The sequence below is a fragment of the Sabethes cyaneus genome, chromosome 3 (assembly GCF_943734655.1).
Source record: "Sabethes cyaneus chromosome 3, idSabCyanKW18_F2, whole genome shotgun sequence".
Taxonomy (NCBI): Eukaryota; Metazoa; Arthropoda; class Insecta; order Diptera; family Culicidae; genus Sabethes; species Sabethes cyaneus.
Window position 1 is genome coordinate 143,853,856 of NC_071355.1, and position 60,948 is coordinate 143,914,803.

General features: G+C 38.5%; 6 protein-coding genes across 12 annotated transcripts; 3 read left to right on the forward strand and 3 right to left on the reverse strand.

The window, feature by feature from the left end:
- The first annotated feature begins 2,549 nt into the window (after nucleotides 1–2,549).
- Nucleotides 2,550–4,285, forward strand: LOC128742850 (protein croquemort-like). Its single transcript, XM_053839334.1, has 5 exons — nucleotides 2,550–2,681; nucleotides 2,748–3,053; nucleotides 3,111–3,952; nucleotides 4,017–4,107; nucleotides 4,172–4,285. Exons 1-5 carry the CDS (start codon nucleotides 2,550–2,552, stop codon nucleotides 4,283–4,285), a joined length of 1,485 nt encoding a protein of 494 aa, XP_053695309.1.
- Nucleotides 4,286–13,498: 9,213 nt separating this feature from the next.
- Nucleotides 13,499–17,619, forward strand: LOC128739217 (protein croquemort-like). 4 transcript variants are annotated; one of them, XM_053834668.1, is made up of 6 exons: nucleotides 13,499–13,611; nucleotides 15,339–15,669; nucleotides 15,732–16,037; nucleotides 16,099–16,901; nucleotides 16,963–17,053; nucleotides 17,122–17,619. In XM_053834668.1, the coding sequence occupies exons 2-6, from the start codon at nucleotides 15,544–15,546 to the stop codon at nucleotides 17,260–17,262; spliced, it is 1,467 nt and encodes a 488-aa protein (XP_053690643.1). In that variant the 5' UTR covers nucleotides 13,499–13,611; nucleotides 15,339–15,543; the 3' UTR covers nucleotides 17,263–17,619. The 4 variants fall into 4 exon arrangements, with proteins under 4 accessions (XP_053690643.1, XP_053690646.1, XP_053690644.1 ...); XM_053834671.1 differs by lacking the exon at nucleotides 13,499–13,611 and adding an exon at nucleotides 13,740–13,759; XM_053834669.1 differs by lacking the exon at nucleotides 13,499–13,611 and adding an exon at nucleotides 14,042–14,062.
- Nucleotides 17,620–23,979: 6,360 nt separating this feature from the next.
- Nucleotides 23,980–26,305, forward strand: LOC128742233 (arrestin homolog). The gene is made up of 4 exons (XM_053838523.1): nucleotides 23,980–24,217; nucleotides 24,742–25,552; nucleotides 25,610–25,739; nucleotides 25,798–26,305. The coding sequence occupies exons 1-4, from the start codon at nucleotides 24,109–24,111 to the stop codon at nucleotides 25,900–25,902; spliced, it is 1,155 nt and encodes a 384-aa protein (XP_053694498.1). The 5' UTR covers nucleotides 23,980–24,108; the 3' UTR covers nucleotides 25,903–26,305.
- Nucleotides 26,306–30,002: 3,697 nt separating this feature from the next.
- On the reverse strand, nucleotides 30,003–46,517 carry LOC128741627 (cytoplasmic protein NCK1). 4 transcript variants are annotated; one of them, XR_008412220.1, is made up of 7 exons: nucleotides 46,126–46,517; nucleotides 35,583–35,959; nucleotides 35,188–35,511; nucleotides 34,787–35,123; nucleotides 34,407–34,731; nucleotides 31,296–31,561; nucleotides 30,003–31,090 (listed from the first exon to the last, which is right to left on the reverse strand). XR_008412220.1 is itself a non-coding variant. In XM_053837579.1 (6 exons), the coding sequence occupies exons 2-6, from the start codon at nucleotides 35,602–35,604 to the stop codon at nucleotides 31,352–31,354; spliced, it is 1,218 nt and encodes a 405-aa protein (XP_053693554.1). In that variant the 5' UTR covers nucleotides 35,605–35,925; nucleotides 46,126–46,517; the 3' UTR covers nucleotides 30,003–31,351. The 4 variants fall into 4 exon arrangements, 3 of the variants coding, with proteins under 3 accessions (XP_053693554.1, XP_053693555.1, XP_053693553.1); XM_053837579.1 differs by having other exon boundaries at nucleotides 30,003–31,561; nucleotides 35,583–35,925; XM_053837580.1 differs by having other exon boundaries at nucleotides 30,003–31,561; nucleotides 35,583–35,954.
- A 10,296-nt stretch (nucleotides 46,518–56,813) lies between these two features.
- On the reverse strand, nucleotides 56,814–60,000 carry LOC128741423 (ubiquitin-40S ribosomal protein S27a). Its single transcript, XM_053837232.1, has 3 exons — nucleotides 59,963–60,000; nucleotides 57,140–57,470; nucleotides 56,814–57,081 (listed from the first exon to the last, which is right to left on the reverse strand). Exons 2-3 carry the CDS (start codon nucleotides 57,458–57,460, stop codon nucleotides 56,932–56,934), a joined length of 471 nt encoding a protein of 156 aa, XP_053693207.1. The 5' UTR covers nucleotides 57,461–57,470; nucleotides 59,963–60,000; the 3' UTR covers nucleotides 56,814–56,931.
- LOC128744032 (ribosome biogenesis protein NSA2 homolog) lies at nucleotides 57,458–59,907 on the reverse strand. The gene is made up of 2 exons (XM_053840772.1): nucleotides 59,635–59,907; nucleotides 57,458–58,519 (listed from the first exon to the last, which is right to left on the reverse strand). Exon 2 carries the CDS (start codon nucleotides 58,496–58,498, stop codon nucleotides 57,719–57,721), a length of 780 nt encoding a protein of 259 aa, XP_053696747.1. The 5' UTR covers nucleotides 58,499–58,519; nucleotides 59,635–59,907; the 3' UTR covers nucleotides 57,458–57,718.
- Nucleotides 60,001–60,948: the final 948 nt, after the last annotated feature.

Here is a 60,948-nt window from a genome sequence, read left to right on the forward strand (position 1 = left end):
GAGTCGATCAACCAGCTACGGTCACATCACACGACGTTTTTTACGACAGTGGTATTGTGCATTTACTTGATCGATGGATTCCGAGGGGAGTTCAGGTACTGTTTCAAACGTTCCAAAAGTAAAAAAATGACTAAATTGGCAACACAGTTCGTAATGTTTTATCGCCATAACTGGCAACACAGGCTCATTGCGTTTCTGTCGCAACCTTAATCGTGACTTCGCGTTAATCATACAAAAGCATTAAACAAATTGTTTTCGGATACGAACGTTATTGCTCTGTTATTGCTTGTTTGGATAATGAAGGATAAACTACGCTTTATTCACTATGAAATTTCGGCAAACCGGCGTTGAAAATACAAATTCATTTCATGCTGAATTTCATTCCGTTTCTTCTGATAGAACGGTAATTCCTAGGTTTATTTACTTTGCTCGATTGGTTCCAATAATGAAACAGCGATGATGACACAATTTGACATTTTATCTGTCAAAAGCTAAAACCGACCCTTTTTACGACCGTTCAGAAACACGACTGTTTCAACCGTCGTGTCCAGTAAGGGAATGCGCGCACAATACCATTTTTTGAGGTTAATTGACCTTCCAGGTTTCGCTGATGACTTTGACTTCATAGCACAAAGCTTTTAACAAACGATATTACTAATCACTGGTGTTCGTGTTCGCGAATGCTTTCGACGTTATCACTATTATTCCGACTATAAAGACTAATAATCTGGTCCGATTTGGCTCTGTTCAGGTTCAGGAACCGGAACAGAGCCAAATCGGACCGGAATAAAGTCAGAATAACAAAGTTCGTGCCGATTTTTAACCGGACCGGAACCCGGACTTCAATTTTCGTTCCGATGGCGAACACTAATAACAACACGAGTAAGGAGTCAACGACGCATTAGGACTGGAAATCGAGCCTTATAACCCATGCAAGACGTTTCGATCAAGGAGCATACGCAGCCGCGCGGAGCTGACAATGTACAAAACGCTCAAGAAATTGGTGACGAGTGATCCAAGGCCAGGATCGAATGGAGCGGAGACGACTTGTCGATATATCACGAGCCATCTTGGCTTTAAGCGACAATAACTCTTCGGATGACATTGTGATAGAGGCGAGTGGGCGCCATACGAATTTGACACTGTAAAAACTCGACTGTGAGACGTGTACAGTGTTTGCTGAGCCCTAGCGTCTTTCAAGGGAAGAAGCGGCAGGCTATTTACCGTGAATTCCAGGCGAAAGACCATACCTGTACTTTTATCACTAAAGGAATAGCTATTGACGCGAACAAGAATAAAATACTTTGAAAAATAGGTCGGTAGTCCGCCTAAAAAGTTGCCATAACACCACAAATATAGGAGTATGTCCAATACGATGGCTTGGAGGATGTCATGACATGTCGCCTGCAAGTAAAAAGCCAAGGTAACTGTTGCCGAAATAAAAATTATACCCGCTCCTGGACTACTCATCGCCAATTCGTTAAGTCGTCCGGCATCCTTGCGACGTGACCAGCCCACCCTAGTCACCCAACTTTTAACAGATGTACGATATTAATCTCTCCAAGGAGTGCCTGCAACTCGTAGTTCGAACGCCTACGGCACTCTGCGCTATCCGTTTGTATTCCGCCAAAACTAGTTCGCAACACCTTTCGTTCAAATACGGCAAGTGTACGCATGTCCTCCGTAAGCAAAGCTGCTGTGCCTACGGGTCTGATTAAGGATTTGTACATCGTCAGCTTTGTGTCGGCGGCGTATGCTCCATGATTGAAGCGTCTTCCGGAGGAAAAGAGAAATTATATTTGGTTTTTATATAAAGAAGAAGGTAATATTTAGCAAAATTGATTCCTTTCGGCCATAGGTCAGGAATGAAAATCTCGCATTGTGAAGTTTTTATCACTAGAAGACTAGCAATTGACGAACAAAAAATATTTTATCAAATTTCTATGGAAATTTTTTCCTAGTTTACTTGGGAAATTACTTTATTTTTGAATACTATTTTCGTTTATAAGTCCATGACCTATGCCAGTGTATAAAATTTCATAAAATTCAAACGTGTACGATCGTTTGGAAAAATCTCCAGCAATACATTCATATTTATCTATTCACCAGAAGGGGCCGATCTTGCTTCGCCAAATGGTTCAATAGTATACCAATCTATTATATCTATATATCAATCATGATTTTCTAATCTCATTTGATATTTATATTTTTCAAATAATCAACGTTGCTAGAATTTGCGCATAACTTATCTTTAATCTCTCTAATAAAATATCTTTAAGCGACACCACCAAGGGGTATGAGGCACCGTAACATTCACTCATCACGTTATCGGTAACATTTTATTGAATACAAGGGGCAAACTGTTAACCTATAGATAAAGTCTACAAAGTTAATCGTTTACTGACGTCATTATTATCCTCGTATTGTTTTAGCAGTCCGAGTAACAAGCAGCACAAATTTTTAAGAGAGCAGATTACTACATTAGTCTTAACAACGCAAGGGGTAGATCTGGAATTCGAAGCCATAGAAAACGCTTACAAGCTGAAAAAATGTGCTGCTGCTGTAATTGTTCAAACCTTTCCAAAAAAGTATGGTCATTCGTAGTGGTGGTGATCATTTTCGGATTGGCTGCGTTCTTTGGATTCGGGCTACCGGCAATAGTAGATGCAGTTGCACGAACTGTATGTTTTAAATATTCTCTAAATTCAATCCACAGTAGATCAGTATTTATCTATTTAATTTTACAGGAATTTATCATGGAACCAGGCAGCCAAGTATACGAAAACTGGATGGATGGTGAGGTTCCCATGTATTTTGACATTTATTACTGGGACTGGACTAATTCAGAGGAAGCTGCAAACGAACATGTTCGGCCCAATTTCGTCCAACGTGGACCGTACGTTTTCTTGGAAGTCCATGAAAGACATTATATTGAGAGAAATCCAGATCACACCATCACATTCCAGCAGAACCGAACGTGGATCTATATACCAGAGCAGTCCAATGGAGATTTTTATACGGACAGAGTAACCACTCCTCAAACTATTCTCATGGTGAGTTAAGGTTACAAGTTGAAAGATTGTATTGGTAAGTTACTAATTGATTTTCAGACTGTTGGATCAGTAGTTCAGCACGATCCGTTGCTTCGATTGCTTGTAGACGGATTGATCAGTGCAAACAATTTACTAGATGGAATTACCTACAAGGACGTTCTGGTTCGGGATATCTTGTTCGATGGAGCTGAAGATCTGCTATTAGCGGCATTGCTCGCACTTGCCAACGAATTTCCCGACCTAATAGAGGGGATCGAAATACCTGCATGGGATGGCTTCGCATATTTCGCGGAGCGGAATAACAGTGTCGACTATGATGGTGTCTTTCGAATGGGCACTGGGACAGATATATGGACCAATACTGGACTTATGAGAACCTGGAACGGTGAACCTAATGTTCCTTATTACCGCGGTGAGTGTGGTAAAGTTCATGGTTCGACTGGTCAAGTGAACCCGCCTATGACTAGTACACAAATCAACAATCCCGAAGATTTTATATTATTCATTACCGATCTGTGTAGTGCTATTCGCCTAAAGTACGATGGAGATTTCGAGCTGGGTGGAGTGCGGGGTGGTGTTTGGATAGGTGATAATCGGGTCTTTGATAATGGACACACGTTTCCAGAAACAGAATGCCAATGCACGGCACCGGTAGAAGAATGCCCTGTACTGAAACCGGGTTTATTGGACGTATCTGAATGCAAATTTGGTGCTCCCCTGCTGGTTAGCTTTCCGCACTTTTATTTGGCAGATCCTAGTTATTTAAATGCAGTTACCGGATTAACTCCAATGCGTCAATTACATGAGTTCCGTTACGCATTACATCAATTTTCTGGAATTCCGCTCACAGTAAACGGTAGACTGCAATATAACGTTCACGTAAAAGATTATGGATTACAGTACGTTATGATAATGCAATTAAGCAATATGCAGTGATAACATATTCTGCTTTTTTTTTATCAGGCTAACAAATGGTTTACCCGATATGGTTTTACCTGCGTTTTGGGTTGAGCAGAGAGTGGTACTAACACAGGAGAAAATTGATGAAATAAAGGTGAGTACTCAATAAACTCATTGTAGTGTAACTATTTTGACATTGGCCGAAATCTATTTTTCAGCTTATCTATACGTTGCGAGATGTTGGAAAGTACCTCGGATGGGCGCTTTTCGGCCTTGGTTTACTAGTGTTCATAATCGCTCTTTATTTTACTATTGCTGTATGGAAAGACTAGCCAATGTCGGAACACTGCCTTCGAAAAACAACTATGTGCCACTAACTTTGCTAAAGTTTCACCGCAAGTAATGAAAGTAGCAGTCACAAATGCTTTTGCTCATGGTTGTACAATGCTATGAATGTTCACACATTTGGGTGCATTTGGTGCGTCTCAAGACACTTACTTCCGAACTCTAGGTAGTTACTTTCGAGGCTTCCGCATGAATCATCTAAGCAAATATAAAGCGAGCATAAATTTAGGTGAAAACAAGTTTAACGACCCTGCTAGCGAGATAAAGTTGACTTATTAGTATGGTGAAATGTAAACAATTTCAAGCTCACTCTAAATATTATAATCAAACATGATCGTGACAAATCGAACTGAATACAAGATTAGAATTTTTGTCTTTCGATTTCCGGTTAAAATATTGTGATTATAAAAAATAAACCAATTATAAAGTCGAATTTGTTAGAACTTTTATAAGCTAATTTTAGTAGCACCATAAACTAAGGTATAAAGAAATAAAGTAAATAATAGCAACGTAGGGGCGAATCAACTACCTATTGAAAGCCCCATTAAAATAAGTAAATAAATGAATAAATTATAACTAAATTTTGACATATAAGTGTAACAGAAAAAAACTTGAATACTCCCATACTTTGCAGCAGACATAAATTGCATCTATCAAGCGGTTTCTCAGTGGGAATTTTACTAAGTTGTCAAAAATATTATCGGATTGATCATTGCCAGCACTCTGACAAAACATGAAAACATATGTACAGATTTATATATTTTTTAAATAAACTAAATAAAAAACACTGAGCTATGCCCTATTACCATAATTTAAAGACCTACTGTCAAATTACAATTTAAATAACAGAACATAGGATTACAATTTTAAAGTAGAAAATTGTCATGCCACTATGTCGTTTTCGGTTTTGCGCTGGAGCTACATCATTTTGTGCCCACCCACTCTTTCGAACGCGATGAATTATAACCGTCGCGGGCAGAACCGTCGCCAGAATCGTCGCGGGGGCGAATATCGTTTATTTTATCAAGTAAATCAATAGCTGACGTGCTAGACAAGCATAATTTATACTTATAACTTACATACAGCCAAGCAGATTCTTTCTGCGACGATTTCAAGCTATCACAAAAGTGAGCAGAGGGTTTTGTTACCAAAGAAACGGGCAATACCTACACTTTCCGCCAAATTTACGAATGCTTTTAGTGATAGTGGTGTATGGTGTCAAATTTGCACTCTGCATTAATCTCCTTGAGTCATTATTCGAAAACTCTAGAACTCAAGACTGGGCATAGTAGAAAGTCCGCATATACACAGCATAGGACGATACTGCCAACGCAATCTTTTATCCCAAGGGAGTTACTACTGCTCATAAGTGTTAGTGATCGTAACCATCTGAAAGAATGTATGCGTGTGATGTTGATGTACGATGTCATGCAATAAAATGTCCGTAAAGCGCCACCGGGAGGATTAGTGTTCTATAGACCGCCAGTTTTGTACGAATTCGCAAACTACGGACTTCAGCTGGCTACATAATCCGTAGAAAACCCGATTCGCGGCTGCAACTCGTCGTTTCACTTCGCGGCTTACATCGTTGTCACATGTCACGAGTGTACCAAAGTATATAAATTCCTCCACTACTTCATATCGTTCTTCATCTAACTCCACCTCGGCACCAACACCACTTTGGCTCCCACGTTCCCTATCAGCAACCATGTACTTCGTTTTGGCGGTGTTAATGGTAAGTCCCAATTTCGCCGCTTACCTTTTAAAGGGTCTGAAGGCCTCTTCCATTTCGCTACGGTTGATTCCGATGATATCGACGTCATCCGCAAAAACAAGAAGCATGTGAGATTTCGTGATGATAGTTCCATTCCTTTCCACGTTTGCCCTTCGTAATGCACCTTCCAAGGCAATGTTGAATAACAGGTTAGAGAGTGCATCCCCTTGCTTCAGTCCATCCAACGTCACGAAAGCAGCTGAGGTCTCACCTACTATTCTAACCCATGATTTGGATCCGTCAAGCGTCGCATGAATCAGCGTAAGTAGTTTTGTCGGAAAACCATGTTCTAGCATTATCTGCCACAGCTTATTTCGTTTACCTGAATCTACGCCGCTTTAAAGTCCACAAACAGATGATGTGTCTGCAAGTTGTACTCCCGGAACTTGTCTAGCAAGTGATGCAGGGTAAACATCTGATCCGTCGTGGAGCGACCCTCACGAAAACCAGCTTGGTACTCTCCGACGAAGGACTCCGCCAACGGTCTCAGTCTGCAGAACAGGATACGGGAAAGCATCTTATAGGCAGAATTGAGCAATGTAATTCCTTGATAGTTTTTACACTCCAGTCGATGTCCCTTTTTGAAAATTGGGCAAATGAGGCCATCCAACCACTCCTTCGGCATTTGTTCTTCCTCCCAGATTCTGACAATGATCCGGTGGATTGCTTCGTACAGCCCCCAAGTAGCACACATTGTCACAATTGAGTCGCAGCGGCTGATATGCGACAAATTTAAATGTAAAACTTGGGTTACAGTAACTTAAAACATAACAGTTGTGTAACCGAAATAGCGCAACTTATGTAACTAAACATGGTTACATTTACAGTTACTCAATGACCAATATGTAACATGTATAGTTACAAAATGGTTACTATTGAAGTTACACATAAACTGTAAACTGACTTTCAATTGGTGGCAAATTAGTTATATTGAAACTTTTATTGCATAGCGAAAACAATGCAGCAGGTTACAATATTGCTAGAATACAAGAAAATTATTTCAATCTATGGCTGTCAACGTCAAGCAGTAAATTTAACTGTTGAATATAGAAGAGTGTATAAATTTCGCTTGTTATTTCAACACAAATTTTAATGCAGTTTCAAATTTATGGTTAAATGCATGATTCTAGCTTTGAAAAATTCACGCGCTCTTATTTAATCTAGCTTTTCGTTACCTACTTCTTTAAAAAATTGATTTTTTGTAAAACAAATATGTACAAATATAAAAATTTTAATTTTAACTTTCTGATTTTTTAAATTTATTCTTAACGATAATGTATTAGTGGAGCATTCACCTAGAAATCATTGAAAAATAAATTGTTTTCACTATCACTTAGCAAAATTCATAGCCATATTGCCTTTGGTTTTAACTACTACACCATCGTCCTTGATGTTTTGTATCGTTTTCGGTATATTGCACATGAAATGATTTTAAGCAGACATTGGTAATAGATATCGGGAAAGGTGTTTTTTAGTGATTGTTGTAAAAAGAAAGTGTTAATTTAATATGAAAGAATAGTTTCAGTTTGAATAAAACAATTTACCAGCAGTGTTAATCATAGAAGGTTACATTTCAGTCACATTCTAGTTGCACGTAACCTTTGCCTTCGACCTGGTTACGCTATTGGTTACGGTAACCAATATTAAATCTGTTGTGGTCACCAAGTAACTAAAATATTTCTTATGTCGTCATTTCTAAATTACACTGTAACCTAGTTTCATTGCCGGTTTCGTTTCGATGTAACTTGATCATTTTGACGTTTGAGAATAATCAAAATTTGTTTACTTAATACCAATGTCTGTGCGGAGATGATTCCAAGTACCATCAATTTAGTAAGTAAACGCATTTACAAGAGCATTTTACAACCCGTGTACCAATTGTTTAACTTTACCATTAGTAAAATTCTTGAGATCTAGTTTTTGCTTAACCCGTTGTGTTTACAAGGAACCGTGAACAAGTTGCTGCGAAAATGTTACTAGCCGACTTTTTTTGACTTCGTAACTGCTCGTAACGGAAAATTAACTGTTTTGCGACCAGCAAGTTGATGACAGTTTGGAAAAAGGTTTCATTTGTGTCACTTGATAACTATTTGGTAACTCGTAACTGAAAGGTGACTGTTTTGCGACGACCAAGTTGTTGACAGTTCGAAAAAAAGGTTTCAATTTGGTCATTTGGTAACTACCTGGTAACTTTTTGAGATTTTTGTTACTAGAAAACTAAAAAGTAACTATTTTTAATTTTATGTAACCTAACTCGTTACAAGTATCCTAAATGTAACTGCTGTGCAACCTTTTTTTATTTTTGTAATTAGTTACAAGTGCTACTTGGGCCGCTCGCTCCCCGCTTTTAGAAGTTCAGCTGAGATACCGTCCTTCCCAACAGCTTTCCCGTTTTTCAGCTCACTGATTGCCTTTTTAACCTCCTCCGGTGTTGGTGGCTTCACAGCTTGACCATCGCTTACAATTCATACCCTGTCCCTGCTGACCTCCGCGTTTACCTCTCCATTCAACAGTATCTGGAAGTGTTCCTTCCACCTGGATGCTACCGCCGTTTTATCGGTAAGCAGGTTGCCAGCACTATCACACTATCATTGCACATTACAGGCATGGCAAAATTCCTGCATCTCACCGTTTTATAGAAACTCCGTGTGTCGTTGCTGGCGTATCGCCCCTCTGCGCCGGTGAGCACGTGCTCCTCGTACTCGCGTTTCTTTGGACGATGGATTCTTTTTCTGCAGCTTTAGTCTCTCTGTACCTCTCTCTGTTTTAACGCATTGCCGCAGTGAGTATGCGGTTCCTGGCCTGGTTCTTTTCATCTATCACTCTCTGGCATTCGGCATCAAACCAGCTGTTACGCTGTCTTCAACGCGTCGTGCCTACAACCTCTCTCGCAGCTGTTTCGATGGCACCATAGATGTTCCTCCACAGCCCATTTATACCTTCTCCTTCTACCTGGTGTTCTGCGATTCGTTGATCAAGCTTCCTGACGTACTCCACTGCTACACCGTATGCCGTTAACCGCTGGATGTTGCAACGCAGCGTCCTCTCAGTGCGAGCTTTCGCCGTATTCGACAGCCTTGCGTGAATCTTACTCACTACGAGATAGTGGTCAGAGTCGATATTTGGTCCCTGAAAAGACCGTACATCGATAATATCCGAAAAGTGTCGACCGTCAATCAAGACATGATCGATCTAAGACCTAGAGTCTGGATTTGGATGCCTCCAGAAGTGTTTCCAAATATTCAAACGTGGAAAGTAGGTGCTACAGATGGCCATTCCTCTTACCGTGGCAAAATTTATGAGCCTCAGACCGTTATCATTGGTCGACAGATAAAGGCTATGTCTTCCAATAACTGGACGGAAGATATCCTCCCTCCCGATCTGCGCGTTTGCATCTCCAATGATGATTTTCACGTCGTGTTTTGGGCACTCTCCATAGGTCCTCTCAAGCCTGTCGTAAAACTCGTCCTTAGCATCATCGGATTTATCATTTGTCGGTTCGTATAAGTAGCCTATAGTTGAAGAATTTGCCCTTAATCCTCAACACGCGTATACGGTCATCTACGGACCTCCACTGGATAACTCGTTGCTTTTGTTTTCCCAACACTACGAAACCGACTCCATGTTCTGCTTTTTTACCGCCACTGTAGTAGATGTGGTACTTGAAAAAAGTGCCTGCAATAGGCTCTACTGCACGGAACTCCCTTTCTCCGGAATTTGGCCACCGAACTTCCTGAATAGCAGCAATCTCCACTCCGAGTTGATGCAGCTCTCGAGCAAGCAAGCCAGCCCGTGCCGGTTCATGGAGAGTTCGGACATTCCAGGTACCAAGTTTCCAATCGTTATCCCTTAATCGTTTCCATGTCCCTTGCCGTGTCCAATACCGATTGTTCCGTCCTGAATTTCTTTCTTCGTTGTTCGTGGTAATTGTGTTTTCGGTATACTACCTCACCGGGGTCGCGATAGCTGCATCCCGCTGATGGGTCTGCCATCTTAGGTATAGCTTGCGGGATACAGCATTTCATATTCAGCCGCCCGTTTCGAGACAGACGCTGGGTGAGCCGCCCCTCACCTGTAGAACAGGCACTCTGGTTCGCAGCTGCTTCAGTAAGTACATGAAGCATTTCCGGGTAAGGCCATCGACCGTCATCATTTGACTTAGATCTGCGTAGAGGCGCCAGGTGGGAGCTTGAGAGAGCCAGAGCTATGTTTGACGCTTCTTCCAGGTAACTCTCTCCATTTCATACCCAGAATGCGATTATGTCGCCGTAATAATCAGAAGAGAGGGACACCAAAGAGAGTCCCTCAATGTTACTTAGGTCCTTTTGAAAAGTTACGTGAGATTTCATCACTTGAGATAAGCATCTTGCACGTGAACAGAACGCTAAAAATATTCAACCACATTTTAAATTGCTTGATGGTAGCTACCAGCGAGCTCTTTAATTCATTTGAAACATATATCCTACTAGTTGTCTAGCTCTAGGAAAATGGGTCAGTCGTTTTGGTTTTAAACCAAATTAAGTATAACCACAAATGTGAAGCTGTCGTTTTGTCTCACTGTTCTCCAATAAGTGAAGAGAGTTAGATAACGAGTATTGCATAGTGAAACACCTATTTGAATTCAATTCAAACCATTTTTTTTGAAACGATGGTTTTAACAATTGATGGAGGGACGGTAGGGGAAAGTAATGAAAATTTTTTGGGAAAGGAGGGGAAAGCGTGGAAAGGAAGGAGGGGTAATACAGTGGACCCCCGTTCGTTTGAACGATTCCTCATGCAAACTAACGGGGTTACTTTTTAGTTTGAACAACTGGTAACGCGAAATATTCTGTAACCTGTGTGAACTGGTCGCCCTGCTCTTTGTTATTGTTTTGGTGGTTTGTTTTAGTTGGCAGTTGCAAGTGCGAATATTGCATTTTCCGATCGGATTTCTATCTTAATCGTAAGGAAAACGAAATGTGAAACCGATTAAACACGCTAGGTCAATACAAACAAATCGTGTTTATGTGCATTGTCTGCATAAACAAATGATGTCATGTTGAGAATGACATTTGAACCATTTTTAATTTGCACGTCATGCAAACCAGCGGGGTTCAAATTAAAAAGTGTTCAGATTAAAAATGGTCAAACGAACGGGGGTCCACGGTAGGTAGCTGCGCTTGACAAGTTGTCGTTGTGACTCCTATCTTTTGTCCAGTCTTCTTTTGTCCAGCGCCTCTATGATTCAAAGGTACACGGGTACCAGTGAGTCACACGCCCTGGCAAGTCTTGTGGGTTCAAATCTGGTTATAATCTCTGATTATAGCTTGGTCCGACCCATGCTCCTTCCAGCATTAGAGAAAATTAATCTGGATTAATCCAGGTACAAACCATGTATTTAACCAAAAAATTTTCGCAAGGTCCTCAGGTCACCTTTATTTTCCAGGAAAATTTTGTGAATCTTGAATGCTTGATGGCGAAGTTTGACTGTTGACTGACTCACTATAGACTATTATCCCCGATTTTTATCGATAAGCGTTTAGCGATTAGCGAGCTAACTTTTTCTTTTAGCGAATTAGCGGTTAGCGACGCTAAATTTTCGGTAAGCGGTGCCCACCACTGGTCATTTTCTATACTTGTTGTTACTCGCATTCAAACAACTAGGTATACGAAGAAAAGCAGTTGGTTTAACCCACGGTTACTCGCGCAGTTGTATTTTATTATAACGCCTTTGGAACGTTAACTTTTTCCCGGTATATTGTGCATTTACTTGATCGATGGATTCCGAGGGGAGTTCAGGTACTGTTTCAAACGTTCCAAAGGTAAAAAAAATGACTAAATTGGCAACACAGTTCGTAATGTTTTATCGCCATAACTGGCAACATAGGCTCATTGCGTTTCTGTCGCAACCTTAATCGTGACTTCGTGTTAATCATACAAAAGCATTAAATAAATTGTTTTCGAATACGAACGTTATTGCTTTGTTATTGCTTGTTTGGATAATGAAGGATAAACTACGCTTTATTCACTATGAAATTTCGGCAAACCGGCGTTGAAAATACAAATTCCTTTCACGCTGAATTTCATTCCGTTTTTTCTGATAGAACGGTAATTCCTAGGTTTATTTACTTTGCTCGATTGGTTCCAATAATGAAACAGCGATGATGACACAATTTGACATTTTATCTATCAAAAGCTACAAACGACCCTTTTTACGACCGTTCAGAAACACGACTGTTTCAACCAGGGGGAATCTATCGGTAAGGAATTGTGAAACTCACATGTGAAGGGACAGGTGACCATAATTTTCAATGCCGCTCTTGCTACTTTTTTTCTCACCGATTTGCTGCTCTTGCCTGCATATGTAGCTTCCGAAAAGTTTCTTAGTTTGATTTATTTACGCTAAAAATAAGATAAATGCATTATGGGGATCAAAACAATACAAACGACAATTGCGCTGCGTGTTTGGGTTTGAGTTTCTGTCAACTGCAGCAGACAAAAATAGAGTTGCGAGTCCCCTGGCTCGAAATCAATCACACGTCGTTTGGTCCATGACAGTACAAACGTCATGGACCAAACACCATCTGCGGTAACGCACACATGTATGGAATTTGACAATATGAGCAATAGATCCCCCCTGGTTTCAACCGTGTCCAGTAAGGGAATGCGCGCACAATATCTCAGTTCAGGATTCTGGCAATAAACAAACTTATTGCTTTCAGCAGTATAGTTTCAACAGTTAATCAGTAGACTAAGATTTTTCAAGCGGTGGACAAAATTTCATAAGCTTTCAAGTGGTGTTAGTATTCGAGTAAATTCTGTTCTGATGCCTATTAATTGAAAATGGCGTGGGTAACGTAAGGTTAAGCATATATTCGTTATGTGCGCGAAACGGTACTGCCACCTTCCCAAGTTTGTTCTATAATTTCCTATATAAATGATGTATACAAATTTCAAACTAATTTTGCGCATATGGTTTTTGGAGTGCCTTAGTCGATCGGTTTTATTCCTCACGTTTTGGCATTTACGTTTGTCGAGAATCCAATATCCAATAACTATCCAGTTGTAATGTAATAAATAAACTATGAAATTAATGGGTTGCAATCTAAACGGAATTAAACTATTTGAGGGGAAATAACTACAAACGGTCAAATTTGAACCAGAAGAAAAAAAAATTTGTGAAATGGTTTACAGCCTAAATAACGGATGACAAATCGGGAAATTTTCCTTGAAGTTTTCTAGGAAAATAGAAAACCCGGAAATTTCGAAAGACTGTTTAGGCTCATTTAAGAACTCCCGTATGATTGCTCTAACAAAATGTTCCGAGTCGATTACATTTCACCTAACTTTGTGATGTTTTACATCTCCGTGTACCGCATGTGACGTCTGACGTTTAATCGCCTGGTTTGTTTTGAATATTGGAGTCATCAAAACGTTGACCTCATAACTTCATTGATAGAAACGATAGAACCCGATAGAACCATTTCGATTCAATTCAGAAGTCTCAGTTTCGTTCCATTTAACAGCAGTGCCAGTTGTGGTTGCAATAAGTTAATTGTGGTGAGTGTTTGTAAAAAGCTGCGAATTGATGCGATAAAAAGCCATAATAAAATATTACACGGACAGTTTATTCTAAAGGCGCTATAGTTATAGGATGTATTTAAAATACGAGTGGTGTTTGACTTGAATTTTTTTTATCATTATTATAGTAAGCTCATGAGATATCAGTTTTTCGTATCTGTTCTTAAAAGTGTTACTAACAAGTCAATAAAAACTTGTAGAAACATTAAAAAGTGAATATAAAAGTGTGATTCATCAATCAACAAATTAACATATCAAATTGCATTGATGAGTAATATACTGTAGAAATAAAAGTAAACAGCCCATTGTCCTTTGATACTGCTATCAGCAGATGAAAACAAAAATAGTTGAAAAAAGATAAGATTGTAATTAAATAGAATCAACATATCCCTGTGGGAGTAACAAGAACCAAATACGAGTTCTGCAGAGTGTAAGCTTAAAAATTTCTTGTCAGTTCTAGCTCTAGGTTATACAAGGAACTTTCGTATGTACACTACTACTAGACTGTTAAAAAACTGGTCAGCAAACAAATCTAAAACGACAAGTACTCCATTTGTTTAATGTACACAAATAGGACTAGATTTTTAGGTTATTTAGTTGAATTAAATATCATTATGTTTAGCAAACCCTGGCAAATCGTCATTGGGAAACACGCCATTTCGTATGTTTTTATTGTGTCGAAGTCAGCGAGAATTGCACACCTGAATGCACACTACACGTATCAAGGTCATCTGACCAATCGTATATAATTGGCTGTAGTCGAGCTTACGAGATTACTTGAGTCTAAGTATGTTATTTTTTCATAACAGCTTAACATTATTTCAAAGAACAAGGTAAAGGAATCCTTTGTGACTTTGTACTATTCATTTAGAACAATTGAAGTACTTACCGCAAAAGATTTTACAATCACGTTGATTACACGTTGTTAATTTAATGCATCAACTGATATTCTATTTTTGTGACGATAGCTTAAAATATTTAATAAGTGGTAGTGTAATTAGCAAATTACATTCCTTTTTCGGAAATTGATCTGCTGCTTTTATTCGATAGACTTGGAAGCCGACTGTTATTGTACAGTGCAATGGCGGGGCTACTGATGGGGTCGTATTAACTCTAAAAATCTCTTTCATTCGATATTCGAACATACCACAACTGGATTGATCACCAAAATCATATCTCGAGGCTAACCTGCAAGTTGAGTAATTATAAAGTTCAAATTTAAGATTAAAAATAAACCAGGTTGATGCATGGAAATATATAATAATAATCAAGTCATTTCCTCTCATATGATGGCATTAAGCAAAGTTGTTAAAAAAATTTGTGTATGAAGCCTAAGCGTTCCTCGTTAAGCCGTGTGCAATATCAGGTTTTACTGCCTTATCGCTGTTTCCAGAAATAGGTAGATAAAAAAAATTATAAAATGCAAGCAACTGCCAAACTTGAAAAAAGAATAATTGAAAGGATGGAAAACAGAATGATATAATGAAAAAACGAATATTTTATTTTTTGAAGATTAATAATTTAATTGTGTCGCCTATTTCAAAAACGAAGATTTTGTTGTTAGCTGAATTAACGGCGTAAAAAAAACTTTTGTTGATTTTCCTCTGCTTCAGTAAAAATATCCTGAACATAAAAATTGTTGTTTGTCTGAACATTTACCAGCTAGTTGTACTAGTTTTAGCACAGTAATATTTTTTTCGTTACAGCGTCTCATCCACGGCCTGCAAAAGTGCAAATGTAACAAATCGGAATGCTGTGATATTACATGACCTGCTTTCAGTACGCGTTGCATATCAGTCGTCTTCGTCTATGAAGATTTCTTCAACACATTATCAAAAACATCCGCTGTACCATTGTTGTTATCGTTTGTAGGCCGTAACCGGAAGCAAACTTTGCAGAAAAAAATCAACCATGTGTTCGTCATGCACAGACTTTCAGAAAAAAATGGTGTCATTTGGATGCTCAGCATTCCTTATTCTTTTCGCCATTGTTTTAGGAAGCTTGTGGCCGACACTGTCATCTAATTTACTACATGAGGTAAGTCATGGTGCATCTCGTGAACAATATTAGTAGTCCTATAATTTATAACTTTTTTGCAGAAATTGGTTATCAAGAATGGTTCAGTCAACTATCAGAACTGGATCAGAACACCAATTCCAATGTTCCTAGAAATATATATGTTCAATTGGACAAACCCTGAAGATCTACATAAATTTCCGGAAATAAAACCTAATTTCCAAGAAATGGGACCTTACGTATTTCACGAAGTACACGAAAGGGTGAACTTGATTTGGAATTCTAATGACACAGTAACCTTCAACCAACGGCGTACATGGCATTTTGACCAGAAACTTTCGAACGGAACACTCGACGACAAAGTCACTAACCTCAACGTTATTTCTCTGGTAAGTTACACAAACAATAAAAATGTTAACTACTAAATAAATGTGGAAACTGTCTTTGCAGAATGTTGCGTATTTGCTGCGAAATGCCGATGCTGTGAAGAAATTTGCTGCTAACATATTGGTGGATTTGGATGGTTCTCTACTATGGCATAGCAAAACAATACGGGAGTTATTGTTTGACGGGTTTGATGATACTTTGCTGGATGTGTTAAAAACTCTTAATGATACCGTCAAAATTCCTTTCGATAAGTTTGGATGGTTTGTGAACCGTAATCTGAGCGAAAGCTACGATGGAACATTCACAATGAAAACGGGGGCAGATTCGTTGGAGAATACTGGTTTGCTGACACTATGGAACGGTGCAAGTAATACTGGGATGTATCAAGGTCAATGTGGTGAAGTTAGAGGGACTACTGGAGAATTGTGGCCTGTTATGCACAGCAATAAAACTAACGTTACTATCTTTGCTTCGGACGTGTGTCGTTCATTGACGCTTCAGTATGGAGAGGGTGTAATTATAGATGATGTCGAAGGTTCTAAATATGTTGGAGACGATAAAGTATTCGATAATGGTTTAAAGTATGCAGAAGCCGCTTGTTGGTGTAATTCTGAGCCTAAACAATGTCCAGATGTGAAACCAGGTGTATTTAATGCGTCTGCATGTAAATTCGACTCTCCCACATTCGTTTCTTATCCACACTTTTATTTGGCTGATACTAGTTACCGAGAAGCAATCGATGGCATGAAGCCAAATAGGAGCAAGCACGAGTTTTATATTGCTCTTGAGCCACATACCGGGATACCGTTGGATGTGCGTGCACAGTTGCAAATCAATATGCTTCTGCAACCAGTTCGGGGATTTAGGTATATTACTTAGTTCACTTTTCTTTAACTACATCGCACTTATTTAATGTTACTCAAATAGGCTCTATGAAAAAGTCCCCAAAATGATGATTCCAATGTTATGGTTTACTCAACGCGCGACTTTAACCACTGAGTTGGCAAAGCAGGCAAAGGTAAAACTAATGACGATACTTCCAAGTCAATTTTATTATAAACTAACATTTATATCACATGATTACAGATGGCACTCATGCTTCCTCAGCTAGGTATCTACATAGCTATTTTCTTCGGTACAACCGGAGTTTTACTCAGCGGGCTTTTTACTTACTTGTGCATTCGAAAGTGGACTGGTCAAGTACCCTACGAAGAATTATTACGGTGAAACCCGAACGTTGCTCTTGAACACGAACCAGCTTGATCTCGATATAATAAGTTTAGGCATACATCTGGAGAGATCTAAAAAGTGCCTTTAATGCGATAATCACCAGTCATAGTGGAAAATGACGATGCCAAAGTTAGCGTTGTGACGAATTGAGATTTTTAAATCAACTAGACACGAAATTCCAATTTATTTTAAATTTTATTATATAGTTTTTAAAACTCAACTTTCGATTATAACAATCATAAATGAGCAAGACTCAGTAAGATCGTTATTGATACTAGTGCCAAGCCAAGGTTTAGGGAGATTACAGTTCAAATATATTACACATCATCTAATGAATAATAAATGACGACAAATGAGGTATATAGTGTGCTATATTATTATTTAATTTAGTTTCCGTCCTAACACATAGTCTGATAAACAAAAATTCTCCAATAAACTCAGTTTTGGACAGCCACTCTCCAATCCCTTAGAAACCGTGTACAAGCCCACCAGTCATAAGTGAGTCAATGTAGACAAATTCGTTAACTACCTCGAACTTATCGCCGTCTATCGTTACACTACTGACTACCCAAGCGGCTTAAGCCGGCCGGCATGTACTTTGTTTTAATCTGGTGTACTGTTTAGCCACCACCAGCGATGTTCTGCCGACGATGTCCATGTCATCAGAAAATCAGACGAATTGACAAGATTTGTAATAGATTGTGCCCCGCGTGTTGATATCTGCTCGCTTCATAGCACTGTGTAGCGCTATGTTGAACCGCTGGCATGAGAGACCATCACATTGACGGAGCCCTTTGTGGGATTCGAATTAACACGGCAAAAGGCAAAGCCTTGGGTTTAACCGTCTTTCTAAAACTTGACCCTTCTTTATCGACATACTACGCCACCGGCTGCTAGAGTACAGGGCCATTACAGGGTTAGTGCAATGATCCTACTAAACTTACAACAGTAATTACTCGAATCTCGAACGATTACGGTAGCGCTATGACGACATGTTAAGGGGGCATAGTACTTTTTTCAGTTCCAAAAAATCGATTTCTTTTATGATTTATATCGAAAGATTAACATTTTGACCAACATTTTAACATTTTGAAACATGTGTTTCAAAATGTTAATCTTTCGATATAAATCATAAAAGAAATCGATTTTTTGGAACTGAAAAAAGTACTATGCCCCCTTAACATGTCGTCATAGCGCTACCGTAATCGTTCGAGATTCGAGTAATTACTGTTGTAAGTTTAGTAGGATCATTGCACTAACCCTGTAATGGCCCTGTACTCTAGCAGCCGGTGGCGTAGTATGTCGATAAAGAAGGGTCAAGTTTCAGAAAGACGGTTAAACCCAAGGCTTTGCCTTTTGCCGTGTTGAAATATGTGTTTGAAGCCGTTTCGATGAACTCAAAAAATGACAAAGTTACAGCTATTTGTACCGCGCATGTCTGTCGCGATTACACAGCGAATAAAAACTTTAACGCCGTTTTTCTCGAAACCAGGTTTTCAAAGCCGGTACCATAAATACCTCAAGAACGGCTCAAGCAATTCACTTGCTTCTTTTTTTGTTTATAAGCCTATTCAATTATCTAGTCTTTGACCCAACCTTTTTTGATATTGCAATTTATGTATTTTTTTGAAACGTTTAAAGTTAATTTTTCGACTAAAAAACTGACTTTTTGTTGAATGTCTGCCGTTTTTGTTATGCGTTCGAATTTCAAAAAAAGGATGGGTCAAAGACAAGGTAATTTAATATACTTTCATGTCGTTTTGGATTTTTTCATTTCGGATAAGCCCCCGAGCGCATATCCATGGTACCGCAATTCATGTTGTTTTTCGAATGATCATGTTCAAGGAGCCGTAGAAGAGCGGGGAAGAGGTTCCCATATGTAAACAAAATTGTAAATAAAATTGAAATTATATGACAAATTTCATACGCTAGGACATAAGTGGTTAATGTCAATTGCTTGTGGGCAATATTCACACCTACGAAGGAAAGGTACTCGAACCTTCAAAAAGTTTAGTCTGTGAATGAATCAAGGATGGAAATTTGTTATGAAATGCAAGAAACAGAAAGATTTTTATAATTTTCCATTCACATTTACATACGCGAAAATCGAAGATTGCATAAGTTACGCGAATAGCCTGCGGCATAGAACAGAAATAGAAGTTCGAGCAATGCGATGATCAAAAAGTGGTTGAAAGACCTCATGCATATTTCTTTCTGGATGATTTTTGCATTGAAAGCAATAAAAAATTAAGAAGAGCTCTTATTTTCATAAATATCTTTGAGGTGAAAACGTTTAACTATTAATTATTGCCCGGCTGTTGATCCCGCCATTAGCATAATGTACACGTATGACAAACAAAGCCCTTTTTCCTTATTAGAACCCCCTCATCATGTTACGGACCCCTTTATCAATCACACTGCTCTGATTTCCTTATGTCAAAAAATATGTATACCAAGTTTTATGAAGCAACACCTGATCGTTCCGGAGTATGGTAGTGCATACAAGCATACGTTCACTTTTATCTCTGTACTAGCTGATTGCCCGATCTTACTCGGGGCCACTTTGTCACTTGTACATCTGTTATTGTAACGAACATTTTCATAAGGCAAGAAACAAAACCTTTTTTCTTCATTTGAATGTGTCTACTTCTTTGACAGTCTCCCTCCTGTTGTCTCCCAGTCACTTGTAAATTTGTCTTCTTTTCGGCAATTCCTATAAATCGACACAAAAACTGTTTTACGTTTTTGAACCTCCTCCTTGTTAATAGCTACCCTATTCCCCCTTTCAGAAATCGTTCCAAATGCAAGAGAAACGCACCCCTTAAAATTTCCTCTCCCTTGTAAAAGACCATCACCCCATCGTCTTTTACTTCCCCCCGTGTTGAGTACTTCCTCCCTTTTGTCATCTCCCCCCCTCCCACCGCCACCCGTTTCTGATTCTCTTATGTCAAAAGGAATACGTATGTCAAGTATGTAAGTCGACTCCCGGTGGAACCCTGCAAAAATGGCACAGAACCACTAGCAACGGCACTTCACTGGATAATTTCAAGCATTTCGGAGATGGAGAAAATACCGAAGGAGGGGATGAAAGGTGTGGTTTGTCCCATCTATAATAAGGGCGATCGACTGAATTGCTGTAATTACCGCGGCATTAAGCTGATCAATGCCGCCTACAAGAAGCTCTCCCAAATTTTGTTAAGTCGTCTATCCCCAATAGCAAGAGAATGTGTAGGGCAATATTAGACGGATTTTATGGCTCCTCGAAAATGTCGGGAGTACAACGTGCCCACGCATCATATTATCGTGAATTTCAGAGCAGTAACGTCATAAGATCGGACTAAAAAAATTTTTACCGGACCGGATCGGACCGGAACCCGGACTTCAATTTTCGTTCCGATGTCGAACTCTACTCTCGAGTCTAGCCAACTCCTAGCCTTCGCCGACGACCTCGACATCATTATCTTAAGATGGCGGAGGCAATCTACGACAGACTTAAAACGGGTGCTAGGAGGATTGGGTAACAAGTCTAAACCCAAGTATATGGTAGGAAGAAGCTCTAGAGAAAACAATGTTCGCCTCCCATGGGCAATGACTATTGACGGCGATGAGCTGAAAGTGGTCGACGAGTTCATATATTTGGGATCTCTGGTCATCGCCGACAATAATACGAGTAAGGAGACTCAACCATGCATTCAAGCTGGAAGTCGAGCCTACTTTTCCCTCCGCAAAATGCTTCGATAAAGTAGCATACGCAACCGCACAAAGCTGATGATGTACTTGAGACTGTAGCATTGCTCACGGAAGACATACTTGCCGTATTTGAACGAAAGGTGTTGCGGACTATTTTTGGCGCAGTAGAAACGGAAACGGAGACGGACGGAAGCGTATGAATCACGAACTACAGGCACTGCTTGGAGAGATTGCCATCGTACTCCTGGCGAAAGTTGGGAGACTATGGTACATCGGCCACGTCGCAAGTATGCCGAAAGGAAATACAAATGGTGAGTGCGCCGAAATCGACCCAAAATGTAGTAAACTTATTTAATGTTCAAATTTTCGTAAGAACTACGTGGTAGTTCTGGTACAATAGAGTACGATGAGAAATTTAATTCTTATAACACTGGACCGCTCAAGGAAAATGTATTACCTGATAGAAGATAAAAATTTAATAAAATCATTCCTATATACCTATGGCGCATTTGTTCATCCAGGGTGATGCCAGTCGCGCTAGCTCTAACCTGAAATTAGCGATTTTATTGGACTTTGAGCGAAATATGGTGGATCAACTCGGAAACCGTAATTTGTTTTTTTGTTTATTTGAAATTAATGCATCTGACAATGATGGTGTCTTAATGAATAAAACTACACTAAACTAACAATGACTTAATTCTACTTTTGAAACGCTCAGTCGGTTCGTCAAACTCGAAATGCTCTTCTACGGCCGTAAATGCACGGATGCACGCTGAGACTGGTTCGTGGTATCCAAACACCGTTCGATGGAAAATTGGTTGTAATAACGTCGAATTCCGAAGAGATCTACCTGGTATGCGAAAATTCAACATTCAGAGCAGCTCGGGGGCATCAATTTCACTATTAATTAATTTCGCAATAAACAGTGACTGCTGAAGTTTCCGTCGTCGTTCTAGAGTATCTAAGCCCAATAGCCGGCATCTGTCAGGATACGGTGGCAAATTATTAGGATCTCGCCAAGGCAAATTTTTTAGCGCTAAACGAATAAACCGTTTCTGAACACGTTCAATCCTTAGACACCATGTAACTTGGTAAGGATGCCATACGATGCACGCATTTTCCAAAATTGGACGAACGAGAGCACAGTACAGCGACTTCCAACAATATGGGTCCGAAAAATCCTTCGCAATCCTGGCGACAAAACCTAACTGTCGTAATGCTTTCGATACGATTGTTGAACATTGTAAGTTGAACGACATTTTTGAGTCAAGTACAATTCCTAAATCCGTCACTTTTGTAACTCTAGTAAGAGTAACGCCGTCGATGTTATAGTCGAACAAAATTGGATGTACTTTGCGATGGAACGTGACCACTTGACATTTTTCTACACTGATAATTAATTTGTTTCGTTGACACCAATCAGCAAATGATTTTAGCGAGTTTTCTAAACGCCAGCAATCTTCCAGTGTGTGTACTACTATGTACAGCTTCAGATCATCCGCATAAACTAGTTTGAGACTTCCATTCAGAGTCAGAGCAGCATCGTTAAAAAATAAAATAAACAACAGTGGACCCAGATTGCTACCCTGCGGGACTCCAGAACTATTTGTAAAAGGTCGTGATATACAACCGTCAATCTTCACCCGCAGCTCGCGCTCCGTAAGGTAAGATTCTAGCCAAGCAATCAATTGCGCAGATACACCAAGACGAGTCAGCTTATTTAGCAGTATTTTATGGTTAATTTTGTCAAAAGCTGCTTTCAAATCGGTATAAATTACATCGACTTGCGCTTTCTCTTCAATACCATGTATTATCTTCGACGTAAAAGTTTGTGGTAACCGACCGTCTGGGCATGAACCCATGTTTATTCTTGGATATATAGTTTTTCGAAGCATTGAGAAGGTTTTTACACATTATAATTTTAAACAATTTAGAACCCGCAGGAAGGCTTGTAATTCCACGATAGTTGACAACGTTATGGCGGTCACCACGTTTGAAAACAGGTGTCATATACGACTGCTTCCAGATGCGCGGGAATCTTGCTTGTTCAAATGAGCGATTAAAAATGTCACATAGAGGTCGTGCCAAAATTGCTGCGCAACAACATATTAACACATGTAATGATTGGCGGTTTAAAACTACGCTTGAAAATTAACACTTTCAGGTTAACCGCAATAAATAATTCTGGCTTAAATACTTATTGCTTTGAAGTGAATTCCTCCTACTTCTGCTAATCTGAATGAACCATGTTATTTAACGAATTCGGTTCTAGATGCAAACCGAAGTTATATCCTTGAGTACGCCTACAAATGCGTCAATATTTCTTTAAAAATAACAGCGACATACGTCAATCAACTTTCTGTTATTACGAAACCAATGTCCGACAGGAAACTACGAATGTGGCAGAAAACTCACTCGAATAGCGCTTGAAGACCAAGGAACAGATTACACTTTTGTACTTGTATTTATGTTTACACGTTTATGTGTCTTCTATCTTTATACTATGCAAAAGACCCATTGATTACATTTGACATGGTGGCGTGAATAATTGTCATATTTTGTATCTGTTATACATGTTACAAACAAGGTGTTACCGAAATTGAACGGTCCAATTAATATCATTAATTTAGCGCACATTTCTTTTTGACTAATTCAAATTTTATTCGCTTGAATGTAATTGAAACATAATAGAATTTGCAGTTGATGCTCAAGATACTGTGAATTCAAAATCACCCTTTTGTTGTTTCATGACGTCATCAAGGTGTTACAACCTTGTATGTTCCTAGCAGTCATGCTATAAACGAATGTAAATCCACAAAATAAAAGTACGCCAGGAAGCACGAAACCAAAACTCCTGCTGGACGACAATAATTGGATTAGTAGATTCCGAGGCACGTGGAATATTATACGCGCGCAAAGAATTCGCACGGCAAAACTGTATAAAGGTAAGCGACAAACATTACTGAAATTCAGTTTGCGCTTTACATCGGCTGTCATATAACGAGTAACCTAGCGAGAAGCAATATTAAGGACACACATTCGTGCGCCATAAATAGCAGACGAGTTCAAGTGTTAGCAAAATCTAGTTAAGCTTCAATAATTTTTAAACGACGTGTATTACGTTTTGTGATACTCAAAACCACTCATATCAAAATGGTTTATAACTTCAAAGTCTTCAAGAAATGCTCACCCAACGGCAAGGTTACAATTTATATGGGCAAACGTGATTTTGTCGACCATGTGTCTGGAGTTGAACCAATAGGTGCGGACTGTAGTAAAACTTTTTTGTAAACGCTAACGTTTTCCGTTAAAAAGCACTTTTAGATTTAATTAGTCTTATGAAATGTTTCACGATTATTAGTTCTGGAATCTGTCGAAAATAAATCATTATCTTAGAATTAGATACGTGAAAAGGATTCCACATGTACTGAAGAATAGAAAGCCATAGAACATAATTCGATAGATAGACTGTCCAATTTAATGTTGCGGAACACAAACGTGTGTGCATGAATAGGAAGAATTAAATGCAAGTATATAACTATAATTAAATTAAGTATTATTTCCTAGTGTAACAAGGAAAATTAATAAATCGATTATCAGCTACTACAGATTGTAAATTGTGGTAGTGTTGGATTCACACCGCGGTAGGCTTTTAGTATAAAGCTGCGTTAGGCATAGCTAAAATTTTATTACTAATCTATTACTAAGGTGAATTTAATGCAAGAAAGAGTTCTAAGATATTGGAGTATGTAATAACCTTCAACCTTCTAAATCGTTTTTCCTCAGATGGTATTGTGGTGTTGGATGACGAATATGTTCGCGACCAACGCCGAATTTTTGGTCAAGTCGTGTGCAGCTTCCGCTATGGTCGTGAAGAGGATGAAGTAATGGGACTGAATTTCCAAAAGGAGCTCTATTTGGCATCGGAACAGATTTTTCCACAACCGGAGAAATCGAACAAGGAACAAACTAAGCTGCAGGATCGTTTGCTGAAGAAACTTGGTCCGAATGCATTCCCCTTCACTTTTAACATCTCACCAAGTGCACCATCGTCGGTTACGTTGCAACAAGGTGATAGTGAGCATGGAGATCCGTGTGGTGTTTCATACTATGTAAAAATCTTTGCTGGTGAAAACGAGACCGACCGTACCCACCGCCGTAGCACAGTTTCTTTGGGAATCCGCAAGATTCAATTTGCTCCTACCAAGCAAGGCCAGCAACCATGCACTGTAGTGCGCAAGGACTTCATGCTGAGCCCTGGTGAATTAGAGCTAGAAGTAACTCTTGACAAACAGTTATATTTGCACGGCGAAAGAATTGGTGTGAATCTATGCATTCGAAACAATTCGAACAAGGTGGTTAAAAAAATTAAGGCAATGATTCAACAAGGTGTCGATGTGGTACTGTTCCAGAATGGAAGTTACAGAAATACCGTTGCTTCAATTGAAACTAGCGAAGGATGCCCTATTCAACCGGGCTCTTGTCTACAAAAGGTGATTTATTTAACTCCTTTACTGAGTTCCAACAGACAAAAACAAGGTATTGCTTTGGATGGTCAAATTAAACGTCACGAGCAATGTTTGGCTTCCACAACATTGTAAGTTTTTGATCAAATCCCAGATTTTTCGTGTAATGTTAATGTTTTTCTTGCTAGGTTGGCTCAACCTGATCAACGGGATGCATTTGGAGTTATTATTTCTTATGCAGTCAAAGTTAAATTGTTTCTTGGCGCGCTTGGTGGCGAACTATCTGCTGAACTACCATTTGTTCTAATGCATCCTAAGGTAATGTTATAAAGCTTTTACACTTGAACAATTATTATCGAAATGTTTCAATTTCCAGCCTGGTAGCAAGGCCAAAACCATCATACATGCCGACAGCCAAGCGGATGTCGAGACCTTTCGACAAGATACAATTGATCAACAACAGTCGGTTGATTTCGACTAAGTATGCTGAACAATTGCAACCATTGAACTGATTTAAATGACAACTAGCTGAGGTAACGCAAAACCAAAACGAATAACACATACCATGAATTTTTGAATCTGTATTAATATGTTTTGTGTCATGATTGGATTTGTGTGTGTTTACGTTATTATTTTCTTTGTTAAAATAATCTGAATTTATTTAGTCAAAACTTAACATAACTAGAGCTCTGTAGACGAGAGAACTTACAACGAACTATGAACGACTAAGACAAACAGTCATTTGATTAGATCTCAACTTGCTGGAAATAAACCGAAACATAACTCAAAAATAAAACACTTGTCTCTCGTCAAATCCTACTGGTGATAATTATATGGAACAAAATGTAAAAAAAACTAAAGCACTGAATAAAAGAAAACTATATTATCGGATATGTTTGTTTTTGTTATAATGTAAATAAACATCGTTTATACGAGTTGTGAAATTTTTCTGTTCACATATAAATATTTCGAACAAAAAGAAAAAAGCACCAGCATTTCCTCGATTTTTCCTAAAACATAGATATTCTAAATTAACTTAAATAAAAAAGGGATAATTCAGATGCACATTTTTCCATTTTTAAGAAACGTAAATAATTATGCTACTGAATTTGTTGGCTATCTGAACGTTAAGGGCGTTACTGTGCGCAGCAAAATAATGTTTCTATTTTGATTTTGACATTTGCTCTTCAGTAATCAAAATGGCGTCCTCGCAAGAGGAGCACCATCTCAAAATTTCATGAAGTGTGAAGATTTCATTTACAACCATGCAAAACAGCAAAGCCTAAGTGCTACATTCCGTTATCGAAACTTGACCTTCTATTTTTTTTATATGACAGACTTCGCAGCCAGCTGTTAGAGTACAGGATAATTGCGATCCCATCGACTTTAACAACCTCTCTCAGCCGAGATTCGAACTCCAAATTGCGACGAGAAACAAAACAAGACGACAAAAATACGATCCTGAAAGCTGACAATGTTGATGTTCACGTGGTGATGGATAATGAAACCTACGTGAAACGATGTATAAACCAGGAAACTCATCAAACTGATTCAATCTACTATGGATGGTACAGAGTACTGTGTTCGGATTTTAATTGGATTGTCAAGTTCATTCGAATCACACAGAGTGAGAGTGACGGTCTCTCATGCCTGCTGTTAAACATAGCACTATAAAGTATTATAAACCGAGCGGATATCAACACGCGGGGCACGATATTCGACAAATCTAGACAATTCGTCTGCTTTGCCGATGACATGGATATTATCGACAGAACATCTGTGGCAGTGGCTGAACAGTACACCAGATTAAAGCTTTGTCTACCTTGACTCACTGGTAACGGCAGACAATGATGCCAGCCGAGTGAGCAGAGGCGTATTATCAGTGGAATTCGTGATTACTATGGGCTTCACAAACAATTGCGGTAGAGCAGATTAAGCGCCTGTACAAAACGCTTATTAGACCGGTTGTTCTCCATGGGCATGAAACATAGACAATGCTCGAGGAGGACCCTGCGAGTGCTCGGAGTTTTCGAAAGATCAGTGCTAAGAACGATCTTCGGCGGCATACAGGAGAACGGAGTGTGGATACGGAGGATGAATCATCAACCCGCACAGCTCTATGGCGAACCCAGCATCCAAAAGGTGGAATGCCGAGAAACTACACTACAAAGATGGTGTTTGCCTCAAATCCGGTAGGAACAGGTAGACAACCAGGAGCGCAGCGAGTAAGATGGTTAGACCAGGACCAAAAAAATTTTCATTCCTTTCCCCTACCGTCCCTTCATCAATTGTAGAACCATCGTTTCAAAAAATATTAATATATATGTATGACCGCATTTCAAGGTCAAGACTAAAAACTTGAGATTAGTCTATTTCATAGGAACGGGGCCTTCCCTCGAAAACCCGCGTTGAGAAACGCGGCTAACACACGCTGGCAGACGAAAAACGTCACGTGCAGTACCTTGCAAGTCGTAAGGGTCGGCATAGTGCCATCGTCCTGCCAGTAAAAACTAGTTAGATTTAAACTTCTCGCTCGGTGGTAATCTGCAATTGATGTAGGAAGAGGCACAATGTGTGTCGATAACCCAACCAAACGCGTCTCTGTCTTGATAAGTGGATTTTACAGTCTCCTTTTGTCCAGCGCCTCTATGGTTCAAAGGTACAAGTACCAGCGAACCACATGCCCTGGCGGGTGTTGTGGGTTCAAATCCGGTTATAATCTCAGATTATAGCTTGGTTCGACTCATGCACCTTCCAGCATTGGACAAAAGGTAGGAGTCAAAATGACTACTTGTCAAGCGTAGCTACCAATATACCCCCCCCCCCCCCCCCACTTTCCTTTCCGCTCTTCCAACAAATTTTCATTCCTTTCCCCTACCGTCCCTTCATCAATTGTAGAACCATCGTTTCTAAAAATATTAAGACAAATACGTTCCGATCTTCAGTTGGAACGGAACGAACCGGAACCCGGACTTCAATTTTTAATCCGATCGATCACTACAACAAATATTAATAGAATATTAATCTATTCTAAATTTTGCCATCTATCGGAGTTCGGAGTGTAATAGGAATCCATAAAATTGCAGTTCCAATAAAACGCATAAAAGCTATTCTTTTTTATATTTTTAATTCACAAATCGTTTTATTCGTCATAGATCTATGTGTATTTTATTACTTGATTACAAGCTCTCGCGCACTATCTTTCTTGCTATGCTCCCCACTCAATGCGATTTTCTTCTAAGGTTTAGTTTTATTAAAATGCCACAAAAGAAGAAATATAATTTCTTATTTTCGGTATAAACCCTTCCTACAAAAAACTCTGACCATCCCGATTCGTCTACCTTACATTACTGCTTCGAATTCGCAACCGATTACAAATCACATAGCGTTTTAGAGACTCAGACGAAACGATGCGTTAATGTAAGCCATATTGGAGTGTGAACAATAACATTTACGAAAGACTTTGAGTCATCAGAGTAAAGTTATCATTTTCATATTCATTAACGCTAGCTTTCAGTGGTTGCATTTGTTCGTCCAGTCGAATTCAACTTGTGAGTTTACTCTACGTTAAGTTGACTGCTTAGTACAATTTGTTCTAATGTAATGGCGCTATCTTTTTCCGAGTACAAAACATGATGCACTAATATGCTCCTGCAGACAACTAAGCAATCAATTGAATAAGCGACCGAGTATGTTGAATGTGTTGTATTTTGCATGATTTGTATATGTTTATTAATCTTATGTGTGTATGTTTTGTTCTAATTGATATTCAGTATAGTTTCAGCTGCTCCTCCTGGTTTGATTTTTCATTATACTAGTTACGATTTGGTATAGATTGGTTTAGTTGTATCCTAAAATTCGTCTCTGCTTCATAGTGTTGGGTTAATATAAGATTTGTAACTGTTCGTTCAACGAGCTAAGTTTTACTTAGAATCATTGTTACGAAAAAATAAAATAGCATTAGAATGAAAGCAGTAAAACAATAGACTTTTCTTGTTACGTAAACGAAAGATAATTTTAATGTTATTTTTCAAGTCATAATTAGAGCAACATGACTTGGCGCTTCCATTCTTTTCCTATAAATGCAACTTGAATAGTAAAGGATTTCGAACACCCAAATACAAATTCGAAATATCATTCCCGGGCAATTTTGTTTATCACCTTAGTAAGCCTATTTTTACTTAAAAATGAGCATATTCGACTATGAAGGATTTTCGGTAAATTTGAAGTGGCATGTAGGACGATATTTGCAAAATGAAAAATGTTTTTTAATGTTATTCGTGTGCCTATATCCATCGATGAAACATAAATGATTTAATTTTGTTCGAGAAGAAATGATAAATTTAAATAACAGTTTAATTATTTAAACTTTAGATTTAAAATAATTTTTACAGCTTTTTTAAATTGCACTTACAAAGCTTTCGTCGAAATTAAGAGTTACGTTTTCCATATATTGAACTGACAATTAGAAGGAATAGATTAACAGTTTTTGTATATTCTGCAAAAAACATAAACGATGGTTTAAAATTTGCTAAAATGATAATCGAAACATTGACTTTGAATTTAAAATGTTATGAAAGGTTGGAAAAAATGAGGAACTTTTATATAAACTGGAATTTTTAATTGCTGTTGCGATAGCAAAAAAAAAGTTGTTTCTCTGTTGTTCATCAATTCTACATAGTGACGATAAAAATACGAAACTAGTGTTAAAACGTGTTGTAAATTGACAGATGAATATAACACGCTGGTTTTAGAAATATTTTCAAACTAGTTGAATCATTTTATTTCCAAATAGAAAACATAATAGGTAGATTCGCAGCAATATACAGTAAAATCCAAACAAACAAAGCCAATATACGCATTTTTCTTCAGGTAAAAAATTTAAGGTGTGCGTTGAGTTGGGTCAGGAAGCTACCCAATCATCTAATAAATAGCAGAATAATTCATTGGTGTAACATGCCATTAGTACTTGGATCACGAATCAATATACCAATTACTTTAGTGAAAGTAGTAGTTGAAGCATAAATTCAAAAGTAATCAAGTTAACTTACAAAAAACTCACAAAGGTTTAGCGAGGAGTGCACGTTTTGCTTTTTTCCAATATAAAGTAAAGGCCAGAATAGTTGCATAAAGTAATTCAAAAGACCATTATGGTGCTGGAAAACGCCATTTCATGACAAAAAAGTGTTAAAAACCTTACGAAGGCGAGAACGCTGGCCGGATCGCGAGTTTTAATTTACATCATTACTTTTTGTTAATCATTTCTATGACACGTCATAACCATCGATGTACTAGATAGTAGTTTGCAAAGTATTTTATTGTGAGGAAGCTTTCATGTCGCTCAGGGTTTTCCACATGCGTAGTGATTTTTCTTGTTTTGTTTAATGGAGTGAACAATGTGATATATGTTATAGAGACGAAAAAATATTGCGGTTCAATGTTGCTGTATGTATGTATATGATACATTTTTCTTGAAGGAGAATATTATATTTCGATTTTGTCTTGCTTTGTAGGCATGAATACACACATTATTTTTATTTAAGACATGTCTTTTTTGCTTCTAAAAAGCCTTCCAACACTTTCATCCTTCTTCGTGGCCTGTGACTAATCTGTGATTCTGCTCTTCGAGTATATTTTCGCTTCGTTTATACATCTGGGTCAGATACGACCTAACGGTAAAACCGTTCAGAGATTAAATTATTTCATTGATTAAAGTCTTGATAAATAAATAGTAATAATAGTTATAAATACACGCGAAATATTCACATTTCAGGGGTTACCCAATGTTTTTTGCCATTCTATCTTAAATTTGTAGCGTGTATAGTTCGTTTGCCGTGTCGGATTCTGTCATAAATTGAAAAAATGCGGGCTTACCTGACAACCAACTAAACCGGAATAGCAAACATAGATATCGATAAGATGTGTTGGTCTTAGGTTCCGTTCGCCTTGGGTAGAGGCCGCACCAAGTACAATTTTTCGCCCTGTTTGTTGGTATAAATAGGTGCTCTTTGGTAGTGATCCACTAGTTGATCTAGTGTATGAAACTTTCGCTGTCCAATGCAGTACATATTACCTTCCACGTGCACACGAAAATGTTTGTTGCGCCCAGGAGCTTTCAATGATACCGAATAATCACCCATCTGAAAATATCAGGAATTATGTAGAAAAAACTTACGCTATGTAAACAGAAGGTAAAAATTATTTTTGGATTAAAAAATAGAAAGCATTTTTTACTTCGATAAACTATTAGGTATGTGCATAACTTTTTCTTGTTGTCATGGGACTACCACGGCTTCCCAGAAGATAGGGTGTCATTCCGAAAAATTTGAAAATGTGCGTAGCCCTGCCATTTCTCAACCAATTCGAAAGACATCTTTTCAGTCGGTCAAAAATGGTCGGACACACAGACGAATAAGTGAAGTAATTAACAAGGTCGCAAAATAGGCGGACAGTGTAGATTTCACTATGGCTCCAACCAAGTCGAAACACATGTATCTTTGAAGCCTGCAAACGCAACAGAGATTTGTCATCGACAAAATTTAAATACATCTTGTTAAAAAGATGGGAATTCTTGGAGTCTTAATTGACTCAAAACATTAAACAAATAATTAAGCAAGGCTGTATCAATCCCCAGGTGATATGGGCTGTCATCGGCCTCAGCCGAAGCCTAACAGCAGACACAACAAAAAGAAAAGCTGTACCAAGCGTATTCATACTATGCACATTTTAGTGGTTGCATTAAACGAAGTGGGTGTGGGACACTAAGAATATCGAAACTACCCTTTGGAATCAAAATCATGGATAATAACGGTAACATGGAAGCGATGGCCATCATTTTAGAACGAACGACGTAATTATAAAAGCTTCTGGAGCTTTTTGAAGACTTGCCCAATCTCATCCATTTTGGCTGAAGCAGGTTACTTTCCGATCAAACTATAGCTCATTTAAGTCTATCTCGATTGGTAACTCGCGTATACGAATAGGCGTAATCTTACAACTAAACTTGCTTTTTGGAAATTAGTAATGCATATCGAATCTACAATCGACATCTTCACACTTAACAAAAATCACCGAATTCGGTAAAATTTTACCGAAATCTAAACAGCTGAACGTTCGGTAAAAATTTCGATGCCGCCAATCGACGTTTACAGATCATTAATAATGTTTGGTGCAATAAAAAATTTTACCGAACGTTCTGCTGTTTAGATTTCGGTAAAATTTTACCGAACCGATTAAGTGTGTTTATTCCTGCTATGCTAGACTTATGCAAAGTGATCTGAAATAGAACTCGAAGCAATTCTGGTCTTTCATCGACGAAAAACGCAAACATATTGGACTGTCATCTAAAATGTTCTTGGGAAATTCTAAATCTGATGCGAAGTATTTTTCCAGTGTTTTCAATCAAGCTACAGCTCTTCCTTATCAAATTGATGAGGCGATGTGAAATGTTCCAGAAAACCTCTTCAGTATGGGTTCTACACAATCCTGCGAAGCTGACATCAAAGCCGGCCTTTCAAAGCTAAAATCATCGTGCAGTGTGGGCCCTGATAGCATATCGGCTGTAATTTTGAAAAAATGTGCTGATGCGTTATATAAACCACTACTGAAAATTAACAATATGTCTCTTCGACAAAGTAAGTTTCCGGAGTCCTGGAAAAGATCTTATATTTTTCCAGTATTCCAAAAAGAAGATTAATGCAACGTGGCGCACTACCGTGGAATAACATCTTTATGTGCTGGTTCTAAGTTACTTGAGATCCTCCTGAGTGAACTACTGTTTAGTAAAGTGAAATCATATATTTCGATGGAGCAACCTGGCTGTTTTCCCAAACGCTCAGTTAATACGAATCTGCTGCAGTTCTGTTTAATTTGCTCTCGCCAGATAGAAAACGCAGCTCAAGTAGAGAGTTGCTTTTGACCACATTGATCACCAAATTCTGCCCTGGAAACTGAGTCGTTTAGAGACTACTGTCAGACTACTGCTACTATACGCTGATGATCTAAAGATATTCCTTTCTATACGATCTGTTGAGGACTGTAAGCTACTGTAAGGCTTTATTAACTAATTTACGATATGGTGTCGCTTAAACTATCTGACCATCACTACTTCCAATTGCTTAGCCGTTACATCCACACGAAGGTAACAAGTAACAACACTTCAACAAAAATTATTCAGGCATTCGCCGGAATCGGAATCGGAATGTAGAATCAAGGCGCCTATTTGAAAAGCGAATCTGGGTTTTATCATGCACGCGACTAAAGATTCCCGTGACCCATACTTTTTGCGAGCTTTTTACTTTTCACTAGTACGCTCCATTTTTGAGACGACCTCTGTGGTATGGAATCCATTCACTACTATTTGGTCAACAAGAATCGATGCTGTGCAAAGGAGATTTATTAGACACGCGGTAAGACATCTCCCGTGGTCGGACCATCTCTTAGTCTACGAGGACCGTCGTAAACTGCTGAATGTGGAAACCCCATGTAAAAGGAGAAACGTATCCAGAGCCGTCTTCGTAAGCCAACTCTTAAAATGAGAGATCGATAGTCCAGAGCTTTTGGGTATGATAAACGTAAATGCTATGCCTCGACCGCTCAGATCCCAAGAATCCCTGCGGCCTGCTTTTCACCGCACACCAAGGTTAGTCAAGACTCACCTTGCCGCACACATTATGGACAACATGAACCAATCAATACAATGTGTTGTATATTTGATGACGTGTATGAAAAATTTGACTTTTCGATATCGACGAATACAGAATAGGATAAAAAATAACGTAGCTTGATATAAAATTTATGTTTTATGTTTGATTATGTTAGTGCTTGAATCTTTTTAGTTAACAGTTAAAAAGATAATGGGTTTTTATACCGATTTGAGAATGGAAAAAATCTCAACTCAAACCGGTTGTTCCCACTCACAGTTTCTAATCTTCATTTAGACATAAGGTCCGATGAAGGAAGTCAATAAATATAAAAATTACTTACATTGGTCTCACTATCTCGGATCAAATAATCGCCATCATGACCATGAGTATTCAGCACAGTATCACATTGACTTCGCGTAATAGCACCGTAATACCAGCTTTTTCCGGTGAGTGGCGGCCGATCTAGCTGCTGGGAATTATTATTGTTACTGTTGGCAGAGTTTGAATTGTTATTATTAGCTTGCTGATCATTAGGCCGTCGATCTAACGAATCCGGACCACTTCCGTTATTACTACGGTAGGGTTGTGCAAGATATTCGGAAAGCTCTTGAAGGTAGTTTCGTGGAACTAATCCAATTTGACCATTGTTATTACGAGCCTTGTACCTTAAAATGAAAGATAAATGTAGAATATTTTTGTCACTATTCAACTTCAACTCACCATTCGGGATCAGTGACTGGTCTATCGAGAATTTCCAACCGATCTCCTTTTTCGAATGAGAGCTCTGTGTCATTATTTGAATTAAATGAGTAAAGTGCTACCACGATGTCAAGGACGTTTTCCGCCATGGCATACGTGTGCACAGTATCATCTTCGGTTTCTTCTGTAGTATAATTACTGGGAAACCATCCTGTAGCAGAACCGCTCTGACCACGCCACCAGCCGTCATTGGATTTTTCAAGAATCAGTATTCGAGTACCCTTGATTAACGATAGCTCATCTTGCTGTTGGGCCTGGTAGTTATACTTAACGATGGCAGTTCCAATAGGAGTGGAGGCTATTGCAAAAAGTATTAGTGACTATCGCTCACAACCAACGAATAAATTCAAAATAATCCTTACCTATAGCTTCGGATGGGTCTGGTGGCAATCTCCTGCTCATCGTTGGACTATCGACTTGACGGGATGGCGAACAATTTGGAAGCGTTTTACTACCCGAAGAGCCTTTTTTAACCTTCTTCTTAAAGCTATCAAACAGGGACACTGACTTTTTCTCTTTCTTAACATAGTTACTAGGCACATAACCGGACTGGTTATGTGAGTTTTGAACACGCCACCAATGTTTGCTGTCGTCTAACAGCAAGTATCTTTCGTTTTTCCTAAGATCTAGTTCTTGAGCACCTTGCGCGGCGTAATCATACTTGGCTACGACGTAGCATACATCATCTGAAACATAATAACAAACAAAATTAGAAAAATTGAATGAAAATATAATAGAACATGGTCTTATGACTAACCTTGTTTAATATTTCCTGCCATCGATGATAGCGTATATTGCAGCACCCAAGTATCCCTCCGTCGACAGCTGCGTTGTATTCACTTAAAACTAATGACTATCCTCTGGCTCAAAGGGTATATCTGTTAAATCACGTTTTAGAAGATATAGAAATTAACAGCTTCAACAACCTTGCACTGGTTAAGCTACGCCAATTTCCGATTTTTGCAGCCGCCAGCGGCAAGATAAGTCCGCCTCCAAAGGGATGAGACGTCAGCACAAATTTTATACGTACTTCACTACTTATTTCGGTGTTTATGTTGGAATAGAGTTCGCACTAATATCATTGCTTACGGGTGTCAGATCTGTAGAAAAAGCAATCAGCATCAGTGAACTGATCTAAAAGAAAACATATACGATAGGAATAAATAACTTAGATTTGTGTAAGATATGTGGACAGAATTGATAAGGTTTGATCGGTATATTAGGATATAATAACATTTATTAATCAGTGATATCGACCGAACACATATTGGTTGGCGTCTCACGAATGGACTCCTTTTTCGCAAAATTGTTTAATTCGGCCGTTATTCTATGTTCCTTTCTGAGAAAACGTTATCACGATTTTAGAATAGTGTACTCGACCTACAATCATACAACCCGACCTATAAAATTCTCTACCGTGGCTTGGTCCATAGACTGCGACCATTACAAAAATGCTTTGCTGGCGAATATCACTTCGAGGCGGACATTCGAATCTACTACTCTACATGACATAGGACGCTGCTATTCGAGGTAGCTGGTAGGGAGTGTGGTAGCCACAATCAGCCAGTATGCAGAGTCATGCAGTTACGTGACCTAGGAGTTTCTCTAGATGATGCGCTTTCGTTTAGAGCAGTGATGGCCAAACTGCGGCCCGCGGGCTAGTGTTGAATATGGTCCTTGTGGCCCGCGGACTGGTTTGATGGATAGTGGACGGGAACTATAGGTTGAATTTTTTTAATGTCAGAAGTCATTACAGGTCGCGGATCTATTGAGATCTGATTTAGCCCGCATTATGCTTATACCGTGTACACCACTGGTTTAAAGTATACTCTATAGTATACAAAAATGAATGAAATTATTACGAAAGCTAACCGACAGCTTGGTTTCATTTTTCAAATAGCCAATGAGCTCCGGGATCCGTTGTAGTCGTTATTGTTTATTATCCTTTATTATTTTAAAAATTTCGTCTAACCTATTTGTGGTCTTAATGAATAAAAAATAGCAAAAACACTAGAAGAAAACTATCTATGCCGAAGTCGCTCTATAAAGGCAATTCTAGTCAAATTAAAGTCGAACAGATCCGCAACGGAGTTGAAGCTGGATAATATGAAGCAAATCGGGTAGTGTGGTCCATATGTGGGTGGGATTGCGTTGCGGTATGTGCAGGAAAAGTCGTGGTCTGAGTGATCTAACAGGAACGTATATATTCAAACACTGCGATATTTCCGGGGAGTCGATTTTGCTAAGCTTATTAGTAATTAATACTTTCCGATGAAGACAGCTTGAGCAACGAATCTATTTTGTTCCAGTGTTTGCATACCCAGAAGTTGGCAGTGATCACTTTAAGTTGGTAGCTGCTAGGGATCACGCCAAGGTAGGAATCTCAGAGCAAAATGAACGAATTTTTGTTTTTTTTTCCTTTTTTTCGGGTTATCCAACTGGTCGCTTAATAGCGTATAAAACTCTGCGCTGGGCCCTTTTGTGTTGTCAACAAAGTGTCAGGGAGACCTCAAACATCAGTTCTACCTGACGAGACAGGCACTGGCGCCCACTAAAACACAGGTAGAGCCCCAAGCATAGCCGTCACGCCTATACCCGCAGGCGGAGGCGTTTCGGCCCTGCGCGGACTCCACGAACTGACTCTAAGATCTCTCTGCCAAAGGCCGGAATGTCATATTTTAAATATAATGATGATGATGACGATGATGATGATAATGATGATAATGAGAAGAAAAATAATAGATCGAATTTGTAAATGTGCTTTGGACTTTTTGTACCACTCGAGTTGCAATATGTGGTATAGTGAAGAAGTGGAGAATTCGTCAGCCCCGCCTGACACCGGTCTTCAACCGCGCGCCCGCTTTCAGTTTTCCAACACATACAACCACAAATGAACCAATAGGTGACACAAATTTCGGAGCATTAGTGGTTATCAACTTATCAGGGCAAATTTAATCTTTCATCCCCTTAGCATTCACAGTGCATTCCCACGATACAAAGTAAATTGAGCGCAGCACAAGCTGGACGTTCGCGGTAGTCGACAGAAGCTTCAAAATATAGAGACTCGCCCGCCTTCCAACCCTTGAGACCAAAGTGCTGTAAAGCTCTGGGCTTAAACGTCTCTTTAAGACTCGACCCCTTCTCATCGACAGAGCCCGCGGGCGGCCATCAGAGCTCAGGACAGCGACGGGGCCCGTGCAAAAATCCTACTTTATCTAGCAGCACCGCCTAGCCGAAACTCGAACACGCGAAACGAATTGACCTAATTTTTCCATCTGCTACCTAAGAAGTGCTATTACCCGTAATCATTACAGAGTGGTCCTTCGGCATCCAATCGGATCTGGTATCCCGCTTAGATCCCCTTACTAACCCTAAGCCCCCGACCAACTCAATCAATCCGACATTTTTCTGAGATATTTGTGACAGTTGTGATAAATAGGGGCGAATCCCAGAAAACTTCATCTATTGTCAGAGATCCCCATACTGGCCTTATTCTTAAACGGAATAAAAGCACTTTCTGAACAACGCAACAATCACATTTGGTAAATTTTTACCCCGAGTCCCACTTGAAATCACAAAAGTATTTTGATATATACCCACATTCAGAAGTAAACGTGACCGCTGTTCATTTACTGATTAGTTAAAAAGCCCTACACCACGACAAGGTTCAGTTTTATCGTAGGGCAAAATGAACGAATTTTTGTTGCACCGATACTATTCTAGCAATACAGCTGCTCTGGTACGGTTATCAAACAACAGAACTGGTTTCGAGTATCGGTCGGACAAAAGAGTAGTATAACGACTTGAGGTACAACGGATCCCGGAACTCATTGGCTATTTTAAAAATGAAAGCTAGCTTTCGGAATAATTACACTGTAGTGACTCTAGGTCACATATCTGCGTGACTCTGGATAATGGCTGATTGGATATGGTGTAACTGTACATAATAATAGGTTTTTTATCCGAAGAAAGGAGATGATGCAACACTTTGGATGCTGACGGTCAGAACATTTTGCGAACACCAGTTATGAAAAACGCCAACGAGCTGCTGAAGCTCACCGCAATCTAATTTCGAACGACTTTCACATTTTTACGTCATCTACATAAAGCTTTCAGTAACCATCCGAAAGTAGCAGAGATATATCAGTGATGAACAACGTAAAGAGCTGTGGTCCTAAGTTGCTATCTTACGGTACTCCTGAAGTATTTGTAAACTGTGCTGAAAGTTGCAATCCGATTTTCACACAAAGAGTGAGGTTCTTCGAGTAAGATCGGAACTATTCCTCAAGAGCAGGCGAAATTCCTAGTTTTTTGAGTTTTGCTAAAAGAATTCCGTGATCCGCTCGGTCAAAAGCCGCTTACAAACCGGTGTATACCGCATCAATTTGAGCACCAGCACTTATGTTTAGCAAGCATGTTGAACAGAAGTGCATTAAATTACTGGTTGCTGAACGTTTGGGATAGAACCCGCGTGGCTCCGACGAGATGTAGTGTTTGCCGCTAATGAATAGCTTGTCATTCATAAAGCAAAGCAAAGCAAAGCCTACGTCCTACATTCCGCTATCAAAATTTGACCTTCTGTTTTTATACGGCAGACTTCGTAGTCAGCTGTTAGAGTGTAGAACAATTGCAGGGCCAGTTGCTACGATCCTATTGACTCTAACAGCCTCTCCCAGTCGGGATTCGAACATACGACGACTGGCTTATTAGGCCAGCGTCATCTTCGAGCACGCACAAAATGATGCAATGCCTCTGTAATTCTGTAATTGTAATTCTGTGTAACCTTCCAGCTGGTGGGAAATACGCATTGCCGAAGTGATAGATAAAATAGTAAGCATAACGGAAGTAAGAATACAGCAACACATCTTTTCAGTACACATGATGGAGTCCCATCGGAACCAGCAGAAAAGGAGGATTTTGGTTTATCGATTGCGTGATTTCAGCTAGGTTAAAACTGATAACATTGCTAGGTAAGTTGCATAGATCACCATCAACTTCAGTGCTCGAGACAATAGGGTTCGGTAAGGAATAAAACGAGCGATTACTGACATAATAACCAAGTTCTTTCACCCCTTCTTTGGTCATTAGTAGTTGATGATCTTCTGAGAAGCTTAGAGGCAAAAGGTTTCGAAGTTGTGGGTTTTGCTGATGATTTAGTCATCATGGTTCGTGGAAAATTCGACGACGTGATATCGGATAGAATGCAAAGGGCCTTGAACCTTACACTATCTTGGTGTAGTAAAGAAGGCCTGGGCATTAATCCTTCAAAAACAACAATTGTTCCTTTCACTAGGAAGAGGAAACTGAAGTTACAGTCTCTGCACCTCGGGGAAGAAGAAATTAAATGTAGCGTCTCAGTTAAATATCTGGGAGTAATCCTAGACGCTAAATTATCTTGGAACGCACACTTAGATTCAATAATCAGCAAGGCAAACACTGCCCTATGGGTATGTTCAAAAATGGTGGGAAAAACATGGGGCCTCAAACCAAAAATGGTGTTGTGGGTCTACACCGCCGTTGTGAGACCTAGGATAACTTATGCTTCGTTAGTATAGTGGCCAAAAATTTCAGAAGCCACGGCTATTAAAAAGTTGAACAAACTTCAACGATTAGCCTGCATGGCCATAACCGGAGCAATGAAAAGCACACCTTCGAAGGCTCTAGAAGCTATTCTCCACCTGCTACCTCTGAATCAACACGTTCAGTTAGAGGCTAAGAAAAGCGCCCTAACACTTAAACGATGGAAAACAATACTCGACGGGGATAAAATCGGACACTTGAGTATCCTGAAACTTCTACCTGTTGGCCCAGTTGCGGAAATGAACAGTGATTGGATGGAAGCTAGAACCAACTACGACATCCCATACACGGTAAACGAACCATCACGTTCGGTCTGGGATGAGGGGGGACTTAGCGTCCGCAGTGGTTCAATCAAGTTCTATCTATACCGACGGGTCAAAGGCTGGAGTGTACGGCCCCAGAACTAGAATATCTATAGCAATGGGAGATTGGCCAACAGTTTTCCAGGCTGAGATAGCTGCTATAATAGAATGTGCAAACGTCTGTCTCAAAAGGAAATACAGACATGCTAATATCTGCATTTTCTCTGACAGCCAAGCGGCACTGAAAGCGTTTAAAGCTATTAAGTGTTTCTCAAAGCTTGTCTGGGATTGCATTTGTCTCTTACGGCAACTGAGCCAGGTAAACTCGGTAAACCTGTACTGGGTCCCTGGTCATTGCGGAATAGATGGAAATGAACTCGCAGACGAACTAGCCAGATGTGGTTCTAACTCTTCATTCACAGGTCCGGATCCATTCTGCGGTATCTCGGACTGTGTGATGAAGAGTGGGCTGAAACAATAGGAGAGCCGAATGATTATGGCCAATTGGATGGCCGTACAATAGCTCAAACAATCAAAGAAATTTATAATGCCTAGTATTAAGGTCACTCAGAAGCTGCTGAGTCTCAATAAGAGAGATCTCAGCACGTTTACCGGTCTGGTGACAGGACATTGCCCGAGTAAATATCATCTTCGGAATCTCGGTTTCGTGCAAGATGATATTTGTCGCCTGTGTAATCTCGGTATTACGGTAGCGAAACCTCGGAACACTTACTCTGCAATTGTGGAGCACTAATAGGATGCAGACTGCAGACCCTACTAGAGCCTAGGGAGATCTGGTTTGCGTCGCCGATCAGGATTATAAGGTTTATAAACCAAGTCATCCCTGATTGGCACCTGTCTCGCTCCAGCTACCAGCCTACCACTTCCTCAATAAGTGATAGGTAAGCCTGAAGCGTACAGCAAAAGAAACAATGGGGCATACCACAATAGTTCAAAATAATGGACGCAGTGGTGAGAGTATCCAACAGAAGAGGGAAGAGGGAAGTTGGAGTATTCCAGGGCTTCATCAACAGGCGGGGAGAACTCCAGAAACTGCCAGTCAATTTGAGAAACGGCAACGCTCATTGACTCAAAATCAGCTCTGCGGAAACTCGGAATGTCTGGGATATCCACGAATTGAACCGGCTCTGTTAGACGGACAAAAACGGTCAAGCGCTGGGTGGTAAGCGTCGAGCGGTAGCGCAGTGGTTCACTCGCCTCAAACACTTCATAAAAAACTGCGCCATTAGCAAGTGCCCAATCGAGCAAACGACAGCTGCTATTAGTTACATGCTTAGTTTGTATTAGGTTGTGTAAACTGAACCCATTCAACAGCGTGGAACATGCTGCAGATATGTGCCACGTGTCTTGCTGTCGTCTTTTGGTAAAAAGATTACCAAAAAAACTGCACGGAATTAACATGCGCATATTATCACACTATTTGTGTGACTGTGAATCCACTTACTAAAAGGTGTCCCACATCAAATTGCTCCACGGAGGAAACGCTGTAGAAAATTACCTACTGGGTATTTTCTCTTGAAAATTTGAGTAGAAGTAGTTTAGAGTGTATAGTTTACACTCTATTTTTATCGCGATCAGTTTTTCGAAAATTGAAAAAATGGCGTCACCCGAAAAGCAACGTTGCGAATTTATTTTGCGCAAGCACCTGGAAAATCCTCAACACTCTCATCATGAATGATGAGACTTACGTCGAGGCAGACTTCCGGCAGCTTCCGGGGCTACTGTACTTTACCGCCCAGCACAAGTTTAGCCTTTCGTTACTCGCGCCAACTTCGATTTATAGGCATGTTAAAACCTAACAGAATTCACTCGCTTTAGTATGCCACTTGATGAAAAACTTATGAAACTTTTTCCACCGTTTGAAAGATCTTAGGCCCCGTACAGAGTAAACGCGACACGACTTCGCTCTCATGTTGCCAAATGCACAGTCCTGCTTCGGGCGAAAAAGGGCTGCGCGTATAACTACAGCAAGAAATGTCGCGTCTCGTCGCATGTCGCTTGCACTCTGGCGGTACCCTTAGTTGGTGGATAAACTTGGCTGAAAACAGTAGTTTCTTTATTGCTGGCATCCCGAGATATACCGAGATAAAGTTAACGGTTCACAGGCGTTGTACAAAATACAACAGTGCGAGTAACGATGGGTTAATGTTCCGGAGGAAATAAGGATGCAGAAACTTTCATAGCTTGCCAAGAAATACATAATTTGGCCAAGAAATACATCATGTGAAAAACGGAGTGCGCCGTTCGTGACTACCGGGACTGCAAAAGGGCAGATCTACCTCAGAGTGTCTACAGAAGCATCTGCTTCCTCTGGCGAAGCAACTCGAGGGCCCTACGATCTTCTGGCCGGATCTACCTTCGTGCCAATAGTCAAAGGATGTATTAGAGTGGTACGAAGCCAACGGAGTCACTTTCGTACCCAAGGACATGAACGCCTCCAACTCACCGGAACTAAGGCACTAGGCCTATTATGAAGCAGGCGCTACGGAAGCATCGCAAGGAGGTCAAGTCTGAGGAAGACATGAAGAAAAAGTAGATTTCCGTAGCTGCAGCTAGGTTGTACAAAACTTTTTAAGTGGAGTTAAGCGTAAGGTGCGAGCATACGGTTATGGTATTGAAGTTGAATGAAACAAATATGCCAAAAGCTTACTCATGGGTTAAATTCTATTGTCTGAAAGTTTGAAAAGGATCGGTCAAAGGGATTCGGTTTCGTAACATTACTCCTACGGATCCTTCGGATTTTGAAAAACTTTTGACTCTGCTTTTGACGTTTAAATTGGCTTAATAGTAACTATAGGGTAACCTCCCAGTTACATGCTGCATATATTTTTATTTCACATTTTTCAACACATTTCTTCCCGTAGTACTAGAACTAAAATTGCATTTTTCTCTCTAAGAGTTCAATTACTGCTACGCTACTATCACTACACATCATAAAAGTAATAACATAAGAAATCTAAGCAGTTCATATTGACAAACTAAGTGACAAAATCAAGTAAAAACGTGGCAAAATCGGGGGCCGATAATTTTACCTTCCTTTCTATTTCCTTTTTTACTTTTGAACAAAAAACACATTTAAAAAAAGTAATCGACCCCAAAAATCACGTAGTGCTGCGGGCAACAAGAGGGTTAAAACTTCTTTCTACTTCTCTATGAATATTTTTTGGCTTATACGTCCGCATAGTTTACTCTAAGAACTAATTTAGCTCTTGAACCAGGCATCGTAGAACAAAACTTTTTTATAATATAAATTAGTATAGATGTAAGTTAACGTTCTCTGCAGTTCAGGGAAAAAAATGTATTTTGAAAACCATCTCACGAAATTTTTGAAAGGCTCCAGAGAAAAGCGGAAAGCTGTGTTCTGAATTGTGGAAAATTTTCAATTTTTTTATTTGTCAATTATTTCTAGATTTTGCGATAGTTTTTTTTTATTTCTGAGTTTTGGCTGAAAAACTACCAGTTAACGACGGCATAGGACTGATTAAAAGTTTTTTGGCCGGATTCCGAAACAAAATACAATAAAAAAACTATCGTGAAATATTCACCACTGTAAAACGGAAAATCAACAAACGTATTTTAAAAATATTTCATGATTTACAACATAATTTTTCCGAATTTACTTTAATTCATCGCTAAGGAAAACCTTTTTCCAAATATTTATTCTGAATTTCTAAAAAAAGTTGATAGCGCCTTTCAAGTATGTACAGAAAACAATCGAAATATGTTTGCGGATCGGTGAATATTTGATTAGTACGTAATTCGCATTACTAGAATTGAATGAAAAAAAAAATTGCTTTTATAATATTCGAAATCGCAAATCAGTATTTTGAATGGGAAACTCAGAAAGAATTTTTGATATTCTGCCTCTTTCTGAAATAAACTTCAACCTGACAAGTGGTCGATATCATAACGAAATATGAGCTTATCAATAATAAGTTAAATTAACAGCTTGATTAACAACGCTGGGTTTACATATTTAATGTAAATTTTTGGAAAAAATAAACTAGATAAAAGATTCTTGATTTTTATGATACGATCCTTTAAAATAAAAAGGGATACCAGGTTATGAAAAAAAGAAAAAGCTTCGAATAGCGGCTGTCAGAAACGCCTCGTGAAGCCGATTCACCAGATGTACAAGCACAGACAAGGAAGTGAGTACAAAACAGGACGAAAACTTGACGCCCAACTTGTAAAGAACGTATATGCACGAAAACAACACTCTTAACACCAATATAACCGAACGAACGGAAACAGTGTGAAATTATAAATATCACAAATACCAATGTATTGGAGACAAGACAACCGATGGCAGTAAGTCTGTCAACTAGCTAAAAGGTTATCCTTCCCAATTCGTGTATTGATATTGTAAGCCTCAAACCTCACCGCAAAAGTTGGTTGCTTAGTATGAATTTACTTTTTGATTTTTAATTCCCTTTAAACATGTAAATCAAATACCGCGCAAGCACCATATTCAAAACAGTGCCGAATTCGGGACAGTAGCAAATTTTTCAGAAAGAGTGACAAAATTCTAGCTATTTAAACAATTTAATCACTACATCTGATGATTTCATATTATTAAAATGGTCTAAATAGCCAGTTTTGTCATTACATATGAAAAATTTGCAACTGTTCAGAATTAGGCACTGTTTTGAATATGGTGCTTGCACGGTACACACTTCTTTATTCTAGCTGCCATAGTTTAATGGAAATAGATATATTTATTTCACGTTTAAAGCATTAAAGATTGCATTGAGGAAAAATGAGATTTCCATAAAAATTCATTGTTCCCTATGGTGATATCCAGATGCTGAACATTTTTATTTATTTATTCTTATTTGAACTTTGTGCACATTACACTATCTATAAGTAAAGCACAAAACCATGCCTCTTTCATACATAGCTTATTTTAACTGTTCATACTAGGCTCTACAGAGTAATATCAGAAAACAATATAAGTAAAATATCACGAACGGAACTACTTGAATAGTATTAATTCAAGCTTTAACAAAACCAAACATATTGTTTGGTTTCGTTAAAGGTTAAAAGTTTCAACAAAAATGTTTATCGATAATTGTTTGTTAAAACTTCTCAAAATAGTTGTACGATCATGCGATCTATTGTTTACAATAATACAAAAACCAATAGTACTCTGGACGAAAAGCTCAGCAAAATGCAATTATTGTTCAATAAAAATTACATCTGTCCACGTAATTAATAATACGTATAGTAATGCTCTCTCTGTTCAATAGTGTTTTGAAAATGTTTTTATCTATGTAAAAGGTAATCTAACGAACCAAACACCGAAATGTAATCTATGGTGAAGCTTACAATCGGTCGCTTTTAAACATATGCAAAATCGATCTACTGTTTAGTCATTAAGAATAAAAACAAACTTACATTATGTTCACTATTAGCATTAAATCAGCTCCTGTGAAACACACTATCAAGATTTCTGTTTCCGTACGGTAAGCTGTATGCTCGAATTCAACAATCCGTACTCTCTACATGCAACTGCTTAGCTCACACATATGCATACAGTTGTGCACCGCCCCGTCTGCTATGAATGCGAAAGTAGTGAACCTTTCCCAATTTGCCCACTCCGGAGATGGCCGCAAGAAAAATCCACTTATTTAGCCAGAATCAATGTGTTTTCAGTTTTCCGTATATGTTTGCATAACTACACATGCACTGCAATTGAATAATTGCCATTCACATCAATTTTTCAACCAATTTCACACTAAATTTGCATTTTTTCAGCAGGTTAAAAACACTGACAGCAATCAAACGAAAAAACTCTTCATACATTTCGCAGCACCGTTCGCTTCTTCGCTTGTTCTCGACTCGACTCGATGACGGGAATTATATGGATGTGTGCGTATTGCGTGATTTATCGATCCAAGATTATTGGTTACAAGGTTGAAACATTCATTGCCTTGCAGCCTAAACCAAGGGGCGAGACAGCTTTTTATCTGCGACCAGTGCCAAGTAACAACGGTTACATAGATAATGGGTAGCTGAATTGCAAGAGCAATGGCTGTTTACGGGTTGGTTTAAGGCGATCAAAACTGCATAAAGTAAGCACTTGAATGGTGTTTAAATAAGCGATGTTTAAGCTACTTTAAGTTTTTCAAACCAGTTCACTCCCAAAAGCTGATAATCAAGCTTAACAAGCGGATTTTTTTGCTAAATAATCCGCTTCTAAACAGCCATAAACATCAAACCGTTTTACGGCTGCTTAAAGGTGTTAAAGTGTAGAGTAGAGGCTTTCATTAGGCTCACAGCTTCCAAACTACTTTAAGGCTGCTTAAAGGTGTTAAAGTGGTTTTACAAACTACTATCAAGTTTTTATTCGGCTCACAGCACACATACTGTCAGATCATAGGATTTCGCAATTCTGCTGACAGCAAAAGTTTGTCAGTTATCGACATTATCGACTGCTTTCAGGTATAAAGATATTCCCACTGTCTGTTCTATAGATGCAGATGGGGCAGATCATACGGTGAGTGCTTAATAACCAGAAGATGGAGGGTTCAATTCCCGAAAAAACATGCATTTTTCATTAGCTAGCTAAACTTATACATACGAACTAATGTTCTCCGAAATTAAAAAATATCGCGTTCGACAGATGGTTCACAGCAAAATAAAAATGACGCGTTCCATTTTTTTAAATTTAAAAATAGATTTTTTTAACTGCATAAAGGTTGATGAGACGTTGATTAAGCGACTGGAAGAGTATTTTGCAAAAATATTTCTCCTTCTAAAAATAGAATTGACAGCATTGCGCAAATTGGCTATTTAAAAGTGCGCAAAAGCCTCTATTAAGCCTCATCGCAGTTTCGAAAGTAGCTATTAACAAGCCTGAAGCTTAATAAAATCACCAGATTTAGATGTTTAAGAGCTGAAAACAGGTTTTTATTTCTAAACCTAAACCATAGTTCAGTCACATGTTGAATAAAATCAGCTTTAAAAGCGTTTGATCAGCCTGAAATTGTTACTTGGGCAGCAGCTGCAGCACAACTGATGAACTATCGTGTTGCCAAGACACTGTTTCGGTTCTGGAAATAAGAATTTTAAGTTTGAAATTAACTGAAACCTCCTATGGTGAAAACGTGGTTCAATACTTTCAAGAGAAATGTATGTTCATAATTAATTTTTCTTTATTAAAAACAACACAAAAGACAGCTTTTTCAATAATTTTCGGAGATTTTCTCAGTGATTTAATAAAGCAACGATGTGTTTCAATGTTATTTGCTTTGACAACACTGTTCTGAGTCGGATCGTTTGTACTGCTATATGTTTACCTCTTTTGTTCTCCCACCATCCTTATGAACAGCGAGTGAGACGTCAATCTCGCAGTTTCTCATAAGAACACCAGAGAATAAAATCCCAAGTAACAACGGTAGCTGAATTGTAAGAGCAATGACTGTTTACGGGTTGGTTTAAGGCGATCAAAGCTGCATAAAATAAGCACTCAAATAGTGTTTAAATAAGCGATGTTTAAGCTACTTTAAGTTTTTCAAACCAGTTCTCTCCCAAAAGCTGATAAACAAGCTTAATAGCGGATTTTTCTGCTAAACAATCTGCTTCTAAACAGCCATAGACACCAAACCGTTTTACGGCTGCTTAAAAGTGTTCAAGTGTAGAGTGGAAGCTTTCATTAGACTCACAGCTTTCAAACTACTTTAAGGCTACTTAACGGTGTTAAAGTGGTTTTACAAGCTTCTACCAAGTTTTCTTTCGGCTCACAGCACACATAATGTCAGATCATAGAATTTCGCAATTCGGCTGACAGCAAAAGTTTGTCAGTTATCGACATTATCGACTGCTTCACGCTAGGCGGGCTAGGCTTCAGGTGTAGAGATATTCTCACTGTCTATTCTGCAGATGCAAATGGGGCCGATCATACGGTGAGTGCTTATGATCAAAAGATAGTGGGTTCAATTCCAGGAAAAAAGACATGCATTTTAATTAGCTTAGCATACTTAGACGAATTAAAGTTATTCGAAACTAAAAATATCGCGTTCACGGCAAACTAGAAATGACGCGTTTCATTTTTTTTTAAATTTAAAAACAGATTTTTTTTGGCTGCATAAAGGTTGATGAAGCGTTTATTAAGCGAATGGAAAAGCAGATTGCAAAACTATTTCTCGTTCTAAAAATAGAATTGACAGAATTGCGCAAATTGGCTATTTAAAAGCACAAAAAAGTTTCTATTAAGCTTCATTGCAGCTTCGAAAGCAGCTATTAATTAGTCAGAAGCTTGATAAAATCACCAGATTTAGATGTTTAAGAGCTGACAAAAGGTTATTTCTAAACCTAAACCATAGATCAGCCACAGGTTGAATAAAATCAGCTATATAAAAGCGTTTGATCAGCCTGAAATTGTTACTTGGGAAGAGACGACGAATACGATAAACAATTTAGACAGATGGCATTTTACGCATCTATGCCAATACGCTATGCCGATTACGCATCAGATGCCGATTAGTAGGTCGCGGATAGGAACGCGAACTTACTGAATAGGGGGAAAAGTTCGAGGGATTTTTTAACGGGACGTAAAAAAATTCAGATTTCAGGATTGCTTAAGGGGAAACCGAAAGTGGCTCAAAGATGGCTGGGTAAACATCCATTCGAAGCATGTATTGTTTTGCGCCTTAAAAATGCATCTGTATTGGCAGAGCACGCTTTCGCCACGTAATCAGTGCTTCCAGTGCTGTTATAATTTCCTAAAACTTGTAATTCAATTTATCGATCTGCTATGTATCAATAAACGCTCAACAAAACATAATTGCTAATGGAAAATAAATTTAACTGATCATATCGATAATTACGTGTTCATAAAAGCGACCAATGTATAATTTGGAATTAGTTCATAGATATTTGGTTGCGCACATATTTCGTTGAACTAGCGATTTCCGAAAAAGCAGCAACACAGTATCAAACTTTCGTGACATCAATGAGCTTTTAAAGAGCTTTCAACTTTCGCCGCATCGATGAGCTTAGAGTGAAGTAAACAAACAAAACGCAAACGCAGGAATCAAAAACGCAATCCGATGCAAGCGGATTAATTAAACATCCTACTGTTTTACCTGACTCACTGCGAATATGCGTATTATTGAAATAAAACGTAACCATACGTTTTATTCGTTTATAACGCATATTCAGTCAATATCGATAACAAACGATTTTTAATAAGTTGTGCTTTTGTTATTGCATTTAATTTGTAAAAAGTTGCATAAATAACAATTCAGTTTCACAATACAATTATTGCGTACTACTGGCACATGAAATATAATGTTTAAGTACGTTATTTTTAGTGATCAAAATTAACGATATTTTCGATACAAGGACGATATTTTTCGAAACCTTTCGAACCAACACGATCCCGCGAATAAAACGCATTTCGCAGTGAGTCAGGTAACACAGTAGTGATCCTACGCATTATTCAGTTGCTGCTGTTAATTTTGATTGAATCGGAATGCCTTGATAAAGAAAACAAAACCTTTTTCGGGATGTTTGTAGCCAGTGCGGTTGGCTGCGGATCAGCTGTTTATGTTTGCAAGCTCCGCTATTTGACATATATTACCAATACTAATGCAATATTCAAATAAACGTTTAGGTTTTTAACGAAGACATGAGATGTACAGTACAGTGTTTGTCCCCAAGTAACCATAAGCATTAATCTAAAACCGTATATTGGAAATAATTCTGCATCCCAAGTGCCAAACTTTTGTATATTAGCAATCTTAATGCTTATAAAACGTATATTAACATTGTTGATGCATAGAAGCATTAACGTAAATCAGCATTAAAGAAAGCAATATATGCGCATATAACGTAACAATATAATGCATTTAGTCAATTGCATTAAAACGAGCCGTAAGTGTTGATGAACGGCTTGTACTTGACTTCTTATTTTGCTATTCTGCGGCCACTATCTGTGCCCTCTTCCATCTGACGGTTGTCGTCTTTTTCTACCCTATTGGTAATGCAGAACAAGTAGCTATGATATGAGAGGGAATATCACCAAGATTTAAATACGACTAATTTCACCTCATTCAATCACATCCGCTATGGTTTAGATAGCAAAGGTGCAAGGAAACGAATGAGGTTGCATGACTAACTCCCGGTTCGAGCCTTGTCTAGGTGGTAAGATTATTCAGCATTTCCAAAAATGGTTCTGTTTATCCTGCTCCCCTTGAGGTGCAGCAAAAAAAAATCGCTTGCTTTTTTAGTTTTTTAAATCCCGACCGAATCTATTTTTATTTACCACTAGCTGACCCGACAAACTTCGTATCGCCACAAATTAACCTGTGTTGTACATAAATCATGAATGTCGGATGATCTTTGTCACAATCTCGAGTTTTGCAAACCCCCCAGTGGGCGGCGCTTCCGACGGCGGGTCACCGGCAACACTCGCGACCGTCTCGTCCTGAATGATCTAGTGTTGCTATAGATAGTTTTTGTGGTCTTGTATTGTCTAATGTTTTATGGAAGAGTCTCGAATTTCTCGAGTTCGATTAGTTTTTGAGTTTCGCAAAAATTTATTTTACAGTCAACTTTCGCTAATTGCACTAAGCTCTTAGCCCGTTTAGTGAAAGACTTTCGTTAATTGGGCTGAGATGTCAAAACCGAGGGATATATCGATTGTTTTTGTAGGTATCGTCGCAGAAAGATTTATAAAAATATACACTAATGTTAAATACAGAATCAAAGAGGAACCTAATCTTTTCATTGTTGAAATTTAGTTCTAGATTGTTTAACAAGTAAATAGCTGAATTTCATGCTACAATGTTAATATATACTGGCATTTTTAATTGTTTCACCGTGATGCTAAAAATAGGAGGGTCAAGTTCATAAGGGATCGGCAAACGATATGATGCAATTGTTTTCCATTCAATTAATTTTAATATTTTCTATATAAATTATTTTTTACACTTGAATGAACTATATTCAAGAGCCCCTCGGAAGAAAAAATACGCTGTCAGAAATGACGTTTGACTTCGTTTTAGATGGGCTATAGCCCAATTAACGGGAGCCCGATTAAAACGTAGCCCAGTTAAAGTTAAAGCCCAACGAACGAAAGTTGACTGTATTTGTATGAGAGTCCATATCCCCCTACCACAGGGGTGAGAGGTTTCTAACTATTGTAAAATAAATTCAAGACTCCAAAATCTCCCACATGCCAAATTTGGTTCCATTTGATTGATTAGTTCTCGAGATAAGAGGAAATTTGTTTTTCATTTGTATAGGAGCCCCCACCCCCCCCCTCTTAAAGTGGGGAAATCCAGAGAAAATATACCATAGAAAATATTCTTGCCTACAAAAACACCCACATTTTAAATTTGGTTCCATTTGCTTGATTAGTTCTAGAGTTATGAGGAAATTTGTATTTCGTTTGTATGAGAGCCCCCCCTCTTAAAAATGTAAGGGGTCCTAATTCATCATAGAAAAAATGGTTGCCTCCAAAAACACCCACATGCCAAATATGGTTCCATTTGCTTGATTAGTTCTCGAATTATGAGGAAATTTGTATTTCATTTGTGTAGAAGCACCCCCTCTTAAAGTTGGGAGGGGTCCTAATTCACCATAGAAAATATTTTTGCCTCCAGAAACCTCCACATGCCAAATTTGGTTCTATTTGCTTGATTAGTTCTCGAGTTATGAGGAACTTTGAATTTCATTTGTATAGGAGCCCCCCCTCCTAAAGTGGATAGGGGTCCCAATTTATCATAGAAAAAATTTTTGTCTCCAAAAACACCCACGTGCCAAATTTGGTTACATTTGCTTGATTAGTTCTCGAGTTATGAGGAAATTTGTATTTCGTTTGTATAGGAGTCCCCCCTCTTAAAGTGGGGAGGGGTTCTAATTCACCGCAGAAAATATTCATGCCCTAGAAAACTTTCACATGCCAAATTTGGTTCCATTTGCTTAATTACTTCTCGAGTTATGAGGAAAATTGTGTTCCTTTGGTACAGGAGCCCCCCTCGTAAAGTGGGGAGGGGTTCTAATTTACTATAGAAAATATTCTTGCCCTTGAAAACCTTCACATGCCAAATTTGGTTCCATTTGCTTGATTAGTTCTCGAGTTATGAGGAAATTTGTATGGAAGCCCCCCCCTTTTAAAGAGGAGAGGAGTTATGATTCTCCTTATATAGAGGGGAGGGGTCTCAATTTACCATAGAATAAATTCTTGTCCCCGAAAACACCCACATGCCAAATTTTGCTATATTTGCTTGATTAGTTGTCGAGTTATGCAGAAATTTGTGTTTCATTTGTATTGGAGCCCCCCCTCTTAGTGGGGGGAGGGGTTTCTAACCATCACTAAAACCTTTCCTGGCCCCAAAAAACCTCTACATGCATATTTTTATGCCGATTGGTTCAGTAGTTTTTGATTCTATAAGGAACATACGGACAGACAGACAGACCGACAGACAGACAGAAATCCTTCTTTATAGGTATAGATAACAAGCAAACGATATGCCATCGATACTTTTTCGATACATCGATAATGTAGACAAAATGACGTTTCGTTTAAGCCTCAAACAAACACTGATAATGCTTATTGGATGCTTGTGGCGTAGCATTTTAACAACCCGCTATTTCGCCTTTTTAGCATTATGTGAGTTCTATAGAAGTATATATAGAAAAATATGCTTTTAATCATAGTTCTGTATGCTTATACAATGTTGTCCAAGGACTAGTGTTTAGTGCTTACTGGTTACTTGGATAACACAATAACGTTAGCCACTTTCGGTTCCGCCTTAAAAAAGCACCTTGCGGGTGAAAATGGGTTCGGTCTGTTCAAAATTAGTTCCGCCGCTCCAACTTTTAAAGCAAAAAATCAAAAGTTTAGCTCAACAATAGTGTCTTCCAAAGGTAACAGCTTGAAGAACTAAAGATAGCAAGAAGATTGGTATGCTGATATCCCCCACTTAGTCAACCCATCGCTTGTAATAAGGTAAAACAATCAGTGGCCCGCTTAGACTGCTTAAAACTAGTTTTTTACCCTAAATTCATCCAATTCCAACCTGGACTGAATAAATAAATTCTCTGTTATAGAAACATATCTTCATCCTCATCTTATATATGCTCTGATTGAGTAAAACAACTATCAATCTGTCAAATATCAAATGGTTCGCATTCTGAACTGATTTTAACCACTCGAGGTGAAATAGCCATGGAACTGTCAAATTTTAACTAAAAAGTTAAAAATTTCGCGAAATGGTTCACAGCTTAAATAGACCAAGCGATAAAATGCTCAATACAACGTATCGAAAATATTGAATACACGTTGCGGAAAACTGCAAAATTAGCACTGATTGACTTGAACATGCAACTACAATTGGTTTTCATTATTTTATTTAAATAACTTTGCTGGATCCTATCAAATTTAAACCAACCTATTTAAGAACTTGACACTCTCAGGGTCTTTTTCAAAGCTCTTGGAAAAATATAAAAAACATTTTCTGATGCTCAATATTTCCAGGATTATTTAGAAAATATCCTAAAATATTTTGTACATAGCGCATTGCGGTTAAAATACTGATATTTTTTAATCTAGCATAGTTTGAGCTTAAGTGACACTCTTTGCCCCGTCTTACCCTATATATGGACAAAAGCCAAGAGGTTTCCATCAACAGCTATGATTACTACGCACCTTAGAAAAAAGTTACTTTTGATTTCCTGTAATATCCATGAAAGTAGTATGGGTTGACTGCACTTTCAAAAGTAAATGCTACACTAACATTTCTACCCACTTCCCCTGTGGTTGTTCGGACGTAGCCAGGTATATAATGAGTTTATATACACCCCTATCCTGTAACGAATCTTTATTTCGTTCGACTTGTTTCGAACGAGATGTTTTGCCCATTTGATTTTGCTGGCGGAAATTTTGTTCGAAATATGTATAGAATAGCGGTGATAGCCATATCTGAGCGAACTATTTGCTTATGCTAATGCTAATGTTGAACGGCGGAAGAAGTTAGTTCGTTGATATGTGCTCTAAATAAAGTTGGATTTTGAATATGGCAACAAATGCGTGTCGCCTATGTTGCCAAAATCGAAACCCTTTTTTGATATGAAACAATCGAATGTAAATGTGTTAGAAATTGAGTAAATATTCGCCTCTATTCTACATACCGATCGGAGCCGGATCTGATCAGAAATTGCGCTTCGATCGGAATACATCCATACGATAACACACGTCGATCGGGACGTTTCTGATCGGAGCGAGCCCGATCGGAATGCAGAATCGAGGCGAATATCTTTCATTATTAATCAACGATTGCAATCATTTTATGCTTGAAAAGTCCGCCAAGAGCCATCCGTCCGGTGTCGCAACCAGCGGTAAGACATAGCCCTACGGCAATAAAAATATTATTGTTCGAAACATTCTATAACAGTAAACTTTTGTTTATGAACCCACTGAGGGCATTATTTTTGCGTCATTTAAAGCATGTATCCGGAAACTGACTGATAGTCAAGCATATTTTTGTAAGGAAAATATTTTGTGTTGCTAAAAACGGATACTTTTGTTGCCAAAATCGAACCATGCCAAATTCGAAACCCTACTGTACTATCAATTTTCCTCTAGGTTATAGAATCATAACATTCAGTCGATTCAGTCGGATATATTTACATATTAGGGTATGTTGCTACTTCGTCGTAATTGCCTATTCCCGTCCTATCCAACACAAATTATTAAAAATATCTGCATGTTTATGACACACAATGCAAAACTAGTTATTCCCCAATATTTTAGTTTGTTGTCTATCATACGCGATCAATCAAAATGAGCTGAGATCTATTTAAATGCTTTTTATCATTAAAGAACCTGCCAGCCAAATTTCCTACGTTTTTTCGTGCGACGAAGAAGACAATGTCGACTAATCGTTTTAATTTCCGTCGTTCATAAATGAAAATAACTCACGCAAGGCATTGTCTTTATTCTACAGCCAGAAAAACTTGCCTGACCTGCAGGAATTTTGCATAATAACATTTGCCATGCCGTCCTACACAAATACATGCGCGTTAGCCTCGTAAACATTGTTGTGATTTTTAGCTCGGACGGTGAAAAATTTTGATGGACGGATCGGTACGACGAATTTTAGAAATAAAGTCAGTTGCGTAATTTCAATAATATGCTTTAATAGTCGCTTTTCAGTGATTTCAAAGTTCACGGATTGGAAGATAAGTGTGTTTTAGTCAAATCAGCACAAGAACTTTTGGAATATTCATTGAATCCATCCAACAAATGATGAAAATTAGAATGGCTTTACTTATTACGACGGGAATTAGAAAAAAACCCTATTTGTTAAATGTTGACTATGCAAAGCGCACAAAATCTATACGCAAATCAATACCTATGTATGTATCATTATTTCAAGATTAGTCACTGAAAATGCGTGGCGGCTACAGCTTGATTTAAAACTTGAGGGACAATGTATCAAAACATAATTTGAATTTAATCTGTCAATCTTGAGCCACGTTGATCCACTTATTTGTGGGTCTTTAAGTGAAATTTATAGATTGTTAGAGGTATATCGAATTGTAGCATACCTTTCGATTTAAAAATGTTCAAATTTAATATCCTTATACGAAAGGTCAGTACCATCAATATTAAGGGGAGAGACCAATAGGTGTATACATTCGTATTTCTACGCCAAGCATACATTTGTGTCCCGACTCCCGAGACACAGACTATTCTACTTTTTTTTCATCAACCAAGCCTCGATGAACGTGAAACATTTACAATGCCGGATTAAAGCCTAAATTATCTTTCGTGGGTTTGCTATAGGTTGGCGAGTGACGTCGGACGAGTTTACAATCAAATCGCAAGCTCGCTAACTAGCCGCTAATAAACTAGCCTAATGCAATTGAGACTTAACCATGTTAAAAAGTTGACGCGAGTACTCGAGTGGAAGGTTACGAATTAAGAGTGTAAGAGGGTTTAGATAGGCAAAATCTAACAAGCAATCTGTTCTTAATTGTTGTCCTATGTTTCCAACTATGAACGAACGTTCAGATACGTTTTTGCTAAACCGACTATAAATTAACCATAGCGTAAATTTTGAATATGTCATCTTCAAAGAATAGTTTTTTTTAATCCTTACGGATCAAATAGACCGTAATCTTAGTTTGTATTGTTGACGACTCGACGAGTCATTAGCAAGCCATAGAAAACAGTAAATACAAGCGCACCTATTTCTCCTCCTGTTTAGAGTATACCAGAGTCAGGTGACATTTGCCGCAATAATGACGATCCTCATGGGCAGCCATAAATACTCCTGCACCACAAGTTTCGCTGGTACACTCGCGGCGTAGACGGTGGATTTTACCGTTTTCATCGACCTAAGAAACAGAACATAAGAATTTCGGAATACCATGAAACAGAATCCGGCAAGCTTACCTTGTAGTACTTGAGCACAGCAAGTTTGACCTTCTTCCTCTTGTGCTTAATTTTTTTAGGGGTAGAGTAATTCTTCTTCTTGCGTTTCTTGGCGCCGCCCCGCAAACGCAGCACTAGGTGAAGGGTGGACTCCTTTTGAATATTGTAATCGGACAGCGTACGTCCATCCTCCAACTGCTTGCCGGCAAAAATAAGACGCTGTTGATCGGGCGGGATTCCTTCTTTGTCCTGAATCTTGGCCTTAACATTTTCAATGGTATCGGACGGTTCGACCTCGAGAGTGATGGTCTTCCCCGTCAAGGTTTTGACGAAGATCTGCATCTTGAAAGTGCTTTGTTTATGAAATCAAAATTTCGATTAGCTAAATTGTAATATAAAGTCTCAAAATAAGTTGATTTATGTAAAACGCGGTAATTTGGCTATTCAAATTTTAAGAATATAACGCTAACCCTACTTTGACAGTATAGAAATTCAATGTGATGGGTAATTTTACAAGTTTGTATTTTCTGAAGGTAACATCACAATCTTATAGCCTATGACGAATTGAAGAAAAAAAGGATATGTGCGGGAGGATTGTTTTTATACTAAAAGCACTGCATTAATACAACCATCGTTCTCGGGATTATTCGTGACTTGGGCGTACTTTCCCCAGACAACTTTACCAGATTGTGTCACCAAGCCGAGCTCGGAGATGTTGACTTCGATCACAGTACCCTTGGTAATAACACCTAAACTAGTGTACATAGGCGACGAAGGATTTTTCTTGACGCCTATAATTGGCAAATGGAATGTTGCCTTTAGCTCAGGATGCGTCACATGGGCTTTGTTGAACCTTAGCGCCATTGGACGAATAAATCTCTCAAACTTCGGAGGCTTCCTAGTGAAGTTCTCTCCAACATATGTGACTTTTGTAACCATTCGTTTCCAGGCTTTTCGTTTCGTCTTTCCGCTACGGATAACTTTAAACACCTCCGCATCAGATTGAGCACGTACTTTTGGGATCGGTACATCCCACTTGCCGGCCTTTTCCTTCCGTTTCTGTTTAATCATGTTAGAGAGAACTTTAGCGCTTGACTGTACCCCACGATCCAGCAAATAGGTCGGAATAGCACCATCTTCAACTTTCTCGGTATTCTTATTGACCTTTTTCTCTTCATGTGCTTGAATTTTTTTCTTCATTTGGATTTTTTCGTTCCGCCGTTGTTTCTGGAATAACTTGGCCTTAATGCCTCGTAGCTTACGGGCCATGGCTGCACGCTTTTTAGGCTCGCGAGCCTCGCGTTTTCGTTTGCGCTCTTCATAATCGAGACGGCGACCGTGTAGCTTGATGTGACGTTCAATATACTCGTTCTGCGGCATGTTGAATGCGAGTGATCAGAGCTAAAATACGGACATTGTTAGTATATTGAAGGTAACTAGCATTTTCTTGAGTTAGATAAGATAAATAATAGATGACACAAAAATGAGTATTTTCTCGAATTGCAATTTATGTGACGCGTCAATTATGTTATTGAAGCATTATGAAAAATAAACGTTCAATGACCGTCGACGTGTGCTTTTTTCTTGGCCAAGTATTTGACTAAGATGTAGGAAATGATTACCTAATCTTAGCTTCGATCAGGCCAACGGTTTAAAAAAAACTACATCATAAACTGAAGAAAAAGTATTATAAGTTTACAATGATCTTAATACTTTTTCTTTGATATTCTTTGGTTAAAATCCAGATAAAAGAGAATTACAAACGAATTTAATCTCATTACTTTGTGTGCATCCAATTTAATAGAAAATAATGGAATTTGAATTGAACAAGAAATATATAGCTGAGTTTAGTTATCCGTCGAGTATCATGACGAGCTTCACTTTTCTTACTTCACAAAACTGTTGTCGAAATACAAATTATAAATCAATTTGTTATGATTCCTGCAAAGCTAGGAGATAAAAGGGTTTGTTTATCAGTAATTGCCCGTATCTCTATTATGGACTCGCACTAACAATATACATTTATATTTAAGTCATGAAAATACGGAAAATACATGGTTGGTTGACTAATATGTAACCTATTAATAAATTATTAAACGTCGTACTTCGAAAATAACTGAGCAAAAATACCTTTAACTAAATAAACAAACCCTATATACGACTATTATTCTGAACTTGTTCAGTAAATCAAAAAAAATTCAACTGCAGCTCATACGCATGCTTCTAATGGTGCCTGGAGATTTTTTTTGTATATCGACTAACCTAAGTGAAACCACTTTTCAGCATTCATTTAAAAAACTAAAACCGGAGTATGGCCAAGTTACCTTCTTTGATTCTTGCAACGGCAAGTTTAAAACCTTTAAAAGTTTTTGCTTCAAAAAAGGAACAACACACTACCTATGTTTTAGTTTTTGGGGTTCTGGTTCTGAATATTCGAAATGTTTCACTTGAATAAGAAAGCATAACCGGAGCATTGCGATTTCTTGTTCAACATACTTAGATAGAATAATACTCACCTAGAAAGTGAAACGCTTACTTAAATTCTTGCCGCTTTCTCATAAAAGATCCTCAACATATGCGATATATTCGTCACAGAGCCCCAAAATCACTTTCTTCAACACTATTCACTGTTTACTCCTTAATTTGACGTTTCGGCCATTTACATGTGCGGTCTACGATACACGGGGTTTGAATTTATTTCGAACCTAAACAAAATTAGTACGCCAAACTTGGTTTCCTTTATTAGATTTGAATCTATTTTACGATATCAACTTATTTTGCAGAACATGTAACTTAAATACTAAGTTTAATTACCAATTTTAGTTCAAGCAGGAAAAAACTCACCTTACTCTGACACCATACACAAAGCAAAAGAAAACGGAAATGGATTCACAGCGCCTCTTACGGTATTTTAACACTGCATCAGAACAGGAAACGATCCCATGCAGCAGCAAAAAATCGAGTAACCATTTTTTTAAGGTTTCGTTTGAATATGACGTAACGCAGCAGACGGCCCAAGCAACCAAAAGTTCGAATATTACTTGACACGCGAACTCGAAAGTTCATAATTAGTTCAGATTCAGTTCCGTGGAACTTTCACGCTGATTAGTAGTGTATATCAAGTATATGTGGAACTAAATGCTTTAAGAAGTGCTGCGAGTACTTCATAGATACTTCAAAGCTATTAGGATGCTACATGAAGTTCTGAAGTAACTTTAGTTGCTAACAAGTTCTGCGTGTTGCTTTTTTGTTTATATTTCTGGTGATCAAACCAGCAGAACCTGAAACTATTGGAGATTAATTTTTATTTCACTTGAATAAATTTAATCCTCGCACATTTCTAATTACAAATATAAATTAGAATGTAATGCTCTTCATTATTGTGTTATGTAGCATATGCTGTCGGTATCTCACTACTACAGTTAATTGCCTGGTTCCAAACTTTATGTTCTATAATTAACTCGCGCTGCATAAAGCTGCTGCAAGTTCCAAATCAAACTTTTACTTAACAACTCATTGGCAAAATTCACATCGCTTGTATACGACAAAGGTGACGCAGTGGATCGGTATAGGTTTACAACGCGGAGCACCCGGGTTCAAACCCAACAGCAGGCAAATGCAACGAATATAGAAGTTAGGTAGAAGTATAAAAATAGAACATAGAAGTGCTGCTAAATTTGTTTTTTCTTAGTTTTTGACAGTTTATTTCGAAGCTGCTTAGCGTTCTATGCAGTGAACCCAAGACAGCTTGAAAGTTCGGTTAATTACTTAAAAGTGACGCTGCTTAGCAAGTTATAGATTGATATACATAAAGCTGTTTAACCCTTGTT

Coding starts and splice junctions, on each gene's coding strand:
- LOC128744032 (XM_053840772.1), bottom strand. CDS start 58,498: ATGCCGCAGAACGAGTATATTGAACGTCACATCAAGCTACACGGTCGC.
- LOC128742233 (XM_053838523.1), top strand. CDS start 24,109: ATGGTTTATAACTTCAAAGTCTTCAAGAAATGCTCACCCAACGGCAAG. Junction 24,218..24,741: donor GTCTGGAGTTGAACCAATAG/GTGCGGACTGTA, acceptor GTTTTTCCTCAG/ATGGTATTGTGGTGTTGGAT. Junction 25,740..25,797: donor TTGTTCTAATGCATCCTAAG/GTAATGTTATAA, acceptor TTCAATTTCCAG/CCTGGTAGCAAGGCCAAAAC.
- LOC128741423 (XM_053837232.1), bottom strand. CDS start 57,460: ATGCAGATCTTCGTCAAAACCTTGACGGGGAAGACCATCACTCTCGAG. Junction 57,082..57,139: donor CTGTGCTCAAGTACTACAAG/GTAAGCTTGCCG, acceptor TCTGTTTCTTAG/GTCGATGAAAACGGTAAAAT.
- LOC128741627 (XM_053837579.1), bottom strand. CDS start 35,604: ATGGCAGGAAATATTAAACAAG. Junction 35,512..35,582: donor GGCAGGAAATATTAAACAAG/GTTAGTCATAAG, acceptor ATTATGTTTCAG/ATGATGTATGCTACGTCGTA. Junction 31,562..34,406: donor TCCGAGATAGTGAGACCAAT/GTAAGTAATTTT, acceptor TGATATTTTCAG/ATGGGTGATTATTCGGTATC.
- LOC128739217 (XM_053834668.1), top strand. CDS start 15,544: ATGTGTTCGTCATGCACAGACTTTCAGAAAAAAATGGTGTCATTTGGA. Junction 15,670..15,731: donor CATCTAATTTACTACATGAG/GTAAGTCATGGT, acceptor ACTTTTTTGCAG/AAATTGGTTATCAAGAATGG. Junction 16,038..16,098: donor ACCTCAACGTTATTTCTCTG/GTAAGTTACACA, acceptor CTGTCTTTGCAG/AATGTTGCGTATTTGCTGCG.
- LOC128742850 (XM_053839334.1), top strand. CDS start 2,550: ATGTGCTGCTGCTGTAATTGTTCAAACCTTTCCAAAAAAGTATGGTCA. Junction 3,054..3,110: donor CTCCTCAAACTATTCTCATG/GTGAGTTAAGGT, acceptor ATTGATTTTCAG/ACTGTTGGATCAGTAGTTCA. Junction 3,953..4,016: donor GTAAAAGATTATGGATTACA/GTACGTTATGAT, acceptor TTTTTTTATCAG/GCTAACAAATGGTTTACCCG.